Raw genomic sequence first — 60,948 nt, forward strand, 5'->3', positions numbered from 1 at the left:
TCTTCTCAGGATCAGTTGATTACCTGCAGATCCTGCTAAGCGAAAGGGCATTGCTGATGTTTCCAGCACCATATGGTGTGCATTGCTAGAGCTATATGCACGGTAAACAGTTAGGGACACTACCAGCACTGCTATAACCACTGCTAGCACTCCCATAGCGCTGTCACAAACTTTATCATGCATACAGCTCCATCAATGTGCTATACATGGCAAGGTAGCTGACAGGAAAGGGTATAGGTTCATCCTGGGCTTTTTTGCTTACTTAATAATCGAAAGGCCTTTCATCTCCTGATTCTCAGGGTTATCATTTGGAGGCAGTTGCAGCCTCATTGCAATGCCATGTAGAAATCCAAACTTCCCCCCACACAAAATCAGGGTCAGCAGCACAGGGCCAAGCGATGCTTGCGCACTGCAGTGTCATGTAGGAATCCAACCCTTAATAAGAGATACATGAAGGTGGTTGGCACCATTTTGAAGGGTGTGTTTTGTAAGCCTCCACACATATGCTCAGTGGTTGCCTGCTTTCTTGTCAAAGACCATCTCTTAGTCAGTACAACGTCCATGGAGATGTCACTCCACGGTATTGTCAAGCTGAGGGCTAAGCCCCATACCACACCTTGACCATTAGGTCTATTTGCGTGTGAAGCTGGGTCCTCACAAAACAAGATAGTGGGTTATTCTCATGTTAGGTTTTGTAGTTGCCTCCTCTGAAGGAGGAGGTTAGTAGTTTATGGGTGCTCCTTGCTCTAGCATTGTCACTGGTAGTGAGGTGAGGTGAGAATATTATCCGGAGAATATTCCCTGCTAGAAAATTCTCCAGAGAACATTCTCCACAAACTGTAAATTCTGTGTCGTCTACACAGCTGCTTTAAATGTACACACCTCATTAATTGAGAATATTCCCCCAAAGATTATTCTCGAGAATTTAACATCACTAGTCACTGGAAACCCAGGAGGCCTAAGTGACAATACCTGTTTCCACGTACAGCTGGTTCACCAGGGGCTGAAATGGTCTTGTGACACTGGTGCATGATCTCAAGTAACTTCACATTTAGACTACTGCAATGTGTACTCCATAGGGCTACCCTTGGAGACAAGCAACTCACTTAGAGACTTATAAACAGGCCATGCTGGTCTATGGCCATAATAAAGATCTGGATTGGATTGGATTGGATTGGATTGGATTGGATTATAAACAAGCTGGTGGCAGTGCTACCTAAGGGTCAGTACTGTGGATATTCCCAGATCGTTCCTGACAGTAAGGTCATAAAAACCAGCTTTCCATCAACTCTGATAAAGCAGAACTATTTGAATTAGTCTGCAAACAATATACAATGCAAAATAATTTGTGGAGAAGCAAGGCTGTGAGACTCAGCTTGGTGCAATTTAGCTTACACTGCTGAGTAAACAGACCAGAGCAAAGGCAAAAGCCAGTTTTCTCAGTGGGAATGAGGGAGATGTGCCTTTTAAGTCAGGTGTCCCCACTTAGAGAAGGAGGGTTGGAAAGTATGCCTGTTCCAACCTAACAGTTCAGTCAAGCATTTTTAGGCAGTCTGCTGCCAATGCCCATCAGTTTCAAATCAAGAAAGAAAAGAGAGGTCTTCCTTCTGCTGCTGTGGTACTCTCCTCATGCCCTGTCCATGGTTCTCATTTTAGCACTGCACATCCAACACGTTCAGCTTAGCAGCCCGACAAACAGATGTGCCCTTATCAGCTGTTGGCTCTTCCTTTTCTCATAAAACTAGGGAGAAATGTTTAGCTGATAGTTATGAGACCACCCTCCTTCCCAGCGCTAAAACTCTGTTTTACTTGGGTGTTGTTGCTTTTTTAAAGGACATAGCTAGAACCCAGGGCTTCCAAATTTCATATCTCCATCTAGTTAAGAGTTAAGACTATTTCATATAGGAAGTATGAAATAATCAGTGGTGCTTTTTGGAAGAAGAACCAAGAAGCAGCCCACTGTTTACAAAGATATCCATTCCTGGAACCCATTTTTTAAAAGAAAGAAAAAGGAGAGAAGTGCCAGGAGTTCAGCACCTCTCCATTCCAAAGAAGCACTAAATATAGATGGTTTTTTAAAAACTATGTTCACAAATAAAACTAGCTATAACTGGTAAAAAGCCATTATTTATCACCCATGTTCTGATGTGAATGACTGCATTTAAAAGTTCTGTGAATCCTAAATGTTTTACAGGTGAAACACAGATGTGGAATTGTTCGCTGGAAATGACTTGCTCTTTGCTCTTTATACCTTGGTCTCCTATTCAGCAAAGCCTCAGACATGCAGTCTAGAAGCAAAAACAAGAACATGACCTCAGCTGTACAGTCTTGTTTTATTTTTTAGAGTAACAGAAGATGTGTAGCAAAGTGCAGCCATCTTCTCTAGCAGACATTTCGACAGTTTTTGTTAGCTCCAGTGGATGCAGGAATTTCTCACAACTCCTCCATCCGCATTTTAGTGCGAATTGGCCCCAATAAACACATTTTTTTAATCTTCAGTTTTAACTAGTGTACACATTTTCCCCAATATAATTCATTTTTGTATGACAGTTTCACTAAAACCTTCATTTTTAATCACACTTCCCCCTAGTGTATGCATTTTTATAAACACTGGTTACTCAGACAACTGCATCGCAAAATTCGGTGATGTGCAAATTTCAAAGGGTAGCTGGGAGGTGCAAATTTAATAGATTCAGCTTTAAATGTGTGTTGAATCAGATGTCTCCTCCATCCCTATCTCCAACTTAACACCAGAAGCAGCAGCGGAGTCTTAGCGCCTGCTTCTACCTCCCTCTGCATTTTGAAAGCAACCCTCACTCAGCAAACACAAAATATGTTTACTGCAGAAACTTTGCACTTCAACCACTGCACTCAGTGCCCTACCATGTGTTTGTTCTTTTTATACCTCCACAAGGAACAAATCCTTGCTCTTCTGAGATCGTAGCGGTATAGGGCATTTATTTAAGGCAGATGGAGGGATACTTAAACCCGCTGTCTCATTAGGCTGATTTATTCACTTATTTTTAGATGGGTTGGAAAGACGACATGTGAGCTAGCAGGATCAGGAGGCAAGCCAGAGTGCCATTCATATGACATGGCCTCGGAGGTGCTAAGGGCTTCCCTATCTGCTGCAGGCAGAGAGAGCTCTGAATTCTGAGCACCTCTAGGCTGGCCACCATGAGCTCCCAACGCCAGGGCCTGCTTTTCGTTGTAACGTGCAACAGAATATTCAGTGAAAATTTGCAATGAAGAGCAGATCATAAATGCTCAAATAATAACAACCACCCCACTGAGTTGATTTCCCAGCTGCAGAATTTGCACCATTTACATGCAGAAGAGGATCAGAAGCAGTAGGAAGGGCACTGAATGAGCTCGTCCACACTTTTGCTTGTCCCATGTCAGATGTCAAAGAGATAAACAACTACCTGACATTTAGAAGACATCTAGAAGACACCTGAAGGCAGCCCTGTTCAGGGAAGTTTTAATGTGTGAGATTTTGATGTATTTTTAATCTTTGTTGGAAGCCACCCAGAGTGGCTGGTGAAGCCCAGCCAGATGGGTGGGGTACAAATAAATTATTATTATTATTATTATTATTATTATTATTATGCATGGGTCTGAGAGGTTTCCCCTTGACCCACACTGCTAAGGCATGGGTCCAAGTGGTTTCCCCCCTTCCCTGCTCCTTTCCCATGGAAAACCCACTGTTTAGTGCCAAACTGGAGGATACGTCAATCTGGAGAAAACCCAAATTGCTGTTTGCTCTGATTGAACACTAAAGAGCTATTTTCCCCCGAGGAAGAGCAGCAGGACAAGAGGAAGTGTGGGTGTTTCTGAATGCCAGCTGCTGGGGAGAGTGCTGTTACACTCATGTCCTGCTTACAGGCCTCTCACAGGCATCTGGTTGTCCACCGTGACAATAGTATGCTGGACTAGATGGCCCATTGACTTGATCTAGCAGGACCTTCATATATTCCTAGTTTCAGAATGCCTGTTGCAAGACTGCCTGGTTAGAGCAGAATCCCTGCAATCCCTCTAAGAATGTGGGAGCTGCTTTTATGGGCCAGATCAAATGTCCATGCGCTCTGTCCTGGACCCTGAGCACTTCCAGGCAAACTGTTTACTGAGTATTCGTCCTGATTTAGCTGTCACTGACCCTGTCACCCTCCAACTTGTGGAGGTTGACAGAGTGGAGGGGATTCTCTTTCTCATTCTCCCTGCTTCCAAGCTCATTTTACACATGAGTATGATGCCTGAATATGATTTTATTAGAGAATAAGCTACACTGGACACAGTGGTACCTAAAGCACCTTTGGGCTATCACAATTTTCGGGCAGGAGTAAACTGTAATACTGGGAAATACAGGTTGTGCAATTAAAGGTGATTTGGAGCTCTTGCGCAACAAACCTACTTCCCCAGAAGATCTGAGGGACAAGGAAATGCAATGTCATCTCAGCAAACGAATCAGAACGGATTCTCAATAAACAGGTCATCTGGAAGCAACATTAGTTCAGAAAATAGTGCTGGATTCACCGCTAATGACTGTTATTTTTTCTTTATCTTGATTGTTTCGTGGATTTATATATACCCTGCCTTTTTAAAAGTCTTATCAGGTTTTTAAAATAAAAGTACATTTTTATAGAAGTATTTCATAGAATGCCAATGAGAATAAAAGCAACAATGAAACACATATATAATTAAAATAGCGCAGCAAAAAGGATTTTTAAAAGCCGGTCAGTATATACATAGTTGTTTTGGGGGGGTTTTTAATAAAAAAAAAAAATCAAATCATAAAAGGCTTTTCCAACTATTAAATAAGTTTTCAAAGTGTGCTTCAAAGCACACAGAGAGGGGAACAGTTTCCCCAGGGAAATGGTTATGAACATTTAAGTGTGTGAGTGTAAGAGGTATACATTCCAAAGGCAAACAAAAAACAAACAAAAAACCCTTTGCTTGAAAACAAACGAGCATAGGGCAACTATTTGACCCGTGCTGTTGAAATTGCTATAATTATAAGGTACAAAAAAAAAGAACCGCAAAAATGTTCTTAAAATACAGTGGTGGTTCCTCCCCTACCCTGGATTTAAACTTGGAGATTTTCAAGAATGGATGCTTAAACCCAAGACACCCACAGCCAAGAAGAAAGCTATTCTCTCTCATTTGATCTGGTTATCAGCAGCAGAGTATCACAGAGATAAGTGGGAATTCCATTTACATACTATAGCTAATACTAGCCATTGACAGATACCCCTTCCAGGAACTTGTGTAATTCCTTAAAAACAGTCTAAGCTAGTAGCCAACCAAGGGTGCCAACTTGAATAAAATATGGGGGGCCCAAGTCAGCTCCATCCTAAATAAATGATCAGAAGACGCAGTCCATGCACACCAGTTGAATGACAATGTACCAACAATGTCTGGGGAGCTGAAGGGACCTTGGCCCCTCGGAGTTGGCTCCTATGTAGCCAAATGAAGCTATGTGTGAATTCTGTACGTTGGTGATGGGGAATCATTTCAGTCTAAGAGCTACATCCCCTTTTGGGTAACATTTGGGGGCACCTGCCAGTGGGGGCCAGGACAAGAGTCAAGAGTGGGTGGAGCAATACAGGTGAATTTGCATTCTTATTATTAGTTGCTTTTTTGTTGCAAAAGTAAACTCAAAGAGACTTGCAATCTCATGCAAAAAAACAAATATAAAGCAAAATCCTGCTGTTATGGTAAGGCAGGCCCTGGACCAAACTCCTACCCCAGTTGCATTCACTCAGCCATCAATCAAAGCCTAACCCACATGACAAGGAGAACAAACACTCTGACCTGCAGCCAGATAGGTCAGACAGGTCAAACAACTGCTGCAGTGTAAAGCGCACACACTTGCTGGCTGGGAGAACAGACCAGGCAAGGGCCGGGATGGTTCAAAGCCAGCCCCTCCCTGCTTCTCTGTGGGTCGGGCCCCCTGGCAGCTCTGCTATTTAATATCTACATGATATATCTGGTGCTATTTAACATCTACATCAAGCCATTAGGAGTGGTCATTCGTAAAGTACCACGGGTATTCGGATGACACTCTGCTCTATTTCTTCATAACATCTGAATCAGGAGACTGTACTGTACAATCCCTGGGCCGCTTCCTGGATGCAGTGGTGAAATGGATGGGGAAAAACAAGCTGAGGTTGAACCTTGGCAAAATGGAGGCACTGTGGGTAAGTAGTCCGATGTACCAGAAATTGATCAGTTGCCTACACAGAAGGTGGCCTAACACACCCTACCCAGTAGAGAACACAATATCCAAGAGCAGGGGTCAGCAAACTTTTTCATCAGGGGGCTGGTCCAGTGTCCCTCAGACCTTGTGGGGACGACGACTATATTTTGAAGGGGGGAAATGAATGAATTCCTATGCCCCACAAATAACCCAGAGATGCATTTTAAATAAAAGCACACATTCTACCCATGTAAAAACATGCTGATTCCCAGATCGTCCGTGGGCTGGATTTAGAAGGTGATTGGGCTGGATCTGGCCCCCAGGCCTTAGTTTGCCTACCCATGTCCAAGACTCTCCAAGTTAAAGGCCAAAAGATTGGCTGAAAAGAAACATTTTGCATGGCTCCAGGCATGCCTCCCCAGGGAAAACATCCCATAAATGGGAAGCTACTACTGAAAAGGCCCAGTCTCATGTTGCCACCCTCTGCACCTCCCTCAGAGACATTTCATATGATATTATTCATATTATTTTACAGAGCCTAACTGCCCTAGACCTAACTGATCTGCTTGCACCTACTCTTACAAGTCACAGAACAGCCTATCACCACTTCTTGACAAGGCAGCACATCCAGCCTAGATGTTACTGAGCCACATGTGACAGTGACCACATTAGCCTTCAGGCTCCTGAATGGTACAATGAGAGCCAGCATGGTGTAGTGGTTAATAGCCGTGGACTCGTAATCTGGTGAACTGGGTTTGCTTCCCCGCTCCTCCACATGCAGCTGCTGGGTGACCTTGGGCTAGTCATACTTCTCTGAAGTGTCTCAGCCTCACTCACCTCACAGAGTGTTTGTTGTGGGAGAGGAAGGGAAAGGAGATTGTTAGTCACTTTGAGACTCCTTAAGGGGAGTGAAAGGCAGGATATCAAGTCCAAACTCCTCCTCCTCCTCCTCCTCCTCCTCCTCCTCCTCCTCCTCCTCCTCCTCCTCCTCTTCCTCCTCCTCCTCTTCTTCTACGTCTTCTTCTTCTTCAAGCATGTCCTTGAAGCCAGCCTGACATTACACGGAGAGCCAGTGTCAAGGAGATAAAGTGAACACACACCCCTAATTACACTGGGCACATTCCCTCTATGATTGTTAGTTGTAAAGATTGGTAGATGAACAATTGGACATGCAAGTGATTCTGTGTAACTCATAGAAAAATATGGCCAATTCCTCTGGATACAGTAGTTAGTGTAAGTGCTATGCAGGATGGCTCAGAGCTGCGGTTCCCCCTTCCCCAAATTGCTCTCCAGAGAGGCGTGATCATTAGCCTTTTTGGCACCAGAGTTCCTGTATCTTTTGAGGTGAAAGAGGATTTAAATGGTCCGCATTGCTTGCTGTCATTATTACTATTATGCTATTGAAGCAAGCCAATCTGCATAGGGGATTTCAGCCAAATAAGCCCAACAGCCAACAAAACAAAGCATTACATACATCTCTCGCCTGGAAGTTGCTTTTATTTATGTTATTGGAAGTTGTCAGGGTGATGTCTGGGCTCGAGCCCCAAGGTGGAAAAATCTGGAGGTTGCTACACAGTGGATCTCTTTCCAGTTGGGTGGACTCACGCCTGTTATGCTGAACTGCAGGCTGGGTTGCCTCACAACACCACACATGTTTGGAAAGAGACGGAGGGTTGTCTGGTGCCCTGTGCTTCATGGTGCCAAGGGCACCAGCCATCGCTCTTCATGAGGAGAAAATAGATGATGGCTTTTCATAAGAAAAACTTAAGTCAACGCTGCCCACTTTTCAAATGGGCACATAATATTTTGGGTTCCCTTGGTACCAGAGCAGAGTAATGAATAGTATGTTAAAAGCACATGTTCTTATGTCCTTATAAGAAGAGGCCTGCTGGGTTATACAAAAGGCCTATCATGCTTCCTGTTCCCCATAGTGGACCAACAGTTGCCTCTGAGAGTGGCTGGGGAAACCCAACCAGATGTGTGGGGTATAAATAATAAATTATTTTTTTATTTTTATTGATATTATTATTTGAGAAGTCTTTAAGCAGATGAAGGCAATAGTCCTCCACCACTGTTGACCCAGAGAGTGGCATTCCGTAGTAGTATATTGCCTCTGAGGTTCCGTAACCACCAAGGCTAGGAGCCATTGGTAGAGTAGAGATGAAATGTGATGTGAGAGACATAGGTTGATAACTCAGACCAGTCACTTGTTCACAGAGTGGCTCCAAACAAGCTGAAGTCTCTGTGCCTTGTTTCCATATTTTTAAGCATGAGGTCCAAGTCCATGCTTCCAGTGAAGAAGAAGAAGAATTTTATTATTTATACCTTGACAGCCGAAACAGCATCTTTTGCTAGAGAACTAGCACAGTCATTTCCCTAGCCTAGAGAAAGTGAAAACTTTTAAAGGAAGGTTAGGCACATTTACAAAAGATAGGCCTAGCAGTGAGCGTTAGCCATAAAAGTTAAAAATGGAAGGCCCCTCTTTAGAAGCTATAGACCTCTGAGTATCAGAAGCCAAAGGGTATAGTCATTACTGTGGTGTCTTTATGGAGGTGGGGGAGCTTTCTCACAATCTTGGATGGCCACCACTGAAAGTAGATGATGTTCTCACTCACTAAAAGCCTTTGATGGTTCCCGTCCTATACAAAATTCAGCAGTACACATAAGCATTGAATCCATTGCCAGTCCGGTGGCTCCTTTGGAACATATGAAAGAGAGCCAGTGTAGTGGTTAGACTCTAGGAAGCCAAAGTTCAAATTCCCACTCAGCCATGAAGCTCACTGCATGATCTTGAGCCAGTCACTGCCTCTCAGCCTAACCAACTTCACAGGGGTGTCGTGGGGATTATAAACAAGGAGGGGGAGAACCATGTTCACCACCTTGATCTCCTTGGAGAACAAGGTAGGATAAAAATACAACAAATGCAATAAATAAGATGTTCCACAAGGCCTTTCTCTGAGCATAATGAAAGCGGAATTGAAACTCTACCTGAATTTTCAGTTCTCATACAGCCTTTGGGTTATTGCTTTAATTCTTAAATCACACAGAGCCAACATCTGCCTAGTTTACTGGGCAGTTTGCCAGATCAATAAATAAACTAATAAATAAACGCATGCTTTATTGTTTATCCTAAAAAACTCACGGCCAACTGTCAAGCTGCTGCACTCTGCAGGCCCCTTTGGAGTGGAAAAGTTGTTCAAACTGGACTTCAAATGCAGCAAACACACCAAATCCCAATTCAGATCTAGGTTCTGCTTCCCAAAGTTGCTTCCAGTGAAATGCCTGCCAGCTGAATTTTTCACTGAGAAGAAGTCACACTTTCACGAGCACTCTACTTGTCTGAGCAGTGCGATGTCAAAACCATAAACTCACAAAAATCTCAGTTTTCCTTCTCACTCTCTGCAAAGGAAAAAAGGGCCTCCACAATCCACAGCAAAGCTGTATTGAAAGGAGGGAGGTTAGTTATTTAGCAGCCACCCCCACATCTAGTGGAATAAAATTCCATTTTTTAGTTACACACTGCGTGAAAAAGTTGAATTGGTATTAGGTTGATTAAATGCAGTGTGGGCACCAAACCTCTGTGTTTCAGGCATAACAGTTTCAGCAGCACTGATCCCTCAAAAGACCCCTTTTGACCCCTACTCAGTACCTCTCCTCTTTCCTTAAAAAAAATATTAATCAAAATTGTATTATTATTATTCAGGTTTTTGTATCTAGTTTGCATAGGGTATTGTTTTGGTTTGTGTTATATCCCCAACATTCTCTTCAACCATTAAGCCATTTATCCCACTGAAGAAAGAAAGTAGGTTAATTGCACATAATTTGCTTTTCACAAATCTCTGTTGACCAACTGCAGTCTTTAAGCCTTACAGTCAAATCCTGTGGTCTGCTATGGATGACGAAAAATAAGATCTGTGTAATATTACACATATCAAAAAATGCCACAGATATTGTATTGGTGTAGCAGCCTAGAATGGTGAAATTGAGTTTGTGCAATTGCAGCGTGAACCATTGCACAAGGGAGCTTATAGTCTTCACAGAGTCTCCACAGAGGATTGTAGTAGGCACACAAATGGGAACATTGTTCTATGCACAAACACTATGTGAAATAGCTACCTTACTAGGCATTGCCGTAGATCCCATCCCATTCACAGGCCTGGATAGAGAAATGGGACGTCATCAGAAAAGCGGGAACCGAGAAGCACATCAAACAAGAGGACAAGTCTGAAAGACCATTAAATGATAACCTGGAACCCTACAGATATTGAGACAAGTTTCTTTCAAAACTGAACAGCAGCTTACCACATCGGGGTTATTTTCTGTGGTGTAAAAAAGCTCCAAAAGGAACATTCACTCCACGCATGCATGCACAGGTGATATTTTTGGAGCTCAGCCATAATCAAGCTGCAAAAATGCCACACTAGTAAATCGATTTAAATTGTGCGTTTCTAAACGATCCTGTCACATAAAGCAATGCCCCAGAATCTTTCCTTGAAAATGATAAATGCATACTTTCCTGTGAAAAACCTGTAATTTACAGACAAAACAATTGGTTCTAATGGACTGAACATTATTCCTATTAACAAACCAGAGCTACATTGTATTATAATAGCAGACATTAGTCTCACAAGGAATGGGGGGGGGCTATTAAAGAAGAGGGAATAAAGCATCCAAATTTAGCAGTGACTATTCCAAGAACACAGAGGTGCAAAGCATCTGGATAAATCCCAGTGGAGTTTTCTGCTACACAGCTCATCACCAGGACATTTGCAGAAGACTGGAACAGATGAGGTAGCTTATGTGCTGCCCTCTAGCTGTTGACCTCTAAATGGTTAAGTCCAGTCAAAGGCGACTATGGGGTGCGGTGCTCATCTCGCTTTTCAAGCCAAGAGATTTGGTGATTGTCCACAGACAGCTTTCCGGGACATGTGGCTAGCATGACTAAACCACTACTGGCACATGGAGGACTGTGATGAGCGCTAGCACGCATGGAAACACCATTTACCTTCCCACCACAGTGGTATCTATTTATCTACTTGCACTGGTGTGCTTTCGAACTGCTAGGTTGGCAGGAGCTGAGACAGAGCTGGTATTCGAACTGTTGACCTTCTGTTTGGCAAGCCCAAGAGGTTTATACCACAATGCTACCCATGGCCTGACAGCACATGAGACCACTACTCTGCTGAAGCTAAGCAGATCTTATATACATACCTATATACCTTTTATACATAATTTAGTGTACCTATTCCCAGAGAGTTTGCAACACTCCATGCTACAGAAATGGAAAGGACTTTTAACTTGAGAACTGTGAAACAGATGGAACAGAAAACCAGAAATCCATCCCAGTTCCCAAACAGGGCAGTACTCTGCCTAAATAGGTTTATTGGCTCTAAGTTAAATTTTGCCCCTCAACGATTCAGTGATCCACTAAACCTACTGAAAAACAGAACCCTTCAAACTAAAAGGACAGAATGTTGAGCATTTTAACATACCCTGTTTAATTCCAGAGGTCTGGGGGGAAATTAATGAATGACTAAATGAACAGGAACAGACCAAATGAGGACCACTTTACAACTAGCTTCCAGAAACAGGAAGCCAACCCTATTCAGATGCAGCATCCTATATTAATGGGTGACAGTTTCAGTCACTAGATGTAGTGAATGAATGACCACTGCTTCTGTTCTAAAGATGTGTTTTTGAGAGTTTCCAGTTATGCAAAGACAGTAGGCTGGAAATGATTGGCAGACTAAAAAGAAGGATGAGTGAACTAAAAGAGCTTGTCCAGGTGATCAAAACTTGCCTTATCCATCTCCTGTGCCACCTGACATTTTAGCCTTCAGGTGATGGTTGTACACACATCCAGTCTACCTAAAATGGTTTGGGCTGAATCTCCTGAGCACAGAATGCAGACATATTACCAGGTCCATCATTTCTTCTTTTTTAAAAAATGAACAATATTTGCACTCCAAAGCTAGATAGAGAAACCATATAAAGAGGACTGTGATGAGCGCTAGCACGCATGGAAACACCATTTACCTTCCCACCACAGTGGTATCTATTTATCTACTTGCACTGGTGCAAAACAAAAGGATTTAAATGAAATCAATAACCTGGTCTTGTTTTATACAGTGTTTGAGGGAGGCAGGGTTCATGAACACAGGTGACCACACAGAATGGGGCAGGCATAAAACCACACTGGAATGCGGTCACATTGTCTAGAGAACTCCACCACACACCTGCAAACAAACAAAAACCTGAGTCAACAGAGACATGGTCAAATCCTCCTCACCACATGGGTGATTCCTACAACCACCAGGTTCCTTACCCAGTTGAGGGCCCACCACAGGAAGTTCCTGTCTGGTACACAGTCCCTGTATTGGCACATGTCTCCAATTTCAATATGCAAGCTTGAGGTCTGGTACCTTGCACGGGATTTGACATGGTGAAACATGTGATTTTAAAGTTCTAGTTATGGCTTCAGATAACTCCCTGGGTAAGTAGTACCCACAAAGTCTGGGAAAGATATGTTTGTTGGATTGCCTCAGTCTATATGGTTGCATTGAGATGGGGAGTTGGTTATAGAATAGGTACTGCCCAGGTTTGTAAGTGTGGCATCCCCATGGCTTCACTGTCAGCAAATTACCCACAATACTTCTTTTTGTAACATTTAATCTGAATTTCTCTTTATTGCGGGAAATCTGATAACTAACATGGGCAGTTACTGCCTGTGTGAAAACACATTGTCTTCGGGTGGGTAGATTTTAACAGATGTGGGTGGCATTTTGGTGGGTGGCATTTCATCTGTAAGACAGAGTTGTTCCGCCTGGCCTTTGGCTTGGAGCCAATTTGATTCCCTCCCTCCCTCTCTCTTTTCTCTCTCTCTCTCTCTCTCTCTTTTTTCTTTTTCTTTCCTTTTCCCCCTTCTTTTCCTTCTCCTTCTGCGATGAGGCTACATTTTAATATTTTAAAGTTCCATTATTTTAATGTTGTATTTTATTTTTGTTTTTAAGTTTGTAATCATTCATCTTGTTTTTATTATTGCTTGTAAGCCGCTCTGAGCCCGGCCTTGGCTGGGGAGGGTGGGGTATAAATAATAAATTATTATTATTATTATTATTATTATTATTATTATTATTACTATTATTATTATTATTATTATTATATCACACCCCTACATTTGCTCCTCACCTGGGCACAACCTGGCTAGTTTTGTTGCTGACCCAAACCATAAAAAAAATTCCTTCCAGTAGCACCTTAGAGACCAACTAAGTGGGCATGTTTGGCAAACCCTCACTACGATCAACTCCTGCCCAGAAACCTATGTCCGTGCTGTGGAAGGATGTGTGGATCCACAGAATTGGCCTCCACAGTCACTTATGAACTCACTGTTAAAACCGTGTTTATGGAAGACAATCTTACTCGGCTATGTGTGATCGCCAAGGAAGAAGACGAAGACGAAGACGAAGACGAAGACGAAGACGAAGACGAAGAAGAAGACGAAGAAGAAGAAGAAGAAGAAGAAGAAGAAGAAGAAGTTGCTAAGGCTGGTAATTAGTCCCCCATCTAGAAGCACCTTCTTTCTCTGCCTCTTATAGCATAAGAACATGAGAGCTTAATTGATCAGGCCAATGGCCTATTTAGTCCATCATCCTGTTCTCACAATGGCCAATCAGATGCCTGTGGGAAACCCTCAGCGCAAGAGAATTCCTCCCCAGCTGCAGTTCCAAGTCACTGGTGAAGATTGCAGGACTTCTTCAGCAAAAAAAGAGACAGCTCCCAGCATCAAGGAACTTAAGTTTAACACGGCTATTTTCAGGTGGGATTCAATCTCATACCAGCAAATTCAGGTTGTGCAATTCTAGTTGATTAGGCGGTCGTGTGCAAACAACCCCACTTTCCCTGAAAGATCAGGATTCTTGCATTCAGGGAAGCAACAGGGAACTGCCCTGGACAGTGTGGGAGAACACTTGCTTCAAATCAGAAGCAAATCAGAATGAGTGCTCATTAAATAGCTGGTGACATCTAATCTCCTTGCAAGCAAATCAGGATGGATGCTCAATAAACAGGTTGTCTGCAAGTGCCCAAAGGGAGTGAGGAATGTGAGCCTTTACATGTACCTAAGCTTGCTCACAGTTTGGAATGAGAATGAAGGGGTGCTGCTAATGACATTGAGGAAAATTGGCTTTCATGGAAGGATTGGGTGGGAGCAGGAGAGGGGGCACCCCATCCGTGCTGTGCCAGGGGGTTCCTCACACCAGGCGCCATCATGGGCCAAACACCCGGATGCCAGAGAACGAGCACTCATGGCCTTAAAAACCCTCTGCATGTTTCTTCCATGCACGGCTCCCTGCTCCCCCATGGGTGCCTGGCTTCCATTTCTTCCTGACTCCTGTCCCCACTTACTTTACCCCCAAACCTCCCGTTCTTATCAATGGATCCCCTATAGCATAAGAGCAAATTATGCAAAGAAGGAAGCCCCGGGATGCAAAGGCAATTAATTTGCATGATTTATAGGGAGCCCAGATTTATACTGGGCGGAGAGGGTTATTTTGGTCCAGAGCACATACAGATCCAACTGTGTGCTCTCAGCTTGTAAACGACAGGGGGTTGGCACCTCTCCCAGCTGCTGGGTCTTTTCTCTTTCCAACCAGCACAGACCCACTCTTCAGTCTGAACTGGTGGACCTGTGTTTGTCATCCCTTGGCATAATAATATTTGCAAAACACTTTGCTCCCCTCCCCCCTTCAACCCAGGCAGCCACCAGGGACCATCTCTCTGTTTTCCGCTCAGTAAGGCCTGGGACATGCTGTCCATGGAAAAATCACACTCATCAGAGAAAGAGAGAGAGAAAGAGAGAGAGAGCAGGAGAGAAAACGAGGCGACTACCTGGCTGCCATTTATAGAATCCTGAATAAGTGCCAATTTGAAAGCAGCCAAGCCCTGGTGTTTATGTCCCTCTTACATTTGCTACGGGATGGTTGATTAAATGCCTGGCGTCCATTTGGCACAATCCCCTGATATTGTAATTATGCTCCAGGGCCTCAGCCAAGCCGCGGCTGAAGACAATGGGGGCAGTGGATGCTGACAAACAAGGTGCTTGAGGTTTGGGGGTTGTTGTTGTTTCACTGTGTGAAAACCAATGAGAAAAGAGAGACACTGTGCAACTGTAGTGTTCAGCTCTATGGATGTCTAGGAAGCTCAGAATGTTCTGTGAGGTGTTCGTTATGTTCTGTAGGAAGACTGAGCAGCATGAAATCCATGCGTGTCAAAAGGATGTTGCCTAGTTTGCTCTCGTTAGTTGAGGTGTGATTAGGCTGCAATCCTAGGCACCATTATTGAAAAGTAAGCCTCATTGAGCACAATGGGACTCACATCTGAGTAAACAAGCATAGGATTGAGCTGTTAATATATGTCATTTTTACAGCATGCTGGATAACAAGCTGCAGTGGGTATAATGTTTTCCAGTACTTTAAACTGAGAAGCCATTGTTAGAAAAAGACCAGCCCTATTATCAGGCAGAATGAAGCAGTATCCTCAGGTGGCAATTTCCAGGGGAAGGAGATTAGCAACGAAAGGTTGGAAGGACAGAGCTGTGTCTGCCCTGAGCCTGTCTTTTGCCCTCAAGTGAAATTGAAAGCACTGTCCCATTATCACTGTTAAAGGGAGATTCAGTTGCCAGCCTAGTCAGCTTCCAACTGTGGAATGAGAGGGGATGCCATCTTGACCTTTGCCTCAGGCAGCAAGATGTCATGGATCAGCCCTGGTTCTTAGTCTGCCCTCAAGGGCAAGGTGGTAGTGATGGAATGGGACAAGAATCGGGGGGGGGGGGGACACACTAAAAGAAGGCAGCTTTACAAAGGCAAACACAGAAAATGATTCCCAAACAGGTGCCAATTTTTTCAAAAAATTAAGTGGCCCAAAGTTTCAAATTGTGGTCTTGTTTTTTGTTTTAAAAGTCATTACAAGAGACAAATTTGCTTGCAGCAAAAAGTGCTCCCAAAATCATTCAAGCCAGCACAGCATAAACCTCTTTCAAGCATCTTTTCAGTGCAAGGTAAGTTCTGTTCAGGTAAATGCCACTGAGTTCAGTGGACTTATTCCCAGGTTGGTATGGATTGGCACAGCCTTAACCACTTGAGAGATGAGGGAGAGGGGTTTTTGAGAACTTTTTGAGAACTCGAAAGAGAGGGGCAGGACTGTGTCTGGTGGGAGATGTGGTCTCCCACTTGTGTTGGAAGGGTGTATGGCACCTATCACCAAACGGTCCTTCCTTCTTTGAAACTGCTTTTGGAAAACCCAGCAAGACTATCACCCCTTTGCTCCTAATCTAATGCCCCAAAGCTACTCCACAACCCTTATTTATGTTAATTCTCCGGCCCACAACATTCAACTTAAAGGTAAAGGTAAAGGGACCCCTGACCATTAGGTCCAGTCGTGGCCGACTCTTTCTCAGCAGGGGGCTGGTCCACTGCCCCTCAGACCTTGTGGGGGGGCGGACTATATTTTGAAGGGGGGGAATGAATGAATTCCTATGCCCCACAAATAACCCAGAGATGCATTTTAAATAAAAGGACACATTCTACTCATGTAAAAACACACTGATTCCCGGACTGTCCACAGGCCGGATTTAGAAGGTGATTGGGCCGGATCTGGTCCCCCGGGCCTTAGTTTGCCTACCCATGCACTAGGGGCTGCAGTTTTAGTCTTGATTGCGACTTCTATATCATGAGCCATTTCCGCACTTAACATACAAGTGTACCTCTGTCAGCTTGCTAAGGTCTTATAAAACACCAAGGCTTCAGCTTACATAACACAGCAAAGGGTCAGAGTAATCATTAACCTTGCCCCTTTTCTAGTTCACTTTGTTCTCAAGTAACCTGTTTGCCTGGATTAAACATATAGCAATATGTTAAGAGAAGGAGAAGCAGCTCCACAGTGTTCTTCCTACTATTGACCAGGCATGGAATTTGAGGGAGGAAGGACAGGCATTCCCAGGAAAGGTGGCTTTAAAAAAAGAAAGAAAGGACCAAGATCCACTTTCTTCCCTTCCAATGGTTTCAATATGCCCGGATACATTCCCCAGGAAATGACCTTAATAAAGAAAAGCTGCATCACTGGAAAGATCGGAAACGCTCATTAGCAACATTTAAGCAAGAACAGGAATGTTGTTGGCATTTGATTGGCACCCTATTTTTGTGTGTGTGTGTGTGTGTTGCTAGTCAAGGCATGGGTCATAGAGTAAGGATAGGAAACTGCAACTAATACAGAATGCTGCAGCTAGACTGGTGACTGGGAGTGGGCACTGAGACCACATAACACCGGTCCTGAAAGACCTACATTGGCTCCCAGTACATTTCCAAGCACAATTAAAAGTGTTGGTGCTGACCTTTAAAGCCCTTAAATGGACTCAGCCCAGTATACCTGAAGGAGCGTCTCCACCCCCATCATCCAGCCCAGGCACTGAGGTCCAGCGACGATGGCCTTCTGGCGGTTCCCTCACTGCTAGAAGCGAAGCTACAAGGAACGAGGCAGAGGGCCTTCTCGGTAGTGGCACCCGCCCTCCCAGCAGATGTCAAGGAAATAAACAACTACCTGACTTTTAGAAGACATCTGAAGGCTTTTTAATTTTTGAAGTTTTATTCTATTTTTAGTGTTCTGTTTATTCTGTTTTTAATGAAAGCCGCCCAGAGTGGCTGGGGAAACCCAGTCAGATGGGGAGGGGTAGAAAAAAATCTATTATTATTATTTAGAAAAACGATGTTTGATGAAATAGGCAATTGCCAATAGGCTGCAGTTGGAGCCAATTTGTACAAAGAGTAGCAGTAGTAATTTTTTTAAGTTCTGGTCTGTGCCCCTACAAGTGGGAAGATGTAAGTTTTTAATGTGTCCTCCTAGGCAAGGTGTGTAGGTGAGGAGGAAACTCACTTTGTATTCTGAACAAGAATGCCCTGGAGAAAACTCACAGTTCAGATGTGATTCCTTCTTCTCGAGACATCGCTATGTTGATAAGCTCGGGATATTATTGTTGCACGCCACCCCAATCTCTGGGTGGTACAAGATTCCAGGGGTTCTGGACGCTTACCCAGGCCTTGTGTTTCCTTCTGGAAATGAGGCACAACGGAGACTGCAGTGTCTTTATGAGATATGGTTTATTTGCACATATTTACAACCTGAGCCTACGATGGAGGGGTTCACAGTGTCAATACCCCAAGAGCGTCTTGCTTCCTCCATAGGCGCAGCCTAGGATTCCAGCAGAGATCCAATATGGTGCTGCCTGCTGCTTTGCTTCTCAGTCGCATCACTCAGTCACAATGGTTCCAAACTACAAGAAAGAAGATTCCACCTAAACATTAGGAAGAACTTCCTGACAGTAAGAGCTGTTCGACAGTGGAATTTGCTGCCAAGGAGTGTGGTGGAGTCTCCTTCTTTGGAGGTCTTTAAGCAGAGGCTTGACAACCATATGTCAGGAGTGCTCTGATGGTGTTTCCTGCTTGGCAGGGGGTTGGACTCGATGGCCCTTGTGGTCTCTTCCAACTCTATGACTCTATGATTCTATGATTCTACATCACCTCTCTAAGCTAAGCTCTGATTTTATCTTCTGAGTTGAGGGAGGGGCCCCAACCATAAGCCATCTCACACCGAGTTCCTTTGACCCTTTGTAGTCTTAATGGCTTGTCTCCCAGGCGATTTTCTGGACATGGGAAGCTTAGCCCTGACAGGCATCATCTTACGCTTGTCTACCTGGTATTGTCATAGTTTTGCTTTCTGTGCAAATGCCAGTGCTAGCCAGTGGTCATACCAGCACACTCAAAGGGGAATGGGCTGTAGCATTTGCTTAGCATGCAGAAGGTCAATCACTGGCATCTCCAGGTATGGCTGGGAAAGTTCCCTGTCTAAAACCCCAAAAAGCTGCAACCGGTCAATAGAAACTGGTCAGTAGAAATTAAATAAGATGGACCAATGGCCTGTGCCGGAAGTGAAACAGCAAAGATCATTCTGTGTGCAAATTAATGGTTAATTTTGTTTAATGTTAAAGTCAACTAGCCAAAAGGGGAGTGGGTGGCAGTGTTACTTAGCAACCATGCAGAGCGACATGTTTACCAAGGTTGGACGTGCTCTGATTGGCTGTGTGGTCCTGAGGGATTTTTCCTCTGTATGTTTGGTTGTATGTCTCCCTGCTATGTACAAGGCCTGAAGTAAGAAAGACAAAACCTCTCTGTTGTTCAATTTTCTCAGTAAAGTGTAATCAGGATTTCTTTTCTCTCTGGATTTTGCATCATTTAAGTTAGTTTCCTAGCAGCTTGACTCAGTATAAGGCAGCTTCCTATGTTTCAAAATGCTAGACGTTACTATTCTTTCCCATCCACACTGCCAAGGGGCTCCATGGACTCCTGAAGAATATGATTGTGAAAACCAAGAAAAGCGCATCACATCACTTGTAAAATTTCAATTTTCTTTTTATTGTCAAAGTAAATATATTTTATGAAGAACAAAAGAAAAAAATATACAGGATTGTAACTTATGTACACTGGCTTTAAAGATATTCTTTTGTTTCAAATTTACACAATTTTCTCATACGTTATTAAAAGATATTTTATATAGATATGCAATATGTACAGTTTTATTTACATACATTCATAGGATGTGAGATAAAAACCAGTCAATAGAAGAAAGATTTGTTTATACTTGTTTCTTAGACGACAAAAGGAATGCATTCCTAGATGAAGGTAGTGAGTGGAGCTCTTGCTCAAACATGGCGACGTGGTCTGCATTTTGACCTGGTACGAACGCTAGAATTGCAGTGTTTTATTTCCCATTTGGCTAACAAAAAAGTTGACAAGACAGACAGGCTTAATCCTACAGAAGTTAATTGCAACCAAGTCCCATTGAAACCAATGGATCTTCAGGTAGGAGCTACTAATCCCGTCCCATTGCTTTCAGAGGGGTTGAGTCACGGCTAACGTTTACTCAGTTGTGCTGACGGACACAGGCACCGTCTATGATCAGAGAAGAGATGCAACACGCTCAACTGTATTTTGCTTTAAACAAATATTCTCTAATTACCAGATTCTATTTTCTAGAAAGCTTCTTACGATCAGCTGAGTACATAAATAAAGGAAAAAGAGGGGGTGCAGGGGGAAATGTTTCCTAACACAATAATTTTTCTGCCAGCATTGCATTATAAGTATATATATATATATATTGATATATATATGTATGTACGTATTCCCTTTTTTGTTGTTGTTGTTTAGCCCTTGAGACAGCTACTGCACCAGCTGGCTAAAATGCACGATGCCCCAGTTGCATTGCTCTCCGAATAGCAGCCCATGAGGATACTCCACATTTGGGGGGTGCTTGCCTCCTACGGCTCAAAAAAAGTGCTTTCGCAAAACATTCAATAAGTCTTTTAAGTCGTCCCTCCCCAGTGACTGGGGGGGGGGGGGAATAAGGATTTCATTCCATGCTGTAAACGAGGGGAGGGGATGAGTCCAGCATTTCTTCACACATCCATCTGGGAAGATGCAAAGAGCCATCCCAGTTACTTCTGTGCCCGTCAAAAGCCACGTGAGGAGGAGGTTGTAACTTTTGGCAGGAGGTACCTTAGGCTCCTGCAGGAATGGTACGTGATGCAGGCTGTATTGCATGGTGAAAACGCAGTGGCCCAAGAAGCGGCAAAAACAAGGTATCACTCTTACATCCAGTCCTCCCACATCATGATCACCGGACTATGAATCTTTGCCAAAGAGCAAGCATCATTTGTAGAGGTCTGTGAGCATCACTCCTCTCCAATGAAAAATCTTTTATAGAGCACATTGGCCTGGCTATATTTTGGGCTCCATAGGAAACCAACATTCAACACTCTACCTTAACACCAGCCACACTCACACAGAAACACACTGATAAGCTATTGTACTGTCAGCCTACTTTGGATTATGGCTGGACTGTGACTTTGAGACCTATGAAGCAGCAGTCAAGAACTGCTCCCAAAGACTGGAGGAGGGCAGAGTCTGTCGCTGAGATGCACCTCACCCTATGTATATTTATCATCCACGAACTGAATGAGACTGGTGTGTTTTAGTAATCTGGATGATTGGGCAAAGGACATACATTCCACATTTTATCCTTTTGTTTCTTCCTCCATTGGTTGCCAGCTTTTTGATTTCAAAAATACTGACCTCAGGAGGGGCAAGGGGTGGAACCAATACACACTGGTGGAATAGGAGATAACATGGAAGACTCTTGTCAGCCTGGAAAGGAACCAGGGAGGATTAATTTAGTGGTTTATGAGAACAGGCCCTGACAAGACTCCAGCAGAACTAGGAAGAATCTGGACCTTATGAGTTTTTCAGGCCACAATTCTGGCAGCTGACAGGATATTGTGCAGCTCTGCTCAAGAGCAGCAAAATACCAGCTGGCTTGCAATTTCCCACACAGAAACACAAATACACACATCATACACCCAATATGCTCCTTTTGCCCTTCCTCATTTGATAACCTCTACAGTGGGGCAGCTAGATCATTTTAGACTCTGGACCTAACAGTCGCATGAGGCATCCCTCTATAGGTGGCTGTGTATGACTTCAAAATGTGTGCTGCATTTGGGGGCCTTCCTGCTCATAAGAAGAGCCCTGTGGGATCAGGCCCAAGGCCCATCTAGTCCAGCATCCTGTTCTCACAGTGGCCAACCAGATGCCTATGGGAAACCCTCAAGGAGGACCGGAGTGCAAAAGCACTCTCCCAGCCTGGAAGTCCCAAAACCTGGTATTTGGAGGCATGTGTTAGCTCCAACAGTGGAGATGGAACATGGCCGCCATGGCTAATAGTCATTATTCTCCATGCTTCTACTGCTGAGTGGGCCTTAGCCATCAAAGGCCTCTGCCCTGACAGGACTACCAGGCCTCTACAAACTCCTAGATAAGGAACACCATCACCTCAACAAAATATATAAGCCTACCACCCCACCCCAACCTTGCCAAAAAGGCATTGTTTTAATTTCGAAAGGAATTTGCTGTTTCCAAACTGGACAAATAGGCCAACTTAATAAGAATGCTTTAAAAAAAAAATTACCCCTCACAACGAATAGCCCTGTACATGAGCAAAGCCTTCAGGAATGCCAGAACTATAATTAACTAGCAGCAAGTAGCCCATAAATTATCATGGTGCAGGAGAAAACAGCTAAAAATAAAACACTGTAATTTCAAAAGGAAGAAGCATCAGCAAAGGAAAGGAAAAGAAATAAGGTAAAGGTGGTGGGTGGGGTTTTTTTTCTTCTTTTTCTTTTTAAAAAAATAGATGTGTGTGATGTCATGGCATCAGCTGTTACAGGGAGGCAAATAAATTATCGTGAGGAGGATACTGAACAAAGTTCTGTCAGTTCCTGTTCATGGGTGAAGGGGTGGAAAGGAGAAAGTGAGACCCCCCCCCCTCAGTTCACTGAGCGCATCGAGCGGCTGCTTCTAGGAAACCGGTGGACTTTGACGTGCTTGGACAAATGGTCGCTCCGAGCAAACTTCTTCTCACACACGGGGCACTGGTACGGCTTCACTCCAGAATGCGACCGCCTGTGCCGGGATAGTTCATCTGATCGTGAAAACCTGAAAGTCAGTAAGGGGGGAGAGGAAGGGTTATCAGTAGGTTGTTGTCTTTGGTTGTCATCAATGCATGAAAAACCAAAGGACGAAGTCACACAATGAAAAGAAGACAAGAAGTGATTTATAAGCAGACAGAACAAAATTGCATGTAAAACAAACATATACATGAATAGCAAAGCTGGCTGCTGTTGTGCAACAATTCCAACCATTTCTCCAAATACCTCAGGTTATTCTCTTATTATGACAAGATCTCTTGGATTTCATCCAGTTTCAACAGAACAAAATGGAGAATTTCTCACAGATGGCAGCTGTAAATCCCCTTTTGAAATCTTTGTTCATATGGTATAGTTCTTCCACAAAAGCTTAACCAAGGTACTTTCTATCCTGTAATCCCTATAATTTTATTTATTTTAGTAGATATCCTGCCTTTCTCCCAACATGGAACTCAACATGACATACATGGATTTCCTGGGCAGTCTCCCCTCAAGGTACTGAGCAGACTCAATCCACCCTATCTATATCAAGGTAACAGTATCATTTGCCCATAAACCATTCCCCTATGGGCCCCCGGGGCTGCCCACTTGTCAGTCACCTGGCTTCACAATTACACTCTGTGATCTGTTTTTCCATTGCACTGTGTACAGAAACCCCAGTGATCATCAGGGTATGCACACCACAGTGCATGGTGCTTTGCAAGCCCTGACAATCAGCTGATTGACAGGGATCACAGCTAAAGAATCCCTGACAGATGGCCATCCAACCTCTGTTTAAAAACTTCCAGTGAAGGAGAGTCCACAGCCTTCTGAGGTAGTCTGTCCCACTGTCAAGCATCTCTTACTGAGTCACTTGTTTAAGCTATGTGTAGACCAGTTAATTACAAATGTTTCTAAGTGGTGTACATAAAAATTAAAAAGCATGCAATGGATAGGATTGATTAAAATTACTCGTAAAAACTGAAAAGTTCCCCTTCAATTGCCTGCTGAAGAAGAAAGGTCTCGTATGCCAAACACCTTTGTCAAGCAAATTCAATGGAGAGGAATGAATGAATGAATCAATCAATCAGTCAATAAATGCAGTGACTCACATTTGACATCAAGCTATTCCCCACATGCTCTAGCAGACCTGTCCCCAAAATGGTGGCAACATGTGGGAAATTCTCCAATACATTGGGACAAAGTCATTATCCATGAACCGCTAGCAGCACAGAGGCAGATGTCGGCCACCAAGCATAGTTAAAAGTAGTCATTTCATATCCACTGGCACTGATTTCAAAGGAGGAAGAGTGTGACAAAGGAGGAAGAGTGTGACAAATGTTCCTCTCATATCGGAAGGCACTGAACAACGCCATTTTGAACACAACAAGGTTCAGTCAGATTGTGGAGAGAGGAGAGAGAGAGACCCTCAGCTAGCAATATAACTCTCTGAAATTATATCTTAGGCAGCTCCTGCCTGACATCAGGAAAGGGGAAAAGAAAAGAAAAACCCTAAATACAGTGGTACCTCGGGTTAAGAATTTAATTCATTCCAGAGGTCCATTCTTAACCTGAAACTGTTCTTAACCTGAAGCACCACTTTAGCTAATGAGGCCTCCTGCTGCCGCCACACTGCCATTGCACGATTTGTTCTCATCCTGAAGCAAAGTTCTTAACCTGAGGTACTATTTCTGGGTTAGCAGAGTCTGTAACCTGAAGCGTCTGTAACCCGAGGTACCACTGTACTGTCAATACTGAGATGAATTCATAGAGTTGCAAGGCAGGACAGTGTTGATTTCTAGCTCCGCATAATGCTGAAACTCCTCTGAAAACCCCACGTGTTCAGGATGCACAACTGAGACTACTGCCCCTTTCGAAAGATGGTGCTATGAAGTGGGTGTCAGCTAGAACAGTAGCAAAGGTTGGCACTGAAAAGAATTCTTAAGAAGTGCTGTCAGCTGTTTGCTTGTAGTAAATGAATGAAGCCGCAGTCATTTACTAAATGCAAATTGGAAGAGAAAGGAAATCTGTAAAATGTGTTTGCCTGAAAAGATAGTAGATTGCTATGTTTAGGTGAATGCATTTTGTTTTGTTTTTAAGCAAAAAATAATAATTCTCAAGAGAAATGCGGGTGTGCCAAATTCCTGTGCCATCATTGGGTGATGCTTGGATTCATTTCTGCATACACACACACACACACAAATGCTGAGTCCATTGGGATGAGTTTTTATTATTAGCAAAATCAGGGGCAGATGCATGAGCACCTCAAAGATATGTGCTATCTGAGCCATGGAAAGCAGCGTGAGTTAATATGATAAGAATATTCTTTACCTCATGCCTAAACCCTGCAGTTGATCAGGTAACAATGTTGCTATGCTGTTGCCCAGCTTGCTGGGAAAGATCAGCTTACTATACCAGCAGAAATACACTCCCTGATCCCTGCGTGTTTATACAAAAGAAAAGACTCGAAAGGTGAACATCTGAAGCACGTAGAATCCCTTGCGATCGCTACACACTAGCCTTACCAACTTTTGTTTGCTCATTTTGGCTGGCCTTTGTGTCATGGTGCACATGGAATGATGTAACATATCCTTAAAGAGTTTGATTCAATCACAGGTGGTTATCGGGTCAAACAAGCAGGACATGTGACAGATCCTGGAATCATGGTAGCAAGCTGCCTGGGTTTCACAGCAATTAGCTGAGCCCGGAAAGTGAGAATGGGGGAGATCTCTTCCCATATGTTAATTGCTCAGAAAATCTGGGTAAAAAGGGCTTCAGTGGGATTTAAGCATGCTTCAAAGGAGGGTTGCTGGCAGAGTGAAGCGGCTGCCTCAGGTTGGTTTGGGGGTGTCACAGAAGGGCAGCAATTTGTTAGTTATTTAATTGGAAGTTGTGCCTTTACTCCCAAGGAGAGGTACTTGTGGATTTTCTGTCTCAAGTGCCTCGGATACTATGCACCTTGACTCTGGAACTGTAGGAGGAGGGAGTGCGCCACATTATTCACATGTGGAAATGTGCTTCATACCACATACCTTATATCTTCTTTACTTGACAGATACCCCCACATCTTTTTTTTTTTTTTTTTTACTACGGTAAGGCACATCAAGAGACAGGGACGCGGGTGGCGCTGTGGTGTAAACCACAGAGCCTAGGACTTGCCGATCAGAAGGTTGGCGGTTCGAATCACCGCGACGGGGTGAGCTCCCATTGTTCAGTCCCTGCTCCTGCCAACCTAGCAGTACGAAAGCACTTCAAAGTGCAAGTAGATAAATAGGTACTGCTCTGGCGGAAAGGTAAACGGCATTTCCGTGCGCTGCTCTGGTTCGCCAGAAGCAGCTTAGTCATGCTGGCCACATGACCCAGAAGCTGTACACCAGCTCCCTTGGCCAATAAAGCGAGATGAGTGCCGCAACACCAGAGTCGTCCACAACTGGACCTAATGGTCAGGGGTCCCTTTACCTTTACATCAAGAGACACAATTTGCTTTGTGTTGGTCAATTGCAGTATTCTTTAGCACCTTCATATTATGCACCGCCAGTCCAGCTTCCTTGTTTTTCAAAAACCCGCCCATATTTTCTTATGTGATGGCGGGTGCTTTAGAAGTGTGCAGACTGCAGCTAATGGACTGTGTCTGCTTTCTAGTGCAGCTGTGCTGAATGCCTTGCATAAAAGAAAAGGTACAAGAAGTAGCCAATAGGCATCGCTGTGTCTCCATATGCCCTACATCAGTATTCTTCAACCTTGAATCCCCAGGCATTTGTTAGACTACACCTCCCAGCATCCCTAGTCAGGATAGCCAATGGTCAAGGGTGATGGGACTTGTAGTTCGACAGCATCTGAGGACCCAGGTTCAAATGCTTCTCAGTTAAAACTATTATCGTTCTCCACCCTTGAATTATAGCACCTTGATTGACAAACATTATTTTATTTTTATTTACTTATCAGATTTATATACACACAAAGGAATGGTATTCTGAAGGGAAAGCTGGTATGTTTAAAGTTCCAAGGACTGATATATAGAATTTCAGGTATCACACATCCTAAAATATCAAAGATGGGGGGTTAAATATCGATTTCATAGGTCAAATACCAACCCAGGAATTGGATATCTGCATTCAGCATGAAATCTGAGTTCAACTATGTGAACCGTAGCAGATTCCAAATTGGATTTCTGAATGAAAAATGCATTTCTGAGTTAATTATGGTGGTCCAGCCATTATAAGTGTATTGATGGCTTTCCAAATTATAAGTCCACAGCTCACTTACATTTTGTGTTTGCCGATTGCTTCATCCCAAGTTCTGGTAACACTCAACTCTTGCTAACCACATGCTGCATTAATATAATATTTTTAAATGCTGGTTTTAAATTGTTTTTAATGATAATTTGAATGATTTATTTTATATATTTTGTAAACTGCATAAGAGGTTTTCTTACAATCATGTGGTATATAAATTTTGTTTAAAAAAATAAATAAGCAAACAGACACCTTGAACTGCATTCATAGAGGAGATGCAGTGCAATCGTGGGAAAGCGTCCGTTCCAATGGGAGATATTTGTCATTTGCCTGTAGGGCTTGTTTGGTTGCTTTACACAACAAGTTATTTATTTTGTAGGCTCTCATAATGGTACAACAGTAACAAAGACGATAAATGGTCCCAGGGTATGGTCTGAAGGCAAGGGAGGCTACCACCCTGGTGAAGCAAAACTGGTCTGGCTCTAAATATAGGAAGCTGCCTTATTTTGAGTCAGACCAATGTTTTGCCTAGCTCAGTATTATCTACTCTTGACTGGCAGAAGATATCCAGGGTTTCAGGCAAGACCTTTCAGTTGCCTTGCATCAGGTCAGACCATATATTTATCCTACCAGTTTGGCATTGTCTGGCTAGCAGTCTCTCTCTCTCTCTCTCTCTCTCTCTCTCTCTCTCTCTCTCTCTGGGTTTCCAAGACACAGACCTTTCCCATCACCTGATGGGTCTTTACTGGAGATGCCAGGCACTAAACCTGGCTCCTTCAGCATCTACTTGACTCTACTGAGGTTTAGTCCTTCCCCATGGAGCAGGAGCAAAGATCCATTTGATTCTGCCTTGCCTACTTTAAATGTGTTTTGATGTTCTACTATGGTAGTAATGCACTACTGTAAGATGAGCAACTGTGGTTAGATAACAGCCTGTGAAGCAAAGTCATTGCTGTTGCTGCAGCCATCATACTACAGACAGAAGGAGGGCCGTACCACACAGCAGCATGGGGTAGCCAACATGGTGGCTCCCTGGCATTGTAACACTCCAGCTCCCAACTTCCCTGAGCACTGGCCAGACTGACTGGGGCTGATGGGAAATGGTGTCCAATAATATCTGCAAGGCACAACACTGACTACCCCTGCAACAGAAGAATGGAGAAATGGAGAAGCCAATCTGTAGTAGAATATAGGCACATCAGATTTCCTGGTGCATTTTGAATACCCAGGTTCTCTTTTGAGGGAAGCTATTCAGCAACATGACATTTTGTTTTTAACCTCACTGTCTCATCTAAAAGAAGGAGCAGCTTTAGTGCTGTCCATAGCTAAGTTATAAGAAAGGAGATTCCGACCAAACTTCAGAAAAAACCTTCTGACAGTAGGAGCTGTTTGACAGCGGAACGGACTCCCTCAGGAGGTTGTGGTCTCTCCTTTCTTGGAGGTTTTTAAGCAGAGGTTAGATGGCCATCTGTCATGGATGCCTTAGGCCCTTCGGGTCCCTTCCAACTCTACAGTTCTTTGATTCTAAGTATTGTGTTTCCATTTACACAGGCCAGGGCAATTTTCTTTAATTGCTCTTGATGCAAACAAACACCTGAAATGCATCTGTTTGGAAAAAGGAGTCCTACACAAAGAGGAAAAGAAAACAACTAAAGGAAAAATACCAGAAGTGTATCTCTTGGGCCTGTGTGTTCAATACAGGGCGATAAAGAAAAATGAAAAAGAACAGAAGCTCCAGGTGTACTCGGCACACACAAGTCATGTGAGGTCCCAGCTCTCTCTGAACTTCTGGAAAGTAAACATTCTCTGCTGATAAAAGGAAAGCTGTGCAATTTTGGGCTCAGTTACCTCCAGCCACTTGCCAATCTCACTTTGATGGCCAAAAACACCACATAAGTGTGCACTGAAATTCTGGACTAATCCTAGAGAGGTATACTGGAAGAAACAAACTCCTTAGAAAATGGGTGGCCGCCTCTTCCTTCCTTTTAATAACAAATGCCCATTGCAAATGTGGGGTGGGAAACCCTGGGCCCTCTCTGGCCCTCAGGACTCTCTGAAAGCTATGCTCCACCCAAGCCCTGCCCTTTACACACAATCCACACCCTGCAGTGGCCGTACTCTGCCATCTCCTTGAATAATCTTGCCTGCCTGCAATCTGCCACTGATCTGTTGATCTGTTGTCTTCCATAAGTCTCCTCCTCATACTGACCATGAGCTAGAGCTGTCAAATGTACATATCAGCTGATGCAGTTAACACAGGCACTGGCTCAAAATAATAGCTCCCACCCAAAAAGATTAAAGGGCGTAAGGATCTGCAGGATGTGTAGTTTCTCGAGTAAAGAAAGGGGAAGACCTCTGGTGATGCAGTGGCGTAGCGTGGGGGTGCAGGGGGGGCCAGCCGCACCAGGCGCAACATCTGGGGGGTGCGCTCACACTCGCAGCTCTCTGCCCCTACCTGGAGGGGGCGCAAATTACTTGCCTTGCCCCGGGTGCTGACAACCCACGCTACGCCACTGTTCTCCACAGCACTTAGACCCAGGATGCCACAGTACCAGGCCTACACAACTCACAATGCACCAAAGCAGATCACAGCTGTGCATTGTGGCCAGCAAGGTGCATGCTGTCCCTTCCCCTGCTTTTTGCAGAGGCAGCAAAAACATGAGAGGTCTATCAAACCTCTGGTGGACAATCATCCATGGCTGGTGTACATCACTCATGCTAGTCAGCTGTTACACACAAAGACGCAGGCAGTCATCAATGCAAGCACATTCCCCATCACAGCAATGCAACATATCGCCTGGGCCATATCCACTGCCCTCTCTCCTGTGATAACTGTACAGCTGCCATTTTCTGAACTTTGTGACATTCCACAAAGCCGAACCTCATAAAGAAGGTATCTTAGATATTAGTTCTTACTCTGTTTAAGGGTTGGGCACTCCGGGCCTCTCTCTCTAGCCCTTAGGCCACATGTCCTGCCTTAGCCACAAGCCATCACTGGCCCATCTTCTCATGAGTGCTTCTGCATGGCTGGAAAGTATCCTAGAATTCTGTCAATGCCCCTTGCTTGTCTGGACGGAGGATAGATTGTGCTGTATAAGCGGGTGTAGAAACTCACCTACTGCACAAAGGTAACATTTGCATTTGCTGCTCCACCCAATTTGCTTCCAGATTGCTTCCCAATTTGCTCTCACCCAACACTTGCATGTGGCCTCTGAACAGTGGCCAAGAAGGGAATGTGGCCCTCAAGCTGAAAAGGGTTCCCTACTCTTGCTGTAAAGCAGGGGTGTGGAACTTTGGGCTCTCTAGGTGTTGCTGAGCTACAACTCCCATCAGCCCCAGCTCAAGGCTTATGGGAGCTGCAGTACAACAACATTTGGAGACCAAAGGTCCCCCACCTATGCCCTAAAGCAGAGTTTCCCAAACTTGGGTCTCCAGCAGTTTTTGGACTACAATTCCCATCATGCCTGACTACTTATCCTGCTAACTAGGGGTGATGGGAGTTGTAGTCTGAAAACAGCTGGAGACCCAAGTTTGAGAAACTCTGTCCTAAAGCATACTAAAAAATAAATTTTAAAAATTGGTGATTTCAGGCTCTTCTCTATGACTTGTGACAGTTTCACCCACTGCCCTCTTGACATCTTCTGCTCATGCGATCCATGCTCACTTCCCTTGAAGTTAGGAAAATGACGTACATTTGTGGCTTTCCTAAAGTACATCCTCAGAAGAAAGGATGGAAGAGCAAAGAGGACTGGAGAGTCACTGAGAGTCCTCAGACAGGCTTGCTGGGATTTCAAGTCCATTGGCTACAGAATACCAAAATCATTTTCCTTCACCAGCATTTTAAAAAAATCTGAACATTTGTCATAATTTCCTCACATCCCCCGCTCACAGAAACAAAATTTTCCACAAAAATATTTGCATTAGGGTTCACTGTTAGGGAGAGCAAATATTCTAAATGCCATGACAGGAAGCCATCAGGACGGGAGGCCAACTGCGTAGTTAATAATCAACTATATCCCTAAAAACCACGGGTGAGAAATGTTATGAGTCGCTCCTTGCAGGCATAGGGCAATCAACCTAGGGAAGTGTCACAAATATGGAAATTGAAGAACATAAATACTGAGTCAAGCCAAATGTCCAACCGAGAATCTCATGCCTCCAGGCATGACCAACATTGGATCCTACGCCATAGGGAAACCACAGCGATTACACAGCGATTCCTCTGTCTAGTCTCTCTTACTTACAGCCTGCGGAAAACAGAGGGTTTGGAGGCATTTTGACTAAGCCTTCCCCATTCTGAAAAGAAGCATGCCTATTTCATCCTCAAGTATCCATGCCCAACTGCAACATGTAGTAAGCACCACCCACTGCAAGATGGCATTTGACATCGCCTCACAAGTTCAGGGGTGGAAGCCACAACAAAGATGCTCAGCACACGGATGAGATGCAGGTCAACAGACATTTAGCAGACCAGATTTGCAAAGTCTTGTGGAATTTGTGTTGATTCAGTCAGAAGGAGTGTCAAGCCATTCAGAAAGCAGAGATATCCATGGGTCTGACTGTATGCATTCACTTAAAGATGGTGAATATGGATATATAATTGATAATTCCCCCCTCCCTCTTTTGTCACTAACTGCAATTATAGGAACATATGAAGCTGTCAAAATACTTTGCCCATCTAGCCTAGTACTGTCATCTCACCTGCCACTCAACCATTTAACAGGAGAGGATTGAGCCTGGGACTTTTTTGTATTCAAATCCTGTGCTTCACCACTGAACTCTTCTTGGCACCTATCCTTTCCTTTGGTGCTGATTGCGGGAAATGCATCGCAACCAAGCGCATAGTATACAGCTCGCAATGCGTGTTCTGACAAGTTCAATCTCTCTTTTATGAGCTGAGATGACAACTGTTTTTGTGGAAAAACAAAACCTTCTCTGCCACTAAAGCCCAAGAGGTTGTGCCATTTGATTCATAGATGTTGCTAGCGTCATCTCATTTCGAGAGAACATGCTTAAATTCTAATGATCGCCAGGTACTAGAGAAGAAGGCACATCCTTCAATTAATTTGGTTCAAAATCACCGGCTGGCAAATAACATGGAACGAATGGCAGTATCATGTGACCCAGCCGGCCACCACACCCCAATACTGACCTCCATCCGCAACCGGGCCACGTACACGCAAAGGGTTTCTCCCCCGTGTGCCTCCTCAGGTGGGCTTTCAAGTGGCTGCTTTTGGTGTACATCTTGGTACATCCGGGGAAAGTACATTTGTGCATTTTAATGAGTTCTGCCGCAGGGTTCTTTTGAAACTTTTGACCCATGATGACCCCCGTTTGCCCCTGGATCGTACCTCCAGGCCCGATTGGTTTTGCAGCGATCGGAACTGGGGCTATGCGGACAAATTTGGAGGAGGAGTTCAAGTTGGATGACGGAACAAGCTGTGGCACAAGTGCAAACGTTTGCCCTTGGATGTTGACCAGGAGCTGTGCAATTTTAATGTTCTCTTGCGCAGGTCCCTGTGAACTAGGGCTTGCGTTGGATGCTTGCTTAACTTGCACTGGTTGGATTTGGAGCATGACTGGGATCCCCCCATCGAGGGACATGGCTCCGTTTGATGCATCCATTGTGCCGCTTGACTGTTCGCTTTTGCTATCTTTTAAACTATTACTGGGTACCATGTGATCTTTGGGCTGCATGGAAGCCACAGTTATCTGGCCACAAGCTCTCATGTCTTTGGTCTCGCTTTTGGGTCCTTCCTTGAGCTCTGTCTCCATGTTCTCTTCCAGAAACTCCTCGATTTCCTCCAGGGTGGGCTGAAATGGTCCCGAATCCTCCATCTCCACTGTGAATTCAGGCATCCTATAATGCTCCTCCTTCACAATAGGCTGAAGTCTCCTTTTGTCCCACCAAGAGGCATGGCCATTCCCCAAGGATGCCTGAGACAACAAGTAGTCCAAGATGCTGTCCTGACTCTCGGCACTTGACGAGCTCCCACAGCTTGAGCTAAGGACCTGGGAATCGGGACTGGAACAAGAGCAAAAACTGGAAGAGTCGCTGTCATCTTCTGACAAGGGGGACGGCAGCATGTGGTATGACCTGCCGATTGCTGTCATGTCCCCAAAGTATCCGAGAAGAGGCCTTGCAGATGAGAAGGACTCATCCGCAGGAAGCAAGTGATCCACCATCCCGGGATAATCTCTTTATAGGTCTCCCACCAGCATGTACCAACAGAGCGAAAGCCTGGATATGAGAAACACAAACACCAAGAGTCAGAAGTCAGGTTTAATCATTCATCTCAATGCACTAAAACTACAAAGCGTTCTCCAGCCTGGCCCACAATCCTTGCTGCGTGCTCATGTTGCTACATGTTTTGATATTGCCTGTTATCGCCCAAGAGGATTTTTTGAGCGCTCTTTTTCCAAGATTGCACCACATGCTTGCAAAAGAATTCTCTCTGAAACGCCATTTCACAACTATGTGTTCTGGAGATTTACAACAGCCTACTTATTTCCAAAGGATTGCTGGTGAGGAGAAAGATGTCCTTCAATGTCCTTTTCCTTAGCCATGGATCTTGCAGCCAATGCTAAAGGGTAGAGAGAGCCGGGAACGAGGCCGAGGGAGGAGAACTGTTGAAACTTTTACCATTCCCAAACCTCCACATCAAGCAGAGTGTTTATTACTAGGTTGCCGCTTTCCACTGGCTTTATTTTTAACTTTCTGACATATACAAATATAGGCTAATCAGCGTAATGCAAAGCTTGGGGCAGCAGGAGCTAAAAATATTGGCTAGACTTCGACAGTAAGGATTTTCCTCTCCGGGTTAATGATTCAAATTTTCTACTGCCATTATCTGTTGTGCTGCTCTTGATACAGGCTTGAACCAAGCCGGATTATTTAATCGCCATACCTTGGCAAAGAGGGGGCTGTTCCCCACCCCTCAAAGAAAGATTACTAGCAAATTTTAGCTCTGGTCTGCATGCCCACAAGTCCAGTGTAAAAACTTCTCTCCAGCATATTCTCCTGCCTTTCATTTGAAGCACTGCCTTGGGATGAACTGAACCATGTGACAGCTTCTAAATTTGGAAGACTCCGGTCAGAATTAGCATCTCAATTCTGGCTTTGGATTTCAAAGCATTGTGACCAGCCTCATTGTGCCATGTTCCTGACAAGCACCATCAACTCACTTAGCCTCAGGAAGACCTGGGAGTGAATTTCCTACAGAAGAGCATCTGGGTGTGTGTGGGGGGGGGGGGAGAAATCATGCACAGGCCTTTCCTGCTCTAGCTGCCCCAAGCAAAACTCTCACAGCAAAACACCCAAAGCTTGTGCTCTCGGTTGTGAAAGGGAAAAGATACAGTCTCGGGCAGACAATTATTTGCTCTTCCAGTCAAGGCAAACCTACTTTGCCTTGGGGGAGGGTATATGAATTGTGGTGGCAGATCCTTTAAGAGCCAGTGCTGGTGTAGTGGTTAGAGTGTTGGACTATGACCTGGGAGATAAGGGTTCAAAGCCCCACTTGGCCATGAAGCTCACTGGGTAGTCTTGGGCCAGTCACTGCCTCTCAAACATATTCTACCTCACAGGGTTGTTGTGAGGACAAAATGAGAAGAGGGAGAACCTCTTGGAGGAAAAGGTGCAATATAAATGCAATAAACTTATAAAACCTGGGTTTGGAAGAAAGAGGGTGAACGTGAGCGTGAGAAGGGGCAATGGAAAACAAAGGAGATCTCAAACACACCTTTTGCAAAGTCATTTCTAGCATGCTCGTCTGCTATTGCTATTGCTGCCGCAGCTGCTTTGCTGTTGTTGATATTGTCCAGGGGTAGGCAAAAGATGCTTACTATTCCCTGTATAATCTGTGCTTTTACTGCATCTTTTAACTCGCCCCATCTTTGTCTCGTTCCGCTCAAAGAAATAAAATCCAAAGCACGCACCGCACAGCTGAGATGGCAAAAGATGGATTTTGCACACATCTTCCATCAGCACCAGCCCACTGACATTCCACAGGAAGACTGAACAAGCGAAAGTACATTTCTTTGAAAAGCAGCTTCCTGACTGATGCAAGGCTGGGGACGTGGATGGCGAGTCCTGAAGCAAAAAAAGCATTTGTTGGCTTCCCAAGCTGCACACTTTCCTAGTTTACACACAAACGCCAGCCATCTCTTCTTGTCAAATGACTACACTTATGAAATGTTCACATGTGCTGAACGGGAGGAAGTTCAATCAAAGGTTAGGCTTCACGGTGCAAAAAAAGAGGAAGGCGAACAAAGTTATTATGACATAAGCTTTCATGGGCGACTGTCATTAAATGCTATGCAGAATTCTAGATACATATGTGGTTGCAGCAGAATGGTATACTGTGAGATCAGAAGAAAAGGTAATGCCCCCCAAAAGGACATTTTATTAAAGGGGATTCTTCACCTACACAGGTTAATTACCTAAGGATGCTGCAGATCAGATCTGAACCTCCAGAGTTTTCTCCTTTGTACTGCTCCAGGTTTATAGTTTAACCCTGTTCATGTCTACTGATAAGTGAGTTCCATTGAATCAAATGGGATTTGCACCCCAGGACTGCAGGTTTAATCAGTTTGATAGATTAATCAACTAAAGCTTTAGCTGATTAACCAGTAGGGAAAGGTGAGCATACATGTGTTTATTCAGCCTGTGGTACATTGGTGTAATAGGAATTGGGGGGGTGGAGTACAAAAGATGGCATTTCCTTATAAAATTATAATCTCACACTCCCTTTAATATTGTGGGGGACGGGGAATCACCCTGATAATGGGTATAAGGAAGGTCTTCTGAGTAATATCATCAAGGGCGCCGACTTATAAAAAATATTGGGGGGGCGGGGGCCCATACCAACTTATAAAAAATATTGGGGGGGCCCAAGACCTCCAAACCGCTGCTGCTGGGGGAACGAAAGGGGCGAGCCCCGGGCTGCCCCGACCTTAAGTGAACCTGTGAGGGCCCGCCCTTTGCGGCAGCCGATTGGCTGCCGCCGTGAGCGGTGAATATTAATGAGCTAGGGGGAATCCCCGCTTCTCGCGGGGCTGACGCCAGCCCCGCGAGATTGTTGATGGGTCGAGAGCCCGCAACCCCACCCCCTCTCTAGATCGGGAGTGGCTTTGTTTTAACTCATTACTGAATGTATTTTAAAAGGTAACTATCGTCAAACAAGGAAAATAAAAAATACCAACATAATTTTGTGATTTTACAAAGCATAATATAACTAATAATTTTCTTAAATTATTGGGGGGGCAGAGCCCCCCCAAACGAATTTTTGAGGGGGCTCGGGCCCCCTCAGGCCCCATGGAGTCGGCGCCTATGAATATCATCCTCCTTATTCCCTGACAGAAGTTTTGGTAATACGCCGTCAATGAATTGATCAAATCAGTCAGCAAGCAGGCGATTAACCAACCAATGATTTCTGGGCACAATTCACACAAGGGATTGTCTTAATCTATGATGTCCTAAGGGAACTTTGCCAGCACACACAAGTGAGTATACACACCAGTTCAGTATGTTCAGATCTTTGGAAGACACCCTGCTCTGAGTGCCATGCTTTCTGGCGTAAGGAAGGTCTTCTGAGTAATAGCATCCTCCTTACAGAATCTCCTCCCCAGAGATGCCCAGCAAGCTGCCAGCTTGTTCTTTTTCTCGTTTTGAATCAAAGCTTGTTGGGAGGGAAAGACATCAAAATGCAGCACTAGGCATTTTAATATGGTCTTCATTAGCTCCTCTGCAGGCATTCGAGTGCCACGTGGTGGGATGAAGCATTTCAAAGCAGAGATGCATTAATGAATCCTGCCCCAGTTTGGTCACAGTCCAAAGCTGCAACCTTACCAGGGAGGGAGCCCCCCACTGAAGCTAAGGGCACTTGCTTCCCAGCAGAAATGCACAGTTCACAAGTTCCACTGGGGTGTCTTGCAGATGGCATGCAGGAGGGAGGGGGGAAATGGGAAACATATGTCTCCAAAAATGCAGGGAATGCATGCTGGGGCGCCTTAACTCTCAAATGGCAGTCTATGCCTCACCAAAGCAGGGCATGCATTTGATTTGCATAAAATCTGCATGAATTCAATTCATATGCATAGATACAAAGTAATAAACCGTTGTACTATAATTTAAGTAGAAATACAGTACCTTTTACTACAATGGGGAAGGTGGCCTGTTTGCCTGCCCAGCCTGCTGCCCTGTTGACGGGCAACTTCAAGGCTCTTCCTGCTCTTCCTTCTGATGGGTTCTTTATCTTTAAACTTGACTCGGACGCCTTCAACAGAGGGCTGTCCTCCGTAGGACATGTGGCCTCCCTAATATTTCCTGGCAAGGGCCTACGATGTGTCCCAGGGTATTTGGTTTGCACGTCTCTCTTTTAGACTTCCATGCTTATGCCCATTCATGCAAATGGACTGAAATCTTACCTAACTCTGTACTGGACTGTGACCAAAGTGCAGAAAACAGCGCTGTATCCAGGTTGCTATGCAGAGGGCCAGGAAAAAGGAGCATTTTAGAAGGAAAGTGTGCATGCCAAACATACAGGAAGTGGAATGAAGCTGAATGGAATGGACAGGGAAATAGGCAGAAAAACAGGCAGAAACTATCAGGTTTGCAAATCCTGGGAGCTAATGCTGTAAGGCTTAGTCCTGAACAGATATGTATAGGATTGCACCTTCAGGGCACATTTTAAACCATGAGTGGCTGATTTGTGGCCCTCCATATGTTGCTAGACTACAGCTCCCACAGCATCCCTGACCATTGGCCATGCTGGCAGGAACTGAGAGTACTTGGAAGCCAACCACATCTGGAGAATCATCAGCCAATGCTGTTTCGAATTGTCCTTGTCAGCTCAGGAGCTAGCATTTCAAGCAGTGATAAGGGCAATATTAATCTCCGTGATTTCATCAGAATGCAGGGTCCTTGAATCAGGTTCTGGGGTGGGGGAGGAGGGAGAGGGAGGAATGACATGAGAGTCGGCAGATGACGAGAATGCTTTCTAGCGCAGGGCCAGCTGCTATTCATCTTACATTCCCATATCCATATGGCGCAAATCAGTGCTCTCTCCTCCAGTGAAAGAAGAAATGCCAACAGGAGGCAGAAGGGTGAAACCCTAAAGGCACAGAGGTCAGTAGGCAGATGTGAGAACTTATACCACTTTCCTTGCCCTATCAGAGCTGTCACTGGAGCCAAAGGGAATTCTGGGTATTGGAGGAACATGCTGGATTCATCACTTGCCTGCTAATGACCAAATCCTTCTTTTTTTTTCCTTTTCTCTTTTGGAGATTCTTAAAGAAGTATGTAATAGTAATGTTAGTCTCATGGGGGAAATGCATAGCTGTATTTTCATTTACTGAGGCCTGCCCACTTTCAACAGTTTATCCATGAATAAGTTTTGTGGGGGTTATCGCTATGGTTTGGTTTGGTTTATTCTTGATCTTATTATGTATTTTTATAGGGTTTTTCCCTCTCTGCAACTGAAATGCAGTCAGCTCTGGGGTGAAGCACATCGACTCTCCCACAGTACTCCAAACCTCCGCAATATCCTCACAATATTGTTTTCTTGCTACTGATCTTTCAGAGCTGCCTTGTTTTGGGAACAACAGTTGCCTGTTTAGGTCACCAGCTAAATATTAAAAGGGCAGCAAATGTACTGCATGCCTGTGCACTGCTGTATTTCAGAGTAAGCATTCAGAGGAGAATGCAGAAAGCTATGCAAAACTTGAGCTGCTTGTCACTCCACGGAACATTAGAGGACGACTGGGGAGCAGAGAGATGTTGCTGCTAACAGTATAATCCGATTTGGTGCCTTTTAAACAGCTGTGGATATGCTGACAGCTACTTTCTAGGGTTGCCAACATCTCCTCTCTTTGATGCAACGTAATCCCCTAAACCTATGTTCTCCCTACTACAACCAATTGCACCAAGAGGGATACCTGCTGATGGAATGCACAAGTCCCATTGGGACATCATCAATGCACCTTCAAGAAAGTTCTTGCATCAGGGCATTGGAATGCCACAGCCCAGGAATCCCAATAAACAGCAGAATTACTTTGCATGCAAATACAGATAGGTAGCCGTGTTGGTCTGCCATGGTCAAAACAAAATAAAAAAATTCCTTCCAGTAGCACCTTAAAGACCAACTGAGTTAGTTCTAGGTATGAGCTTTCGTGTGCATGCACACTTCTTCAGATACATTTTTTATTTTTTTTTGCATGCAAATGTCATTGCTTCTGTATATGGAAAGTGCCAAGTCAAGAAGCCAGTGTGGACCAATGCTGGATCTGTTTCCACCAAGGGAACTCAAGTCCCAGCCTCTGCTTGACTGTAGGGGGGTAGACCTAACTTCTTCCATCCCTTGTGATCTAAGGGTGCTGCATTGCTAGCTCTGCTTCCCTCCACTGTCCTAACTGGACCCTAATATCTGTGCACAGGTAAACATCCACAGGGCCCTTTCACGTAAGGCTTTTCCCTCACATGGAGGAGACCTATGTGTGTAGCTCTGCATGCACAAAAGGGCCTATTATCATTCTACATGGCCTGTAGGATACCTGTGATCTACGCCCTTAGACCACATCCCAGTCTCAATTCTTCCTCTGCCTTCTCATACATGCTCTGTATATACATACCCTCCAACATTTCTCCGATGAAAATAGGGATGCCCCATTCCATAATGATAATTTTACTATTTATACCCCACACATCTTACTGAGTTGCCCCAGGCACTCTGGGCAGCTCTCAACATATATAAAAATATAATAAAACATTAAGCATTAAGCATTAAAAACAAACTTCCCTATACAGGATTGCCTTCAGACAGCTCAGGGGTCAGATAACTCCATATCCTCCAACATTTCTCCAATGAAAATAATATAATAATTATTTATTATTTATTCCCCAGCCACTCTAGGCAGCTCCCAACCAAATATTAAAAACACAGTAAAGCATTAAACATTAAAAACTTCCTTAAGCAGGGCTGCCTTCATATGTCTTTTAAAAGTAAGATAGTTGCTTATTTCCTTCACATCTGAAGGGAGGGTGTTCCACAGAGAGGGTGCCACTACCGAGAAGGCCCTCTGTTTGGTTCCCTGTAACCTCACTTCTCGCAATGAGGGAACCGCCAGAAGACCCTTGCAGATGGACCTTGATGTCCAGGCTGAACAATGGGAGTGAAGACGCTCCTTCAGGTATACTGGGCTGAGGCCATTTAGGGCTTTAAAGGTCAGCACCAACACTTTGAATTGTGCCTGGAAACATACTGGGAGCCAATGTCGGTCTCTCAGGACATCCTAAGGAAAAGTGGGACATTCTGAGATCAGATCAGAACTGGGACGGTTTCTCTAAATGAGGGACAACCCTGGAAAATAGGGTCATTTGGAGGGATATCTGCAGCATGACCAAGATGCAAACATTTGAATGGAAATATGTAAAGAAGGAGGCGGGACCAGGCAAACAAAAGTAGGCTCAATTTCCAAAGATGGCATCACCAGCAGCAGGAAACAGTTATAGACCTATGCACACCAAACACCAATGTACCCTGGAGTGCTATTCTTCAGTAGCTACCAGTTTCCTTCTAGAGAGACAGACACCTGAACTGCTGCACTTGCATGGCAGTAAGAGCCAAAGCTCTCTTGCGCTGCTGAACCTGGATGGCTGAGATCCTACAGATTCCTTGGGGAGCAGGCACACAGGGGCAAGCATGTGTGCATAGGCACATGTGTTCATGACACAAGGACAGAGTGGACCTCTTAGGAATCTTTCCAAACACAGACCCTCTAGAAATAATCTTGCCTTTGATAACGTATTTTATTAGCAGCTATTGTAATGCTCTGTAGGATTTTACACCCATGAGAAAAAGCCTGCAGATCAAAGTGCAGAATGGAGGAGTACTGGACTACCAGCAGTGAAGAAATGCAACAGGATAGAAGAGTTGCAGCAACTGCGAATGATGAGCCAGTTTTAATTCCTCGATTTGTATCCCAGCCTTATTCCCATCAGCTCAGGGCAGCAAACATGAGGTTGTCCCATTCCATTCTCACAGTGCCCCTGAAAGGTAGGTTTGCCTGAGAAATATTGACATGTTCTGGGGGTACTTAAGGACGAGCAGTACCGGCACCTCCCCCCCCCCATGTTAAAAGTGTGGCAGTTACTATAGCAACTTCATGGTGAGTACCGGCACCTTTTGTTTCTTTAAAAAAGAGACTGGACATGCCTCAAACCACCGACAGAACTTCACAGCTGAGCAGAGCTTTGAGCCAAAGTCTTTTTGTTGTTGTTGTTGTTGTTCCAAATCGAACTTCCCAGACTACAGATTGGGTTGTTTTTAAACCTAGCTGACAATCTGGCATCAAAAGAGGTATGTTTACAGCCCCATCGTACGCTCTGCTGTGTGCACTGGGTCAGCATAAAGGGATGAAGGAGATGCATATAGCATCTAATCATCATCAGCGTTGTCGTCATTCTTTACTGTCATCTGCCGTCAGGCTGGTTTAAAAATACGCTTGCTGTTAAATGCGGCAAGAAAGGTTTCCTGATTAAGGAGCCTCCAGCCTGCATAGCACATGACTGCTTGGTGGTGCCAGTTAAATGCTTAAGAGAAAAGGCACATTGGGCAGCGCACAGCAACAACTTCAGGGTCTGCTTTCACTGCACACGGTTGCAGCAGCACAGAGTGCCAAAGGCAGCTTCTCAATTCTGGCCAGCACCAAATATCATTTTACAACACAGGGCAAGTTTCTAGATCTCATGGCTGGAAAGATTTTTTAAAAAAACAACAACAACCCAAAACAAATAAAACCAGGAGCACATCTGCAAATTGAGTTGTATGCAGTGTTGCTCCTACTTAGAGTAGACCCATTGGAATTGATGGATATGGCTAATGTAGGTCCATTCATTCCAATGGATCTACTCTGAGATAGCTGGATATAAGAAATAGTTCCTTGCACACACAAAAAGGTTCAAAGTATTTCCTTTCTCTCCATGGAAAACCCTCCCAGCACCTTTATCTCACCTTACTGTCCACCAAAGAATCATAGAATTGTAGAGTTGGAAGGGACCACAAGGGTCATCTAGTCCAACCCCCTGCAATGCAGGAATCTTTTGCCCAACGTAGGACTCGAACCCATGACCCTGAGATTAAGAGTCTCATGCTCTATCAGCTGAGTGCTCTCTATATATATGGGACCTCTTCCCTTCTCCTGATTTCCTCTATTCGCAATTAGACATTAAGAATACATAACATATCTATAGGCTGGTAGCCTTGCAGTACGTCAAGATCCCTGATAATAAAGGAGAGGAAGGTGCTCCAGTATATGAGATCAAAACATGCTCCGGTTAGCCATGTTTACACACACACACACACACCTCTTTTTCACAGCCTTGTCAAAATTTCTGCAGGAGCAGAGGAGGATCGGTGGGAGGGGGGGAGCAAGAAATCCCCTTTCTCGCCAAAAGCCAACTGGCTTTAAAACACATCAATTCTCCTTTGTTTTCCAGAGGAGGAAAGACTTTGTTTACAGCAATAATGGCCAAAGACTTTAATCCGGGCTCTAGATTGTGTACATTCCGCTTTGACATTCATGCTGCTCACACACACATGGAGTCCCAAGCCTGTCTGTGCTAATCTGTCAAGAGGTGAATGGATAAAAGCTCCTGGATTCATTGCACTAAGCATGGGAGGGGGGCAGCACAGAAAGGGAGAAGGGATACATTTCATATCCCTTCAAGAACCAGGCTGTGGTTTTAGTGCGAGGAGTGGGGGGGGGGTTGTTTTTGCTTCCTCTAAATAGCCGAGTGTGTTTAACCCAACCTCAGCTTCACAAGGCTGGGTATTAAAGAGGCTGACTGAACACACTGTGACTGGTGGAGTTCTCCCTCCCTTTGGCCTCTGAAGTTTGCAATGACCGACAGTAACCCTGCAACCATCTCTCTCTCTCTCTCTCTCTCTCTCTCTCCTTTCTTTCAACATTACCATAACAGCCATAGCAGAGGAAAGCGCACAGCTGCCTCCTCCTGTTGCTGCTGCAGGAGGTTGCTTCCCCAACATTACATCCTCACAAGCCACTCAAAAGTTGCTCAGGGAAACCAGTAAACAGAACCGTGCTGTGTGCCGCAGAACTTCTGCCTCTCTCTCTCTCTCTCTCTCTCTCTCTCTCCAGTATGTCAAATATCTCACACCCTCAAGTTGAGAACATAGGAAGCTGCCTTGTATTCCAAGCCCATCCAGCTCAGCATTGGCCACACAGACTGGCAGCAGCTCTCCAGGGTTTTCAGGGGGGGGTGTTCCCATTCCCACCTGGAAATGCCACAGATTGAAGCTGGGTTGCAAAGCAGATGCCCCTTCGCTGTTCGAAAGAGGGTGGTAGAAGAGGCAGAACGTTGCAAGTGAAGGGGAAACATTTCCTAATTCTGACAGCAGTTCGGGAACAGAACTGCACCCTTCGTCCCCATTAGAGTCATGCTCTCCTCCAGTCACCTGTTTGGCAGGCTGGGAGGAGCATGGGCTATACATGAGGAGGATGCATGTTTCAAACTGGACAGCTCCACTGGTAAGAGACTCGGAATCTCAGGGTTGTGGGTTTGAGCCCCACGTCCGGCAAAAGATTCCTGCATTGCAGGGGGTTGGACTAGATTGGCCCTCATGGTCCCTTCCTACTCAACAATTCTATGATTTCACATCACACTCACGCTCTCAAGCAATTTGTGGCATTTTTTGGGAGGGGGTTGGCAGTGGGAGCAGCTGGGGCGTGCACATCAGGTAGTGCTGAAGGCCTTCCAGGGCCACATCATGTGGCCCCTGGGTTACCCACATGTGCCTCAGAGGCAAAACAAGGGAAGTTTTTTGATTCGCCATCATGTGCTAAAAGTCAATGTGTCTTTTTTGCCATCTGCTTGAAAACCACGCCATGGACATGTGGCCCAAATGAACCCATGATTTTCTCACATGATGGCATACAGTGGTCTCACATGCCCATGCCCTGCACTCTCCATGGAGAAGTTCCATATGGGAAACAGTCCTGGACTTCCTAAGAAGGATGTGCAGTATCTTTTTGTAAGATGCACTGAAGGGGAGGGGTACTCAATAGGTATGTGTTGGGATACAGCTGCTCCAACTTTGCCTACTCCTAAGGCAGGATTTGGGACTGACTACAGGACATGGAGCCCCTTCCAGCTGCCAGGTTGCATGCTTTGCTTCCCAGTGAGAAAAGGTGGCCTCTTTTCTTGATTCGGTTATACCAATATTGATGTCAGACTGTGCAAGCTTTGGAATCGCACAGAATCCTTCATCCAACGAAAGGTTCTTTGCAGCTCGGAAGCTGCTGCCCTACCACGACACAAATTAGCTCCACGTACAAAGACAGCCTCCTGCTGGTTTCGTCATCTCTGCCCTGTTCTCGACTTAACACCGCAACCACAGCTGTCTTGTCCTGTCTAGGCGCTCCACGTTAACATAAGTTCCGAAGCCACCGCCATCTGCAGCGCCCATCCATTGGTCCCATAGCCATGCATTTGCGTTTCACCCCCTGGGGGAGCGGGAGGGGGGGTCCAGAGAGAAAGCCAGCGGTGAAGCTTTGAAACCAACCAGAGTCACTTAAAAAACCAACACCTGCTGGAAGGAGTCAAGCGTGCAAGTTAAGGGCAAAGCGGGGTTTGGGGGGGGGGGGCGAAAAGGAGGGCATCCCTAACAGTACAGGAGGAAGGATCAGTAACCGGATCTTTTCCAGTGTGGCAAGCGAAATGCACGCCGTGGGCTAAGAGAGGAAGCGGGGAAGTACCTGCACATTTATTTCTTATTAAAGGGAAAGCGCTGGCCGCATGTTGCCTTGCTGCTGAAACTCCTCAGCCAGGCAGCGTTCGCATATGGTGGGGAGCTCCGCCTCTTTCCAGCGCCAGGAGCCGAGATCGGGATCCGCACAGGCGAGAATCTCTCGCCCTTCACGGCCAGGATCCGGAATAGGAGTCTCTGCCCTCTCTCCCTCCCGCCCCCGATCACTGTAAACATCTGAAGGCGCGCACACGCGCCCAGGCACCCACACGCACCCCGTCCTGCCTCCATCTGCTGCCGCAAAGAGGACTCGCCTCGCCTCCCTTCTGTCCACATTCCTCGAATTCTGCGCGCAAGTCGCCCCGGCGGCCAAGCCACCTAATCGATCCTTCGACCCGGCGGCCCTCTATATTGATCCGCCAGGCTAGAGCCGCCGCCGACCGATCGCCTTCTCGCTTAGCGTTTCCTGCACGCGCAGAATAAAGCAAGCATGCTGCCGGGTCCCTGGACTAGAAACTGGCTGCTTCTTCGTTTTCTTCCACTGAGGTTTACCCACCCACCCCCGCCCCGTCCTCCTCCTTTCCTTCTCCCCCCCCCCCGTCCCGCATCGTGCACCCCCAACCCCTTATTATGGGTCACAATCGTGTCATTTGCTTCTTACCTGAACTTAACCCCCGAGGGTGAGCGTGAGGAGGGGGACAGCACACCCCCCCACAATTTAAACTGCAAAAAGATCCCAGTAGGCGGCAGCTCCTCTTGACATTTAATTCTTTAAAAAAAAAAAAAAGGAGATGGGTGGGGGAGGAGAGAGAGAAGCAAAAAATAAAACAAGGATGGATTAAACCCCTCCAAGGAGATGATGGGCTGGGGGGCAAGCGGCGTCCTTGAGAATCGCCCGCAGGCAAACAGGGTCCCGATGGGCGGCCAGCAACCCGGCCGGCGATGTGTCCTTTCGCTCTCCTCGCGTAGTACTATATCCCCATCACATGACTGCCAGGGAGGTTATCACAGTAAAAGGCAGGGGAAGGCTTGAAGGAGGCTCGACCCAAAGTGGCGCCCTCATTGGCTGAGGGAAAGGCAAGGGGCGGGCCTGAGGTTTTGTCGTCAATGGAAGTATCTGGTATGCTCGCTCCGTTCGCCTTCCCTCTCCCTGGTCCTCCCCCCACCCCGCTCCGCTCCTCTCCCTCCACTCCCCCCCCTCCCCACCGCGCGGTCCATTTTTGTATCAAAGCCCAGGCAGGAATGTTTGGCTTCTGCTCCCCTCTGCTTACTCTCTCTGAGCCATGACAAAGAAGATCATGTGAAGGCGAGGTAGAAATCCCTCAGGCGTATATTTAGAAGGCTGTTCTAACTTGGAAGAAGCACCCCGCCCGGGGGACAAATGTCCTTCTGACAATAGTTTGGCATTTGAATTGGTCTTGTTTTAGGGAAGGGCTGTAGCATCTGCCTCCTGCCAGGTTCGATTCCTGATGTCTCCAAGCAAAGCTGGGAGTGATCCCTGCACCTGCTAGAGGAGCCCCAACTAGATAAAACTGTTGCCCGCCACCCCAATCTCCCAGGGGTGCAAGATTCCAGGGGTTCCAGGCACTTACCAGGGTTTGGTCTCCCTGGAATGAAGGGCAGCAGAGACGGTGGTGTCTTGATGATATATGGTTTATTTGCATGTATATGCAATCTAAGTCTGCAATGAAGGGGTTTGCAGCATAAACTTCCGAAGAGGGTCTTGTTTCTCCCCTAGCTGCAGGCTTGGATACAAACAGATCTCAGCCATGGCTCTCCCTCCACCTTTCCCAGCCTGCCACTTTGGAACCCATCTTCTAGCTCAGATCATCCACTCTGGCCTCTGTCTTTCTAACTAAGCAAGGAGGGAGGCCCACCCATTTGCCCTCTGGCACAGAGCCGCTTCCTGACTGGTCTGGCTATTCCCGCAATTGAATCTGTGCTAGAGAATTAGAATTAGAGAATTAGAAGGAGGTTTCAGGTATTATAAGGGTCTCCACTTACAGCCTACCCCCCCCCCAACTCATAACACTACTGAAGTAGAAGCACCTGGGGTCTAACTCAGCAGGAGGCGGCTTCCAGGATGGGTGACCATACTTCACTGTTATGAAGACCTGTACAAGTAGCTTCTCCCTTGGTAAAACCCAGTGCTTTCTCTTTTTGGTTTTTGATTCACCTTGGCTTCTTCACAGTCATTTTCTTTGAGTAAACCCCATATCACCCCTGGATGAGACATAATGTTGGAAAAAGCATGCTCATTTGAAATCCTCAAGCTTGTATTTTATATGTACACACACACACACACACACACACACACACAGTGGTACCTCGGGTTACATACGCTTCAGGTTACTTACACTTCAGGTTACATACGCTTCAGGTTACAGACTCCGCTAACCCAGAAATAGTACCTTGGGTTAAGAACTTTGCTTCAGGATGAGAACAGAAATCGTGCGGCTGCAGTGGGAGGCCCCATTAACTAAAGTGATGCTTCAGGTTAAGAACAGTTTCAGGTTAAGAACGGACCTCCGGAACGAATCAAGTTCTTAACCCGAGGTACCACTATATACACACACACTTCAAAAATATTAGACTTGGGTTTTGTTTTTTGCTGCTTACTCAAGAGAATTGACCTTGTGTCCACTGGTAGAGTAATTGCCCTGCTGTACCCATTTTAAGGTAGCCTGATCCCTTGTCTGGGCGAAGTGCTCTCAAATGCTGCTGTTTGGACATGATGCAAGGGGAGTGCAAGATTAAATCATGCTGGGTGATTTCAAACAAAATGGGCCACAGCCTGAATGAAAGCATTTCAATGTGATCGAGGGAAGCACACATGCCAAAATGTAGAACACAGAGATGACTTTAAGACTGTCATAATACACAGTGATCTGGGAAATGGGTGTGTGGTGGGGGAGAGGTTAAGAAATGGTGCAATGCTCACACAGTCCACACTTAATCTCACGGTGTCATTCAATATTGTTTTAAAGATTTAGTCCCCTAAACCAGCAAAAGTTAGGTGTGTCTATCCTATGCATCTTTCATCAGAAGCAAATTCCTTGTGCAGTGGAGGCCTGAACTTGCTTTCTCAGCTGTAGATCTCATTCCGTTCCATAGCACTTACTCACTAGTAAGTTGATGCAGGACAACACCCTTAGGGGCAAATCATACATTCTAAACGCGCAGTCTGCCACTGAATGGGGGCGCATTTTCCCTTTAAAATAAAAGTTGGGGTGAGGTGGATCTGGACCACAGCACAGAGGATTGGGTTGACTCCTTCCTCCATGATGCAATCCAAATTAAAATTGCCTCCTTGAAGCTCCGCCCACCCTGCAAATGGCAGCCTCTGGGTTATGTGATTCCCATTGAGAGCGCAGTGATGGCGTGTTGGGAGGGGATAACACCCACCTCCCTGTACACCAGGGCCCTGATCACTCCATATGGCTAGTATTTTAAAGGGGGGGGGGATGCAATGGCAAACTAGGAGTTTTAAAATAGCACAGAGTTTGGCCCTTATTTAGCTTCTATCATTTTTAGATGGTCTTAGAGTGAGCGCACTGTAAGCTCCTAAAATGTTTTTCTTACACATTAATCCGAAACAAAGCAGCAGTTCCTACTGATTTCAATGGTGCTTACTTAGACTTGTAGAATCATAGAATTGTAGAACTGGAAAGGGACCCCAGGGGGCATCCATTCCAACCTCCTGCAATGCAAGAATCCTGCCACAGACAACCCTGGGTGGGTTAATAGCCTTCTTGTTAACAGCCAGACACACTGGCCCATCCTTCCATATTCTTACTTCCACTGGCCCATATGACCAGGAGTGTGCATCATATCTGGTGAATTGGGGTGATTTGGGGTAGACTTTCATGTTACTGAGGCAGATTGTGCTATTCACTAGGCATGTTGAGGTAAGAGGAAAGGGAACATCTAACTTGGCAAGTAACTCTGCTGCCCTGGATTTTCCATTAAGTTAGCATAGAATAATAATAATTTAGAAAAAAACAACCTCCTAAATTGTAAGAAATCATTACAAAAGTAACACTTCAAATGTCTGTCCTTTGCAGAATAACTGGATCCATCTATAATCCTAGTGGGAGACAAATAACTTGGAATTTGCTGCCAAGGAGTGTGGTGGAGTCTCCTTCTTTGGAGGTCTTTAAGCAGAGGCTTGACAACCATATGTCAGGAGTGCTCTGATGGTGTTTCCTGCTTGGCAGGGGGTTGGACTCGATGGCCCTTGTGGTCTCTTCCAACTCTATGATTCTATGATTCTATGATTGTTCTTCTTTGAAACATTGTTCTCTGTAGCTCATTTTTTCAGTCAGGTGTCAATTCTGACCAGAAAAGCCAAGACCATACAAAATTCTACTTCAAAACTCTACCTTTGTCTTCAAACTATCTCAGAGCTTGAGGAGGGGCCTCATCCATTTGCCCTCTGGCACAGAGCCCCTTCTCCTTGGCTTTCCTAATGGCTCTTCACCTTTCCTTTTTCTTTTTAATGGCTCATCTCCCAGGTGATTACCTCATTAGGAAACTGCCCTGGCTTATATTTTAACCCTTGCTGAATCCAGAAGTTCATTGTCTGGCACCCAGGTTAACACTCGGAGCACTGAGTAGATTCTAACACATACTAGAGCCAGGAATTTAGGAGAGACTGGCACCCACAAACTCATAACAATATATATATATATTTACTGCATATGCATGCAAAAATACCTTTCAATTCCTGACATTCCTGGAATGGTCTAGGAAAGACTTGCAAACAAGGCTGAGCTAGTTGGTCCAATGGATTGATTCAGATCAGTGAGTTTCCTGCCCTTGATATGCACTGTTGTACAGCAATGCATGCAGTCAGCAGATGGATATGCCTGAGGGATCAGGATCTGCACCGTGTAAGGAACAGCTCTAGCTCAGCATCATCTTACATCAGTTTGTCCCTCGTTGAAAATATACAGCTTGTCCCATGCTTTCTCAAGTCTTTCTCAAGTCTGCCTGCACTGGACTTGCCAACAGAGACAAAACACTGCAAACCCAGCAAAGGAAATTGCACTTGATGATTCACTTCTTGTCAATCACCTGTGTCAAAAAGAAAAAGAAAAAAGAAAAAAGAAAAAAGAAAAAAGAAAGGACAGGAACCTTAAGTCATGTGTTTCCTAACTCTTTTTCTTCTTCTTTTTTAGCCAATCTCTTCTCCTTCGGATTACAGTCTGGACTACGGAATTTCCCGTTTCCTTCTTCCCCTGTTACTCATAATCCTAACTTGCAGTGCAGTCTGCCACCCTGTCAGAAACAAACTTAAAAATAAAGCCCTAAAACTGCCACGGTTCTGTTATTCGAAGGACCTTCTCCTGACAGATTAAACTGGCCACACCTTCAGGACATCAGGGAAGCGTCTTCCATTCATTTCTTCCCCTTCCCAGACATTGGGAGAGATGCAATGGAGAGCATTCTCCAGAAATGCTACCCAGGATATGGAGCTCTCTGTCCCACTCTGATGCCTCCAGGGTAGCTTTTAGGTGCCATCAGAAAATGTGGTTGTTGCAGGGGGCTTTTGGTTTGGCTGGTGGCATTTCCACCACCAAATGTCATATCCAATGCATTATGTTGCTATATTATTCAGGTTTTAATTTACTTTAAAAGCTGATGTTTTATAGTTATTGGTGCTTTTCTGCTGTGTACCATCTTCAGAGCAGGGCTGTGGGACTTCCAGATCTTGTTGGAGTCTCAACATTTGTCAGCCCCAGACAGCATGGCCAGCAGTTGGGGATTATGACAACTGGGGTCCAGAGTCATCTGAAGGGCCTCAGGTTTCCCTCTGCAAAGCAGGTTATCTAATTACGAATAGTTGAATAAAATAAAATATTGTCCTGCCTTTGACCTACCGAGGCTCAATGTTGTTTCACCTGCCTTTATTTTATTTATTCGATTTATATACTGCCCTTCCTCATAAGATCTCAGGGTGGTTCACAGAACAAAATACAGGAAAAAACAGTGCTGTTTTTGTAGAAAAAGAGGTGCCAGAACTCACCACAAATGCCTCCCTTGTTCTCTTATAATGGCAATGGAGCCCACCTGAAAGGTGCCGGAACTGAGTTCCAGTACGTTCTGGCTGAAAAAAAAAAGCCCTGGACGAAAACAAGTAAATAAGTAAAACCAAGGGACACGGGTGGCGCTGTGGGTTAAACCACAGAGCCTAGGACTTGCCGATCAGAAGGTCGGTGGTTCGAATCCCCACAACAGGGTGAGCTCCCGTTGTTTGGTCCCTGCTCCTGCCAACCTAGCAGTTCGAAAGCACATCAAGTGCAAGTAGATAAATAGGTACCGCCCCAGCGGGAAGGTAAACAGCGTTTCCGTGCGCTGCTCTGGTTCGCCAGAAGTGGCTTAGTCATGCTGGCCACATGACCTGGAAGCTGTACGCCGGCTCCCTCGGCCAATAAAGCGAGATGAGTGCCGCAACCCCAGAGTCGGTCATGACTGGACCTAATGGTCAGGGGTCCCTTACCTTTACTAAGTAAAACCAAACAGCAAACCAATAACCCCTGCTTCCCACAGACACATTTAAAAGGCTGTAGAATTCAGTCGTACATTGGAAGTCGAACGGAATCCGCTCTGGAAGTCCGTTCAACTTCCAAAACGTTTGGAAACCAAGGCACAGCTTCCGATTGGCTGCAGGAAGCTCCTGCAGCGAATCGGAAGCCGCAGAAGCTGCCCCAGACGTTCAGGATCCAAAGAACGTTTGCAAACCAGAACACTCACTTCTGTTGCCACCCTCCGGATCTCACGTGGAGGAGGCACATGAAGAAGGACCTCAGAGGATGAATGCAAAGTCCAGGATGGTTTATGCATCTGAAGCCTAACTTGGGGTGGTGTGGGATGACAAGACAAGCATTCAGTGGTTTCCCCTCCCCTTCTGATGACACCACCCTTATTCAAGCAAATGTGCCTTCAAAGTCAGTGGCAATTCTGAGGAACGGACCAAGGATCTGGCTGATGAATTTGTTCAATATCAAAAGCACAGGGGTGGCAATTTAAGCGACAGATAGATATTGGTGGTGTCAGTTGAGGAGGGCAACTCAACACATGCTGTGTGAACTTCCCAGCTGCTGTTCTCTCCATCATCGAAGGGAGATATACCGTTGCAAGCGATAAATGAATACATTGAAACAGCTTATACAGTATTTCAAGTCTGGGTGGTATTTCAAGGATAGCCAATGAAGATAACAGTTTCTCTTTCAAACTGGCAACTCACATGCTCTTTGGGAAATCGTCTTACATGAGCTGCCCAAGTTAGGAGATATGGATGCAGCTGGTTCGCAACACACTATCAGCGCCAGAACTCATTCGCAGGGGAAATCTCCATTCAAACTCATTTCCAAACGACATTTGTGATTCATGAAAGTACGGTAATTGAAGTTGCCATTTTGAATGAACATGCACGGAACAAGTACAGAAAGGGGCAGTCGGATTCAGACAAGAAAAAGACACAAACTGAGCGACACGGAGCAGATTGGGCTGTTTCCCGATGCTGCAGATGCAAGGCAAATCTCATAGTTGCTACACACCCCTAATAAATGCATTTATTAAATAAACAAACAACATTATTTAAAACAGCCACTGTGATAGTGGCTCCAAGTGTGTAAGACTGTAACCATAGGCCAAATTATCTGACCAAATGTGTCTTTTCAAATTAGCATGCAAAACTGCAAATAGAATTTGCACCTGGAGAGAATGGATATTTTATAGACTCAGAGCAGGCAATTTAACCCCTGCCTCTTCTCCTGCAGCCCTAAGAAAAATCCTTTTTCTGAAGCTTCAGTGGCTTAAAAATGGGATTGTACGAATTAATAGAGAATGAGGAAATGAATGACTTCTAGTCACAATGGTTCTATAGCTTGTTACTTCCAGTATCAGGGACATTATTTATGCCACTGAATTCCATGCGAGGAATATTGCGCTCATGTATTGCTTTGGGCTTCCAATTGGCATTTGTTTGGACACTCTGGGTGAAGATACAAATGGGCCATTCTAGCTTCAAAGAAGGGATTTTCCCTTGGTACTATAACAGGGATAGAAAGGGTTAAATGATCCCTTTTACAACTTTGATCCCACTAACTTTTTAATTGTGCTGTTTGTTTGTTTGTTATTTTTATTAAATTTGAATACCACCCTTCATCTGTAGATATCACGGTGGTTCATACTTGCAATATATTTTTTAAAAAAGAAACCACTATTTGTGCTAAATGCAAGGAGCAAAAAACAGCCACATTGTTGCGCTTATAAAATTAAGATATTTCTTTCAGTCCCTGGTGGCAGGAACTAACAGGAGGCAAAAATGACCGTCTTCCAGGGTCCCTTGGCGGTCAGGCCAAGATGTGTGTGAGACAGGTGGGTGGACAGCTGGCCAAGTGAAAGCATTCAATGTCTTCTTCCAGTTAAGCCTGTAATTCAAGAAGCACCTCCTGGCCTTTAAATAAAGAGAGAGAGAGAGAGGAAGAAGAAGAAGAAGAAGAAGAAGAAGAAGAAGAAGAAGAAGAAGAAGAAGCACAAAACACCTTTCTTATTGGCTCAAATTCATATCTCCAGAAGGAATAGCCTTCCTCCGGTGAGATCTTGTAGCCCATTTTTATTCAGCACAGTGACACATATATTTCAAAGCCAGGAGCTTCTTCAGCTAATAATGAAAGGGCTTTGTACGTAGGCAGATGGGCTGTTTTGACCGCATTCATTTGCAGTCCTTGAACAGATAAGAACTCCAAGTCCTCTTAATGCTACTGAACTATTGACACAAAGAACGTGTTTATCCTCTGCTGCCGTGCTGCAGCGCAAAGTAGAAAAATCGGCAGCTGCCCAAGGGTCCATTGTTTATAAGGTTTCTCGAGGGCATTCAGGTAACCTGGCTGTTATGTTTTCACTTTGACACCGCTTATGCAATTTGGCAACTGGCCAGTCTAACAATACCAGCTCGCAACACTGGATTCCCCTCTGCATGTGCATCTTGGATTGTGGTGGGAAGGGGGGTGGGGAAGAGGTTGTACGCAGACAACATAGCAACAATGGGCAATATGGACCCCTCCAGATGTTGCTAGACTACAACTCCAGTCATCCCTGACCATCAGCTATACTGTTTAGGCTGATAGGAGTTGGAATTCTAAGCACACTTAGACAACTGCAAGTTCTTCGCCCTAGGAAAGGGATCTTGAGGATGGGGTTGATAGCTCAATGACAGCATCTGTCTGTGCCAGTTTTGAAGGAGTTGGATTTCACTTTTGCCTACAATATTGAAGGGGGACAACAAAGTCCCTAAGACACCTAGGACGGTAAAATAAGGTAAGTGGCACATTCCCTTTCCTTGTCTCTCGCATCAGATATGCAGTCAACTTGCTATCGAAGAACGCTCTCTGCATTTGGAGCAGGTGTAAAATCTTCGCCCTCCTTGGAACAGCTTTTCAATTAAAAGATTTAAATCAAACAAACATGCAAAGAAAGGCACACAAAAGTCTGCCTGAAGGCTGGAGGGGATGGTGAAGTAGAAACCAGCACCGGATTTGGAGCAAGTTCATGTAGCATTTGAGGAGCAAAATCGGAGGAAAATACTGAAGCATTAAAAAAACCTGAAAGGGGACCTGTATTTGAAGGCAAATCTGTTGGCTTCCCAAACTTAGGGGACATTGGCTCTCCTTTCAGTCAAGTCATTTTTAATATGAGCTGCAAGTGCTTCTCTGACTCCCCCCCCCTCCAATTGAAATGACTGGAATTCACCCAGGCTGCAACGGTGTGACCAGGGGCCCTCTGCTGGTCAAGCCTGAGGCATCAAGGCAAATGCTGATTGTGTTGGTTTTGGTTTGATTCATCCTTCCATCATCCCTGGGCCATTGCAAGCAAAGGGTCTGTGCTTCCCACTGATCTAGGGGCAGGGATGAACATTGCAAAGTGGGGAAAGATCCTATGGGACAATAGTCTGAGGTCTGGGCTTAGGGGAGGCCACCTTTTCTTTGACCACACATTATTGAAAACTACTCTGATATTTCATAACATATAAAGGAATATAATCTTTTTTTAAAAAAATCAATAATAATAATAATAATAATAATAATAAATGCTGTTATTGGTTGGCAGTTTTAAAGAAACCACTTCCCATGGAAGCACCTGAGGTTGCCGTTTTTGCTGGCACATTGCAGCAGTGAATGGGTGCTTGGATCCGGTCCATTCACCTTCTAAATCCGGTCTGTGGACGGTCTGGGAATCAGTGTGTTTTTACATGAGTACAATGTGTCCTTTTATTTAAAATGCATCTGTGGGTTATTTGTGGGGCATAGGAATTCGTTCATTATTATTTTTCTAAATATAGTCCGGCCCCCCACAAGGTCTGAGGGACAGTGGACCGGCCCCCTGCTGAAAAAGTTTGCTGACCCCTGCCCTATATTATGGGGCTACATAGGGCACAACCTCCTTCCTCCTTGTTGCCATGCTATCCCCCTTCAAGTATTCAAAGCTCATGCAATGAGCCCTGGAAGATCACAGCTCCCAATCACGCAGGGAGCCTGCTTACTATGTGAGCTGAGAAGGCTCTCTGCTGCACAAGTTCAGCCCCCAGTGCAAAGTGGTGGGGAAAAGACCAGGGGCTTCATCCCCACCTTCATATAATAACTGGGGGGGGGGAGAGAACAACTGAAAGGGACTTCAATGGTTTCTAAAGCACTGGGATGCTCTCCTCTCCATCCACTAGGGGGCAGGCCAATTTGTAGGAGAGAGACTTCACCAGGGATCGGCCTACAGGTCACCAGCATTGTCTTTATGTTTCAGACTTTTTTATTTTATTGTGTTTTTATGGCATTGCTTATATTTCGCAGCATTTGCATTAGCTGCCTTCCCTTTGTTGTCACCTGAAAACTGTGCTATTCAGGCAGGTCTTTGCTAGGTGCATTCTTTTCACCAGCTAATTTTTACTGATGTTGATGTTAATTTTGTATGCTGCCTACTGCCTTGCAGTATTTATATGAATTTATTTATTTTATTTCATTGGCATCCCACCTTTTTCTCCAAGGAGTCCGAGGTGGTGTACATGGCTCTCCTCCTCCTCCTTCAATCCCCACAACAAACTTGTGAGGTAGGTTAGTCTGAGAGGCAGTGAGTGGACCCCAAGTGAGCTTCATGGCCAAGGTTTTGGGGGGTTTTTTTTACCCTGTTTACCCAGATCCTAGTCCGATGCTCTAAGCACTACACCACAGGGGTTCTTGAAGTGAAATGCAGTCTGTAAATATTTCAATACTAGTGGCTCACCAACCCCTCTGTCATTCCCCCCACATTAACTCTATTCCCACCCCATGGAACTACTAAATTTGCTTTTCACCTTCCCAGTCCCATTGCTGATGCCACTTCTCTCATCTATTCTTCAGCCCTGCTTTGCACCCCTGTTTTCACCTTCTCCCCATGTCCATGTCTCTCCCCCTTCTTTTTTTACAATTCCCCTTGCACACAAATCACCCCAAGGCAACCTCTGCATCTTCCTCCACCCACACATTGCAACTATTACAAATCCTTTTCACCTTCTGCCCAGTTATGAAGTCACCATTCCCTCTCCAAATCTTCCAGGGCAGGATTACAGCTTTACATTTTTATATATCTAGGAAGAAACAAAACAAATCCTTCTACCTAATCTACCTCATAAGGCTGTTGTGAAGATATAATGACTTGACTCCATATATATGTCACCTTTGAAGGAAGGGCTTAGAAGTTAGGGTCTGGTTTTTGTCTAGGGCACTCAAATGATTTTCGGAGATTGACTTGCAGAATCTCTTTCCAATGGGCTAAGGGGTTTGCAGGCTTTAGCATCCTTCTGATAGGAAAACTCTCTGCTCTGGGTCCACAAGGAAGATTGCAGGCAGGTCCCTTGGCTATTAGGCAAGATTGAAATAACAGATCTGTCCAGGCAGGTTATTAATCAACTTTCACTTCCTTGAAAGGAGAAATGTAACTACAATTGCATGCACTTTTGCATAGTGCAAGTTAATGCTATGCACCTGGTTTTATGGGCTTGGAAATCCCATTCGGCCCCCTGATAACAAGGCCTAGAATAGATGACGGAAATCCTCAGTCTGGCACCTCAAAAGTGAATGACATATATGTGGAGGCACACCTTGCAGTAATTCAGTTCAGCTCTCAACAGCCTTGCAGAGAAGGCCTTATCCCCCCACTCTTGCATAACATCTCTGTTGTTTTAAGACATCTGCCTGCAATCCCCACTTTGGACAAACACCCGAGTGTTTTTCTATTGGGATGACGTCAAAACCTGCAATCTCCCCCACATATGTCATTTCAACACCAGCAGAGATCACAGCTTTCCTGGCAAGCTCTCCGTTGCTGTCACTGAATGACAGAAATCCCATAAAGGCAGCTTCGATCCAGGCAGCATGGTTAATCGGTTACCAAATGGCAGCACGTGCGGTCCAGATTGCTATGCCAGAGGAATAATATCTGCTTGCATTGTTAGCTGTCCCTGGTGGATTCTTTCAGCAGCAGAGGTCAGAAAACCTGTGGCCAAAAGAGAAAATTGCTTCCAAGCTGGAAAATGTTCTGAACAGGGCAACTAAAAGATCAAGGGGATGGAGCGGCACCCCGATGAAGAAAGGGTGAAATGTTTGGGGCTTTGTAGCTTAGATCAGGCTAATGGCCCATCTCTACAGTATCTTGTTCACACAGTGGCGAGCTAGATGCCTGTGGGAGACAGCAAGCAGGATTCAAGTACAAGAGCAGCTTCCCTTCCTGTGGGTTCCAGCAACTGGTATTCAGAAGCACTGAGCTTTCAATTGTGGAGGACAGAGCTGTTGGCCATGGACAGACCTGTAGTTCTCCAGCCAGGCAATGTGAGCAAAAATACACATACTAGAGTAAGAATGCACAGATTCGTGAAAACTGCACACAAAAGGCATTTTATTAGGGGAAATGACTTTGCAAAAAAATGTCCCTAGTAGGGGAAAATGCACACAAAAAGTGTGCTCTAGGAGAGATTTGCTCTAAAGTGCTGGTGCATTTTCATGAGGACCTTAAAAAACAAACAAAAAAAATGCACTGAAGTTATCATATTCACCCATCTCTACCTGTCACCCATCAGCCAGGACTGATGGGAGAGGGAGTCCAATAACATCTGGAGGGCAGCAAGTTCTCCATCTCTGCTGCAAATTATACTTTTTCTCAACTTCTAATAAGTTACTGGGTTGGGGGCTGCGGGACAACGATGGTGGCACAACTCTGCATCCTCTCCTGGTAATGGTTCCATGACAGTTTGATATCAAGCATTTATAGCAGCCTTTCTTTTTCAAAATCAACATATCGACTGAATATAAGGAACGTGCTTGGTGCCCAGTTGCCCAAGGGCAAACCCAGATTCCACAGAATCAGTAAAGACCCAGCTCCCAGCTCCCAGGCATCCATGTTTTGGTACTGTGTTGAAGGACAACATTGCAGAACTGAATATCAGACTAGACAAAACTTTTTTGCGGCATCCCATCCCTAAGCATTTAAGGACATTTTGCTGCAGCCAGGAGAGCTGCAGGAGTACAGCAGGTGCCGTCATTCTATTTATAGGCTTATCAGATGTCAGCTAAAACTGTTTGCACTTTCTATAGATTATACATCAAGTACAACAAGACAACACTTCAGAGTCTGTGCTGGTGGAGGGGAAGGTGCATTAGCCCAGGTTAAATGCATCTGCTTAATTGAATGCATCTGGGAAAGGACACATGCTCTGGCCCTCTGCCCAGAACTTCTCTCAAACTCCCAGAAAGCCGAGCTGATTGCTTTACAAACACTATTGTGTCAGGAGGAAAATTGGAGGTATGTGTGTGCACGCTTTTAAAAACGAGGCAACATTATGGGGCAGGAAGTCGTTTTCAGGCCGAAGTCCATTTACAGATGCCTTAAAATAATACCCTCTTGCACGTGGATTTTGCTGAAGATATTCCAACAGCAGCCTATTGCAGTCTTGCATGCGACTCAGCAACACCTTTGAATTTGGGAGCTTGCACCTGTGTGGCTTTACTGAAACCCAATCTGAGTCTGTTATTTCCAAGCAGCAGAATGAATGAGCTGAAATATGTGAGCTTCTCAATACATTCAGCTCCATAGGGGTAGTTTTTCTTCATTCCATATGCATAAGATATTCAAGTGTGCATATTATCTCTGATACTGAATACACATGAGCTCAGTGTTAACAGGGTTGGAAGCATCCACAGATTTATTTCAGTTGTCAAACCACTACCAGCTCCCTGTCAATGGATCCAGTTTCTCTCTGACATTCTGAGTGACCATTTTATGACAAAGGAAAGAAGACTGGGAGACACTGCTATATAATCAGGGGCAATTTTGCTCAGCTACCTGCAATGGCCAGTAGAAATGATTGTGTCTAGATCAGGGGTATGCAGTAACCACAAGATTCAGTAAAGACCCCAAATTGCTGCTTCAGTCTGAAGCACTGCCTGTTTGCTTCACAAGGCTGCCTGATTTGGCTTGGGCCCCAAGGTCAAATCCACTTTGGAAGGAAAACACAGCTTCATTTCCCCATCCCATTCATTATTATGGGGAAATCAAAACACCTATTTCCCCCCCTTTTGGCAGAAGTAGGTAAAATTTGTGGTATGGTAACCTCTCTCAGAGTAGACAAATTATAGGCAGATAGGTCCAGGGGTTTTTATGCTGGACACCTTTAAAATATATTGTTTGGTTTAAAAAAGGAATAGTCTATAACTTTATTCTTTGGTGGAGCTTTATGAAATTTGCAAGCCCAGTACTTCCTCCTGATGGGGTGAATTCAGAAAAGTCCATGTAGTGGTTTTCCTACAAGAGCAACTTCTACTGCTGGGATGGTTGGAAAAAGGATTCCCTTAAATCTCCCCTGGTGTTTAATTATAGGCCTGACCTGTCAGCCATAGCCAGCATGGTGTAGTGGTTAAGAGTGGTAGACTCGTAATCTGGGGAACCGGCTTTGCGTCTCCGCTCCTCCACATGCAGCTGCTGGGTGACCTTGGGCCAGTCACACTTCTTTGAAGTCTCTCAGCCCCACTCACCTCACAGAGTGTTTGTTGTGGGGGAGGAAGGGAAAGGAGAATTTTAGCTGCTTTGAGACTCCTTAGGGTAGTGATAAAGTGGGATATCAAATCCAAACTCTTCTTCTTCTCTCTCTCAGGGGTACTCTGGCATTTGTTCTATTTCCCTTCTCCTTCCCTTCTTCCCCTCACAGTTTCCTTAAACGGTGAGATGAAATACAAGTAGCTTAGCTTTCCGCAGACTCTTGCCTGGAGGGATTTTTTGGCACCTGAGTCGCCAAGGCACCATGCGATGCTTCAGCGGGTCCCCATTTTGATTGAAGGTACCTCATGTGCAGATCCCGTTTTGCTTCAGACAAACTGAGAATCCCACCAAAGCACTCCACATTGGGTTGGGAGTCATCAAAATCTGCTGCACACCCTTATTCAATGCTATTTTTCTTGACAAAGAGGTGCTGGAACTCCCCATGAACATCTCCCTCTTTCTCTTAGAATGGCAATGGCGCCTTACCTGAGAGGAGCCAGAACTGAGTTCCGGCAAGTTTCATCTGGTAAAAAAGTCCTGTATACATTCCCTCCAGAATCAGAGGCAATGTGCTTCTGAATATCAATCGCTGAGGGACAATAGCAGGAGAGGGCTATTATGCTCATGTCCTGTATAATGCTTATGAGAGCCAGTGTGGTGTAGTGGTTAAGAGCAATGGACTCGTAATCTGGTGAACCAGGTTCGATTCCCCACTCCTCCACGTGCAGCTGCTGGGTGACCTTGGGCTAGTCACGCTTCTCTGAAGTCTCTCAGCTTCACTCACCTCACAGAGAGTTTGTTGTGGGGGAGGAAGGGAGAGGAGATTGTTAGCCACTTTGAGACTCCTTAGGGTATTGATAAAGCGGGATATCAAATCCAAACTCCTCCTCCTCCTCCTGTTTGTTGGCTTCCCACAGGCCTCTGGTTGGCCTCAGGATGCTGAACTAGCCTTTGTAATGATCCACCAAGACCCTTCTCATGTTTGTAAGCAGCACACAAGTCCATGGACATGTAAATTTTCTGCGGTGATGCCTAGCAGTCCACCATCAATCCTAGTTGCGTTTTTTAAAAAATTAATCTGCATTTGCCACAATAATCCTAATGAATAGAGTTGTAAATCATGCC

At 45.0% G+C, this 60,948-nt stretch overlaps 1 protein-coding gene across 3 annotated transcripts; it reads right to left on the reverse strand.

Moving 5' to 3' along the window:
* Nucleotides 1–19,632: 19,632 nt before the first annotated feature.
* Nucleotides 19,633–45,740, reverse strand: KLF15 (KLF transcription factor 15). 3 transcript variants are annotated; one of them, XM_081853678.1, is made up of 3 exons: nucleotides 45,419–45,740; nucleotides 32,148–33,236; nucleotides 19,633–22,791 (listed from the first exon to the last, which is right to left on the reverse strand). In XM_081853678.1, exons 2-3 carry the CDS (start codon nucleotides 33,179–33,181, stop codon nucleotides 22,623–22,625), a joined length of 1,203 nt encoding a protein of 400 aa, XP_081709804.1. In that variant the 5' UTR covers nucleotides 33,182–33,236; nucleotides 45,419–45,740; the 3' UTR covers nucleotides 19,633–22,622. The 3 variants fall into 3 exon arrangements, with proteins under 3 accessions (XP_081709804.1, XP_081709802.1, XP_081709803.1); XM_081853676.1 differs by lacking the exon at nucleotides 45,419–45,740 and adding an exon at nucleotides 37,143–39,051; XM_081853677.1 differs by lacking the exon at nucleotides 45,419–45,740 and adding an exon at nucleotides 34,931–35,361.
* Between the last annotated feature and the right edge of the window lie 15,208 nt (nucleotides 45,741–60,948).

Source organism: Podarcis erhardii (assembly GCF_964252035.2).
Source record: "Podarcis erhardii genome assembly, chromosome: 2".
NCBI lineage: Eukaryota > Metazoa > Chordata > Lepidosauria > Squamata > Lacertidae > Podarcis > Podarcis erhardii.

Excerpts from the sequence above, each read along its gene's own strand:
- KLF15 (XM_081853678.1), bottom strand. The coding sequence starts at position 33,181 with ATGGTGGATCACTTGCTTCCTGCGGATGAGTCCTTCTCATCTGCAAGG. Across the intron at positions 22,792-32,147 it reads TGGCCCGGTTGCGGATGGAG|GTTTTCACGATCAGATGAAC; the intron begins GTCAGTATTGGG and ends ACTGACTTTCAG.